Below are 72,089 nucleotides of genomic sequence, written 5' to 3'. Positions count from 1 at the left end.
AGTTGAACCGCTTTGAGTTCAGCAAGTTGACTGGATCCACCCTCTCCTTCAGTGGCCTCTGCTACCCGTCGCGTGGGGCTCCATACGGCTGCTTTCCACCTCCGATTCATCCCCACAATGCGACAGGAACCGTCGGTGAATAGAGCATAGCGTGTTTCCTCTGCTGGCAGCTGGTTATATGGTGGAGCTTCTTCAGCCCGTGTCACTGGTTCTTGTTCCTCATCTGTGACACCAAAACTTTCACCTTCAGGCCAATTTGTAATTACTTCCAAAATCCCAGGGCGATTCAGTTTTCCAATCCGGGTGCGCTGTGTAATGAGGGCAATCCACTTGCTCCATGTAGCACTGGTGGCATGGTGGGTTGAGGGAACCTTTCCTCTGAACATCCACCCCAGCACTGGTAGTCGGGGTGCCAGAAGGAGTTGTCCTTCTGTGCCAACCACCTCTGAGGCTGCTTGGACCCCTTCGTAGGCAGCCAAGATCTCCTTCTCTGTTGGGGTGTAGTTAGCTTCAGACCCTCTGTAGCTCCGACTCCAAAATCCTAATGGTCGGCCTCGAGTCTCACCAGGCACCTTCTGCCACAGGCTCCAGGACAGACCATGGTTCCCGGCTGCAGAGTAGAGCACGTTCTTCACATCTGGTCCCGTCCTGACTGGGCCAAGGGCTACTGCATGAGCAATTTCCTGCTTTATCTGGGCAAAAGCTTGTTGCTGCTCAGGGCCCCAATGGAAATCGTTCTTCTTGCGGGTGACCAGGTAAAGAGGGCTCACGATCTGACTGTACTCAGGAATGTGCATCCTCCAAAAACCTATGGCGCCTAAGAAAGCTTGTGTCTCCTTCTTGTTGGTTGGTGGGGACATAGCTGTGATTTTGTTGATGACATCAGTAGGAATCTGACGCCGTCCATCTTGCCACTTCACTCCCAGGAACTGGATCTCTCGAGCAGGTCCCTTAACTTTACTCTTCTTGATGGCGAAGCCGGCTTCCAGGAGGATTTGGATGATTCTCTCTCCTTTCTTGAACACTTCTGCTGCTGTGTTCCCCCACACAATGATATCATCAATATATTGTAAATGTTCTGGAGCCTCACCTTTTCCTAGTGTAGTCTGGATCAGTCCATGGCAGATAGTAGGACTGTGCTTCCACCCCTGGGGCAGTCGATTCCAGGTGTACTGCACTCCCCTCCATGTGAAAGCGAACTGAGGCCTGCACTCTGCTGCCAGAGGAATGGAGAAAAATGCATTGGCGATATCGATAGTGGCGTACCACTTTGCTGCCTTGGACTCCAGCTCGTACTGCAGTTCCAGCATGTCCGGCACGGCAGCGCTCAGTGGTGGAGTCACCTCATTCAATGCACGATAGTCTACGGTCAGTCTCCATTCTCCTTCCGATTTACGTACAGGCCAGATGGGGCTGTTGAAGGGTGAGTGGGTTTTGCTGACCACCCCTTGGCTCTCCAGCTCACGGATCATTTTATGGATGGGAACCACAGCATCTCGAGTTGTTCTGTATTGTCGGCGATGCACTATGGAAGTGGCAATTGGTACCTTTTGCTCTTCTCCTTTCAGAAGTCCTACAGTACTTGGATTCTCAGACAGTCCAGACAAGGTGTTCAATTGCTGGATGCCCTCTGTCACCACAGCTGCTATCCCAAATGCCCACCTGAATCCTTTTGGATCTTTAAAATACCCCCTTCGGAGGTAATCTATGCCCAAAATGCATGGGGCCTCTGGGCCAGTCACAATAGGATGTTTTTTCCATTCATGTCCAGTCAAGCTCACATCAGCTTCCACCAAGGTAAAGTCCTGTGATCCACCTGTCACACCAGCAATAGAAACAGATTCTGCCCCCACATATCTTGATGGGACTAATGTGCATTGGGCACCAGTATCAACCAAAGCTTTATACTTTTGTGGTTCCGATGTGCCAGGCCAACGAATCCACACAGTCCAGAAGACACGATTTTCCCTCGCCTCTCCCTGGCTAGAGGCAGGGCCCCTCTAAGCCTGTTTATCCTTCTTTCCTTGGGCATATGTCTTAGAGGTTCCTTCAAGGGGATCAGATATATCATCATCATCATACTTGGCAGCTTGGCTACGGGCAACTGGAGCTGCTCTCCTTTTGGTGGAACTTCCTCTTTGGGTCTTGCCTTCCTTCAATTCACGCACCCGTTGTGCCAGAGCAGCAGTAGATTTTCCATCCCATCTCCTCATGTTTTCTCCGCAATCACGTAGGAAGAACCACAGCTCAGCTCGTGGGATGTACCTCCTCTCCCCATCAGGGGAACGTCTGCGTTGGATACCAGGGCCTCTAATTTGTACTGCTGAGATTTGGAGAAGGTCCTCTTTAATCTCCTCCCTGAGTCTTTTATGATTCTCCTCTATCTTGTCTTCTAATTTCTGCAGACGTGTTTCCACAGCTGCAATTCTGGCATGTGTTGGGCCATGCACAGCATCTGCATATGCTCGGAGCTTCTTTGCCATATCAAGCACGGTCTCATCCCTCTCGTCCCGCTTCATTATTGCTAAAGCAGAAGCATATTCATGGGGCCCAAGTCGTACAAGTTTTCGCCACATCACAGATGTACATGGTACCAAGTCCGGATTCCTAGTTGTTATGTCATCTGAGAAGATAATCTCTGCCACTGCCATTTCTCTCAGGCGTTGGATCCCTTGTTCTATCGTCTTCCAGTGGGTCTGCTGCATATAAAGATCATCTGCACACAGGTATCTTTGTGCTACACTGTCCAGGACCCGTGCCCAGAGGCTGTGAGGGTTAGGCCCTCTCATCATTCCTTGGTCGATGACAGGATCATGTGACAGGGATCCCAAATGCCTGGCTTCAGTGCCATCCAGAATTGTAGCCTCACCTGCAGCATCCCAAAGACGGACCAACCAACTAATTATAGACTCATCAGGTCGTCGGGTGTAATCCTTTCTTAGGCCACGGAGGTCCTTTAGGGAAAAAGACTCAATATTGGCCTCTGATCTTTTACCAGTTGCTTTGACTCCTGGTTTTATGTCAGGAGGCGTCGAGGGTCCTTCTCCTGCATCATCATCATCATCATCCACTGGTCGATCAGTCTTGTCTGTGCACTTTCCACTTCTCGTGCTGGTAGCAACAGCCATTGGTTGAGGCTTACTGACAGGTTTAGCTGCTGGCTTAGGCTCACTGTCTGGTGTAGTTGTTGGCCTCGAGCCTGGGGTGTTGGCTGCAGCCTGAGTGACTGGGATAGTGGCTGATTTATCTGCCTGTCCCCCTTCCTCTGTCTGCTGCCCTACAGTATCTAGCAGGGTACGGTAAGCATATGCCAGGGCCCAGCTCACTGCAATGATCTTCTTCTCCTTAGAATTACCATGGCACTTCTCTTTCAGGTACTTTGCTACCTCAGCTGGGTTCTGAATTTGTTCACATGGAAAATCCCAGGATGTAGGGTCAGAAAATTCCTTTAAGATTTGGCCCATATCCTCCCATTTCCCACACCATTCAGGATTCCTCACGCCTGGCTCTACTCTGGGGTCAGGGGTCTCAGCCCCTCTAGAAATCTCAGCTCTCATTCTAGAGAAACTGCAGACTGTATAGAGAAAGCTTACTATATTAAACACCAGAAAGATGGTCTCTTTAACACTCAGGGGGAACTGAACATTCTCTAATAAGGATGTAACAAATTCAGAGGAGAAGAAGGAGAACAAAGGCTGAAAAGCCTCATCCCCTGCTTCTCCTCTAACAAACTGAGTGCACAACCACAACCAAGAACCATACATTCCTGGAACAGATTCCAGCACCTTTATAAATCTCCTGCAGGCCATTAAAACCAAGCCCAGCCCGATGGATATTTTGGTCAATGCCCCTCTGCTACAGAAACTACGCATTAGGGACAATACCGGAGCTATTTCTGGATAAGCAAATAAACCCAGGGACCACAAAGGTATTAGGACTTCAAAAAACCCTAGGGACCAGAATCCCATGCAGGCCTCCACCCCAAAAGACATGAATTCCAACAACATAGCCAATAACTGCTCTATATCAACACAAAAGAATTTGAACCAAATTATTATTATTAGAACAGGGTTTTTTCCCACTTTCTCGAGCCCCACGTTGGGCGCCAATTTATCTGTCCTGGTTTTGGGCAAATTTGGGGGAAAACCTCCAGAAGGAGCCCCCAGACAGCAAACCCCACGACTCCTCCCCCCCCACCCCACCGGGTTCGGGAAGAATTTCCTCGGAGAAGAGTGGGAGAAAAAAACCTGTTTATTTAACAAGCAAGACACTCCCCAGCACAGGGAAAAAAGACAACACCAGCTGACAAAAAAAACTCTTTCACCGTTCTGAAGGGATGACAAACTCAGTCTCTCTGGCGAGTGGTCGCTCAGTTATCAGTCTCTGGCGCTGGGGATGACTGCTGCAGGTGACAAAGTGTAGCCTCCCGGTGTTTCTTGGGGTTCCCAGGTCCCCGTCCGTTCAGATGGTATCCAGGAGAGGGAGGGGACGGGGTGGAAGAGAAAACAGTCCAGGGAAAAAGTTGGACTGCCTAGCTGAACTAACTAATAAGCAAAAGCAAGGGCAAAGCGAAGGAAAGAAAAAGGCAGAAGCGAGCAAGCAGGCAAGCAAGCAAGCAAGCAAGCAAGCAAGCAAGCAAGCAAGCAAGCAAGCAAGCCGAGCTAAAACCTCTCCTAAACATAGACCATGGGGGAGGTGAGCCGGCTGATAATAAGACAAAACAAAGCTTCACTCTCAGACTCAGTCCTGGAAGCACAGGACATAATACCAAACATAATCAGGACACACGATTGGAGATAGAAACACCATAACATCACCCTAGGACACTGGTTTATACTGGTGCCTTCCCAGTCCACACTTGGGAACACTGGTAGGCACCTGTGGCCGGGCAGGACCTCAAGACCGAGCTGGCCTTCACCAGGGCCTTGCTGAGCCACAGCCTCTCCAACTTCTCAGCCTGGCAACACTGCCTGGGGCTGCTGATGCCCACCAGGAACTACGGCAAGGGCACTGCCCCCTGGAAGGCTGAAGGAAGGTGAGGGATTCCCCAAAAAATCTCCCCCCAGTTTTGCGGGATCCCCAAAATTTTCCAGCTCCTCCCTCACCTAAAGTGGGAGCTGGTGGGTTCTGTTGGGTTGAATGGGTAGACCTGGTGTTCCTAAATCCCCTTTGACTTTATTGGGTAGACCCGAATTCCTGTATACCTGGTTGTCCTCACTGAGATATTGGGGTTTTCCCCACTGCCCCACTGAGATTTTGGGGTGCCTCCTTTGCCCACCCCAGAGCTGGAGCTGCTGCAGAATACCATCTTCACCAACCCCATGCACCAAAGCACCTGTCTGTACCTGCCCTGCATCCTCTCCTGAGGTAACTCAGGGCTCCCTCCCACCCCTGATGTCCTCACCTGGAGTTTTGGGGTACCCCTGAATGTTGGGGTGTCCCCCGACAGCCCCACAGCTGTAAAGGGTCAACTATGTCCACATCGACTGGGAGGACAGTGGCCATCATCTTCTCCTGGCCAGTCAAGGTGAGTCAGGGCACTTGGGTGCCTCAAAAATCAGCTGGGTACCCCCCGAAATCACCAGGATACACCTGGGTACCCCTTGCACACCTGGATCACCAAAAACCCCTGGGCCCTCCAAAAACTAGTGTCTCAAACATCTTCATTGCTTTGACTGGGTAGACCTGGTGCCCCTAAACTTTATTACCTTCAAAAAGTAGACCTGCTGTCCCTAAATTCAATGGGTTAGCCCTAGAGTCCTGTTTATCTCCATTTATCTCTATAAATTCCTCCCAGTTGTCCCACTTTTTTCAGTGGTCTTAGTAACCCCAGTGTCCCCCCTTAGCCCTTCCCAGTGCTCCCAGTTTAATCAGTAACTCTTCCCAAACAAGCCCTATCAATGGGTAGACCTGGTGTCCCTAAATCCCTATTGACTTCACAAGGGTAGACCTGGTGTCCTTCAATCCCCTTTGACTTCACTGGGCAGAGTTCATGTCCCAAAACTTTTGGCACTAATAATCCCAATTTTGGGCTTGGAATTCCCAGCTTTCAGGCTGAAAATGGACATTTTTGGGCTTACCTGGGGGCACAGCTCATGCATGAACAGCAGGTGAAGGATCAGGGATTTGGGCTTGGCCTCCAGGAATTCATCCAGGACATCCAGAGCATTGGAACTGTGATCCTGGAGTGGAAATTCCCAGAATTCAGCCCAAGATTTCCTCCAAATTTACTCAAATTTCCCTATATTAGGGCCAAATTTCCTCAAATTCCCATTGATTTTAATGGATAGATCAGGTATCCCTAAATCCATATTGACTTTAATGGGATAGACCTGGTGTCCATAAGGCCCTATTGATTTCATTAGTCATGTCTGATGTCAAAAAAAATGTGTATTGGGAGATTGATATTGCAAGAGATGAGGCAACTGAGAGACGTTGTAAAAGATGGTTTATGGCCTCATGGTGTCAGTCTCATAGAAGGGTGAGACATTAAAGGTGTTACATCCAACACCATAATATCAGAAGTCACCTCATTCTTAGTTTCAATACTTTATGTTCGTTTTTTATCCAATCAAATATTTCTGTGAAGTTTGCCAGCATCCTTTTACACCAATCATTAATTGCTTTCCTTCTCATGGCTTTGCCACAATGCTTCATTTTTCAACCAATCCTAGAACACTTCACCAACCTACATTGATATATCTTAAACTTCTAACTTTATAACAAGTTCTATTGCTAATTATTACAATCTTTTACTATCTTACTTAACATACTGCTTTGCTTACATAATACGTATTTATGTTTGCTTAAAACATATTTCTACTTAAACTAAAACCTTATATTCCTGTTTTAGATCTATTTTACTTTTAATGCTCTGATTGTCCAAGATTTCTCCAAGGTCTTAGGTCAAACCTTGTTTCCATCTCAATCTCTGAGCCTGTATGCACAAGGCCCTGAGAGCTCTCTGTGCCTGCATTTCCCACACCACCTGTCATCTCTGCCTCCAATTTCCTGCTCACACTGGAACCTGGGGACACTTTCTCAGTCGTGTCCCTCAGTGAGACCCATGAGCAGTATCAGACACTTTGGAGTTCGATCCTCACTGAGGTCTTGAGAGATTTCCTAGCAAACCACAGTTCTGCCTTGATTTCCCTCTGGTCTGGTCCAGTTCATTTGGAAGTTTTTCAACTCCAGTTATGGAGAAATATGACAAAGACCTTCTTAGAAATATCCATTCCCATTTGCAAGGCTTTATTTTATTACTGTTCTCTTTAGAGCAGAGGTGATTGCAGCATTCTGTGATTGATATTTGTGAGAAATGGAGTTGTAAAGGTTTCTCAAAGCCTGACTGAAAGCTCACACAGTCTTGTACATCTGTATGCAAACTCTGAGATAAGGTGTGCTGACTCAGAATGGCCCTGGAAAAGAGAAGACATTGTTGAGAGAGAGATTGAACTAGAAACAAATTTCAAATGATGGCCTTGCTAAAAGATCAGACATTTTTGAGAATTAGAACTGTGAAAGATGCATTGTGGCAAGACTACGTGGAGCAAAATACAAGGTGATTGGTGTTAGAAGTATAAGCACCATTGTGTGGCAAAAAGCTAATAGGCTGAAATATATTTATAAAGTATAGTAACCAGGAAACAAGTTGGCTTCAGATAGAATGGCATTGAGATTTATATCTTTTATATTTCACCCTTCAAGGAGTCTGATAATGGATTAAATCTTTTTAAAATCCCTCTCAGTTGACCCATCTCTGTAGAACTGGGATTTTCAAACAGTGCTGAGTCCCTGGACATCAGTCCCTGAGAAGGAGCTGAAGGAAAACTTCTCACAACTCAAAATTAAATTGAAACTCCAGAGTTTATAGAAGTTGTAATGGGTCCCACTGAGGGATAGGATTGAGAAAGTGTCCCCAGGTTCCAGTAAAAGGAAAACACTGGTGGCAGTGATGACAGGTGAGGACAAACAAGGGAAAGGTGTCTCTGATGCTGAGCACACCTGGATGTGTTTCAGGAATGCAAAGGGCCAAGGGCTGAGCCCCAGCCCCTGGCAAGGCAGATCCTGTCCCTCCCTCATTGCTCAGGGCTCTTCCCGGGCCACTGGGCTCTGGCCATGTGCAATGCCAAGGGCAGCACCATGGGGCGGCCCCTGCCAGGCTGCTGAGCAGGGACAAGGAGGCAATGAGGCCCCAGCACAGCAAGGCTCACTTGTCCCCTGCTGGCCTCAGGCCCAGGGCCAGCCTGCATGGCCCAAGTGCTGCAGGAGTTGGCTGTGTCAGGGCCTTTCAGCTGCTGCCCATCCCTGTGGCCTCTGCAGCCCAGGCTGTCCTACGGTGTCCATGCCCTGCGCCTCTGTCCCTGCAGGCTGTCGTCATCCCCCGGCTGCCCCACCTCGCTGGCCCCTTCCTTTGCTGACAGCTCTGCCTCCTGCCTGCCTCTGCCTGCACACACAAAGCCTTGGCCTTGATGTCAAAAGTTTAGGTCAATTTCTACTGTTCCTGTGAACTTTTAGCACATGAGCAAGACATTCAAGTGCTGGTTTCCCAGTTGTGATAGTTGGCAGCATGAAGGAGACATCTGGCTCTAGGTTGTAGTGATACAAAAAAAAGACGACTGAATCTGGGAAATTGGGGTTGGTGTTACAGTCATGGGTAAATTGTAATATGCATTTAGTGCCTGTATATAAGCAACATGCTGTAAATTTATATATAGAATTACATGTCCACATATGGTTAGCAGTTATCCCTCACTAAACCTCAGGCCTGAATAAATGATACCCTCTAAAATAGCAAATTAGTTTTAAGGAGTCTTATCCTGATATTTCGGAGATTTGGTGATAGTGAGGTCTCATAGAACCAAGGACTCACCTGTGACACTGTGCAAACTCATGGAACAAAGGGGCCACTGTGACACAACAGAACTCCATGGAACCAAAATCCATTTTGGCACATTGGGGCCACATGGAACCAATGGTCCATTGTGATACTGCAGATCCAAGAAGATCATTGTGACACTGAAAACCTCTAGGAACCAAGGGGCCATTCTGACACAGCCTGGCCTCGTGGAGCCATGGGCCCATTGTGACACTGCAGAACCTCACAGAACCAAGGTGACCATGTTATACTACAGAACCTCATGGAACAAAGGGTCCATGGTTGCACTGTAGAACCAGGGAGAATGTTGTTGGCCATATGAAAGGTCATGGCACCAGAAATCCATTGTGACAAAGCAAGGCCTCATTGAACCAAGGGTCCATGGCTAATCTGTGTGGCCTCATGGAGCCATGAGCCATTGTGACACAGCGTGGCCACATGGAGGCGAGGGTCCATTGTGACACTGTGGATCCAAGGAGACCATTGTGACTGACGAACCTCATGGAACCACGAGTCCATTGTTACACTGTGGGGCCCTATGGAACCAAGGGGACCACAGTGACATTGTGGGGCCTCATGGAACAATGGAGACCATTCTGACACTTTGGAACCCACTGGAACCAAGGGGCCATTAGAGCATGGCAGGGCCTCATGGAATCAAGGGCACTACAGTGAACAGTGTGGGTCTGCATGGGATGAAGGGTCCATTCTGACAGCGTGGAACCAAGGAGACCATTTTGACACTATGGGGCACCATGGAACCAAAGGTGCATTGTGACACAGCAGGGCCTCATGAAATCATGGAAGCCATTTTTACACTTTGAGGCCTTGTGAAACCAAAGGGCCATTGTGGCACTTCAGAGCCTTGTGGAGCCAAGGGAGCCATAGTGACACTTTGGGGCTCAGTGAAACCAGTGGTCTGTTGTGACACTGTGGGGTCTCATGGAATCAATGGTCTATGGTGAAACTGCAAGGTTTCATGGAATCAATGATTTATTTTGACACTGCAGGGCCTTATGGAATCATGGAGACTATTGTGACACTACAGGTGATGCCTTAGAGTGGCTACCTAGAACAGAGGCTAGCCAAGGTTAAGAGTATAAAGTGGGTATTTATTAAAGGCCTTCAATAGATTGACCTTGGGCAGGCAAAAGCCTCCCAGGGGCTACACTCAAGATGGATTGTGATGATGAGTTTTTCAGACAGATTTAAGTTTGGTCCATTTGCATATCAGGGATTAATCCTGCAATTACAGCTTCAGGTAATGAAGCCATATTCCTTCAGTTTTCTCACCCCTGAAATCACTTTTGTTTATACTTTTCAGACCCTGAGACTGTAGGGTGTCCTTGAGTTTCAGGCCTAGAGGAATTGTTTTGTCTGACCAAACTGTGAATACAGTTAACTAACATTTTATATGGAGTTTAGAGTTATGCACTATTGAGTATAGGATTTGAAAAATATATAGGCTAAAATCTTAAAGGCATCACAGGCCTCACTGAATCAAGGGGCCACTGTGACACTTTGTAGCCTCATGGAACCAAGGAGTCCATTGTGACACTGCAAGGCCTCATGGAAGCAAGGAACCATTGTGACACTGGGGGGTGTTGTCAGGCCAAGGGGTGATTGTGTCACTGTGTGGCACCATTGAACCAAGGAGTCCATTGTGACACTACAGGGCCCCATGGAACTGAGGATTCATGGAACAGTGCTGGACCCCATGGAACAAAAGGCCCATTGTGACTCTGTGGGGCCTCATGAAATCCTGGAGACCATGATGACACTTTGAGGCCGCGTTGAATCAAGGGGCTCTGCAGGACCTTGTGGAACCAAGGAGACCCTTCTGCCATTGTGAGTCCCCATGGAACCAAGGGTCCATTGGGATACTGCAGTGTGGGAAATGAAGGCACGGAGAGCTCTCAGGGCCTTGGGCATACAGGCTCAGAGACAGAGATGGATACAGGGTTTGAGCTAAGACCTTGGAGAAGGCTTAGAGAATTAGAGCATTAAAGTGAAACAGACAAAACAAGAATATAAGTTTGTAGTTTAAGTAAAAATATGCTTCAAGAAAACAGAAATATGTATTATGTAAGCAAAGCAGTATGTTAAATAAGTAAAAGACTTTAAAGTTTAGCAAAAATAACTTGTTATAAAGTTAATTAGATGTTAAGATGTATCAATGTAGGTTTCTGCAGTGTTATATGATATACTGAAAAATGATGCATTGCACTGAAGTCATGGGAAGCAAAGCAATTAATGATTGGTATAAAAAGACACCAGCAAAGTTCATAGAAACTTTTGATTGCCTAAAAAACTAACATAAGGCATTTCTAACTAAGAATGAGGAAGCTTCTGATATTATGGCACTGGATGTAACACCTTTAATGTCTCACCCTTCTATGAGACTGATGAAATAAAGCAATAAACCATCTTTGACAATGTCTCTCAGTTGTTCCATCTCTTGTAATATTAATCTCCCAATAGAGATCTTATGGACATCAGGTCTACCCTTTGAAATCTATGGCAATGTAGGAATAGCAAGTCGACCTATTTTAAAAAATCAAAGGGGATTTAGGAACATCAGGTCTACCTTTTGAAATCAATAGGGATTTAGGGAAACCGGGATTACCCACCAGTCAATGGGGATTTTGCAGAAATTTGGTGCTAAAATGGGGAAATTTGGGGGAAATACTGGGCTGAATTCTGGGAATTTCCATTTGAGGATCATGGTGCAGACACTCTGGAAGTCCTGGCATAATTCCTGGGAGCTAATCACAAATTCTTGATCCCACACCTTCAGCCTGTTCTGGAGCTGTGCCTCCACTTAAACCCAAAATCTTCATTTTTAGCCCCAAATCTGGGAATTCCGAGCCCGAAGTTGGGATTTTTGGCACCAAAAATTTTCAGACATTGGGTTTACCCATTGAAGTCAAAGGGGATTGAGGGATACCAGGACTACCCATTAATAGGGCTTGATTCGGAAGAGTTAGTGGTTCAACTGGGAGCACTGGGAAGGGCTAAGGGGGGACACTGGGGTTACTGGGAGCACTGGGACATAAGTGGGACCACTGGGAGAGATTTATAGAGATAAATGGGTATAAACGGGACTCAACATGTACCCTTTAAAGTCAATGGGGATTCAGGGACACCAGGTCCACCCAGTCAAAGCAATGAGGATTTTTGGGACACCAGTTTTGGGGGCCCTCAGTGGTTTTGGTGATTTAGGTGTTCCAGAGGTACCCAAGGTGTATCCACGTGATTATTGGGGTAATCCAGGTGATTTTCAGGGGTACTGATGTGCACTGAGGTGATTTTTAGGGATGCCCAGGTGTCCCCAGGTGATTTTTGGGGAGATCCAGGTGATTTGAGCAAGTACACAGGTGTACACAGAAAATTTTGGGGGATCTCCAGGTTATTTTTGGAGCACCCAAGTGTTCTGACTCACCTGGATGGGCCAGGAGAAGATGATGACCACTGTCCTCCCAGTCGACGTGGACACAGATGACCCTTGGCAGCCGAGGGGCTGTTGGGGGGCACCTCAACATTCAGGGGGTACCCCAAAACTCCAGGTGAGGGCCTCAAGGGTGGGAGGGAGCCCTGAGTTACCTCAGGAGAGGATGCAGTGCAGGTACACCCAGGTGCTTTGGTCCATGGGGTTGCTGAAGACAGTGTTCTGCACCAGCTCTAGCTCTGGGAGGGGGCAAAGGGGGCACCCCAAAATCTCTACAGGAAAGTGGTGGACACCCCAATATCTGAATACTCAAGTGTACCAGAGTTCACGTGAACCCATTAAAGTCAAAGGGGATTTAGAGACACCAGTTCTACTCATTCAACCCAACAGAACGCATCACCTCCCACTTTAGGTGAGGGAAGGGCTGCAAAATTTTGGGCATCCCGTGAAATTGTGGGAAGTTTACTGGGGAATTGCTGACATTTCTTCAGCCTTTCATTGGGCAGTGCTCCAGCCTCTCCCTTTCCAGAGTCCCTGGCAGCTGCAGACAGTGGTGCCAGGCTGAGAAGTTGGAGAAGTCACAGCTCAGCAGTGCCCCAGCAAAGGATAGCTTGGCCTCAAGGTCCTGCCTGCCTGCCAGCACCCACTGGTGTTCCTAGGCATAGACTGAGAGGGCACCAGTATAAAACAGTAAGCACTGGGAGCCACCCCCGAGCTTCTGAGGCCCGTGCTGGCAGCTCCCACTCGAAACCAGTAAGGCCTCATGTATCCAAATCCATCCTCAATGTAGTCTAAGGGCTCCCAGGTTTGTAGTGGAAGGGCACCAGTATAAGCCAGTAAGCACTGGGAGCCACTCCTGAGCCCCTGAGGCCTGTGGCAGCAGCTCCCAGTAGAAACCAGTAAGGGTTGATGCACCCAAACCTGCTCCCAGTGTGGTCTAGAGGCTCCCAGGGTGATCTAGTGAGATGGGGAACATAAATGGTTTTGAAAATTCAGAACCTTAGAAGTCTATGATATGCTTAAGCAGGTAGAGGGGAAATTGTGCTCATAGCAGAAACGGTATGCAACAAACCATATAGGAACTTATTTGCCAGGAAAAAGCTTTAAGATAACATATATTGCAAAAACTCAGGAAAGCAAGACCTGGCTATTGTACAAACCCAACAAAACAGAAACCTGTGGCTCCAGAAACCAGCCAGGACCAGACAGGTGGTTTTGAGTGGGACAAACTGACCTGAGGGAGAGCCAAACCTCCACTGTGCCTGCCCAAAAGTAGAGCTCAAACAGCGATTACTGAGGAAGACACACAGCCTTCATCCCAAAAACCACCAAACACAACCACCAGGAGGGGTGGCAGCTAATTATAATACAAAGGGAGAGAAGGTGGAGATGGGTGGGCAGGGAGGTGTGGGCTTGTGGGATCAATGTGTATTTATACCTGGAACCTGTCTTGACCAGGCACACGTGGTTTGGAGGAAATATCCCCCCATGTGTCCCCCATGTGCTGCCAATGAAACACTCTCTACAATTGCAGTGTCAAGTGCTGATTCTCGAAATCAGTTGTTGAGCCAGCCAGAAGGTCTTCGTCTGTCTGCTGGAGCACAGGGGACATCGACATCCCAGTGCACCCCGGACTTTTTCCAGAGCTGACCTCTGCTCCCCGGTCACTCTCTGCGGGGACGAGCAATCAACCTCCTATATGGCCTAGAGGAACGTTTGACCAAAATGTTTTGGGGGAGGCCCAAGGTAAGGTGAGCCTGTAAGACACTAGGGATGCCTGCACATGGCTAACAGTGTGTCAGAGACATCCGACACACAGAGCTGACAGGTTTGGGGAAGGTATTTGGAAGCTGGCAAAGGGGTTTCTGTTGACCACTTAGGGTGGCCACGAGCAAGTTTGGGGGTAATTTGAAAAGGACCTACAGTGTTATCAATATTATTAACAGCATAAATCACTGCCATAACCCTAACTGCCATAAATTGTGCTTGTTGTTTGTTGTAGGGTGGTGGAAGGAAGTATTTTATATGGTGGTTGGTGTTTTGTGTTTGCATCACTCTCATTTTGGTGGTGGAGATTTTGGATTTTGGGGAATGTCTTCTCTGTTTTCTGTAGTGGACCTGTGCAATGTCTGGTGTAACACTGCCCTCTTGTGTTATTAACTGTCATTGCAACAAGTTGAGATTTCTGTTCTTTTCTGAGGCGTGAGATTCTATTGTTTCTGATGTGATGCTGCCCTCTTGTGTCTGTAACTGTCAATGACAGGTCAGTGATTTTTTTTTTGAAACTGTCAGAGTTAAAGAGGTGGTGGAAGCTGGGAGTGAGTGCAGAAGGCTCAACCAAGCAAGGAGGAAGCCCTTTCTAGGTGGATCCAGATTGAGCCCCCGGATTTCTTGAGGGATCAAGGGAAACTTGTACGGTTGGTACGGGAGGACAGGGGAGTAGAGCAGGTACACTTGGGAGGAATATTCTCTGATTCCATAGATAGTTATCTGGGGTTTTGATTGGGAGCAACCTCTAATCGAAAGGGAACCTAGAAGGGTTAGACCAATTCCTTGCTTTGCGTGTGGACCAGCAATTTGGACACCAAGGTGGCATCCAGCCTGGGACCTCCTACAGTGTCATTGGTGCAAAAGGAAGTGGCACTGCAGATCTAGGAGGTGGACGCCTACATGCCCCAGGTGTACCCCGGACCCATGGCATCATATTCAGGAATTAATACAGGTTGAGTGTGAGATTGTGAATTTGATCTGTGCAAAGAGTCTTTCAGTTCCCAAGGATTGTCACGTTTTCGATGACCACTGGGAGGAAGTGAAAGAATATTGCCAGCAGAGGTTTGGGAGAGGAGATAAGAGAAATAAGGAGAGAAATCATGGGGACCCAGCAAAATAAAGAGGTGCCTAGGAGGAGCCCTTTAGGATGTATACTGACCCACTGGAAGGAAGTTGTGGAGACAAGAGAAACCGAGAGCAAAAGGGTTTTCATCAAATACTCGAATCAATGGTGGCCTCTCTAGAAATTAGAAGATGGGGTAAAGTGGCCATTAAATGGAGCATGGGACTGTAACACCATGTTAAAGTGAATGTTGTTTTTAAGGTGGGAAGGAAAATGGGATGAGGCACCATATGCAGATGTTTTTCATCTTACAGAACCACCCAGAATGGCGAAGGCATTGTGGTATTAACCCTCCACAAGACCCACTGATCCTTGCAATGGAAAGAGAAAACAGAAGGGTCTCACATATATTAAAATGATGCTGCTCAGCCTGTAGTCTTGGTCAGAAGTGCACTAAAAATGACAAGGTATATAAGGAAGAAGACTCTGATCTGGATGATCTCCCCTCCTCCATCACTAGAGTTGGGTGGGAGCCCAGGAAGGGCACCAGATCAAACTCCAACACCCCTGGGAAGTCCAGCATCCTCCCATACAAGGGCAAAGCTAGGGAACAACCAGCACCTTTGCAGGCACCACTTAGAGAAGAAGTGGGACCAGATGGAACAATGATGCTACTAAAGGTTCCCTTCAGCACCAATGATTTGGAAATCTGGAAAAGGAATGTAAAGGATTACAGAAAGGACTCTCTAAGTAGAGCTGAACACTTTTGGTTAATAGTGAAATCACATAACCCGGTTTGGAATGCTATACAGTTACTGTTCCATGCAATGACAGAACCAGAGAAACAGCTGATCCCAAAGGTACCCTGGGATTTGGCCCAGGAGCACCGTAAGACATGGGAGGGGATGTAAAGGAATTCTTTCCCCCCCAGGATTCAAAGTGGGATGTGAATAGAATGGCAGGAAGACAGAAGGTACAAGAATATCAGGAGTGGATTGCTGTCCTAGGGTGATGTTATGGTGTTTGTATCTCCCATTGTGTGTTCTGATTATGTTTGGTATTATGTCCTGAGCTTTCAGGACTGACTCTGAAAGTGAAGCTTTGTTTTGTCTTGTTATCAGCCGGCTCACCTCCCCCATGGTCTATGTTTAGGAGAGGTTTTAGCTCTGTTTGCTTGCTTGCCTGCTTGCTCGCTTCTGCCTCTTTTTCTTTCCTTCGCTTTGCCTTTGCTTTTTGCTTATTAGTTAGTTGAGCTAGGCAGTCCAACTTTTTCCCTGGACTGTTTTCTTTTCCACCCCGTCCCCTCCCTCTCCTGGATACCATCTGAACCTGTTCTGGACGGGGACCTGGGAAACCCCAAAAAACACGGGGAGTCTGCATTCTGTCACCTGCAGCAGTCATTCCCCAGGGCCAGAGACTGAGAACTGGGCGACCACTGGCCAAAGAGACTGAGTTTGTCATCCCTTCAGAACGGTGAGTTATTTTGTCAGCTGGTGTTGTTTTTTTCCTGTGCTGGGGAGTGTTTTTCTTGTTAAATAAACAGATTTTTTTTCTTACTCGTCTCTGAGGAAATTCTTCTCGAACCCGGTGGGGGGGACGGGGGAGGAGTTGTGGGCTTTGCTATCTGGGGGCTCCTTATGGAGGTTTTCCCCCAAATTTGCCCTAAACCAGGACAACATCCCTACTCAACATAAGGAACTCAAACTACTGGCCTATCCATAAGACTACACAAAAAGAAGGCAATAAATATGTTTTGCTTTCCACTTCAGACAAATCTCGGATTTTTGATTTTTCATTCTATTTGAAGATTTTTCATTCTATTGGAAGTTTGAAGAAACTTGTAGGTTTTTTGTTATCTCTAGGCTCTGAACTGGGAGTTGTCATTGTTGTGAAAGCAAGATTAATCAGGATTAATACAGAAATAGATGTTCTAATCTATCCTTACACTTCTGTGGCAGAAGCTGCTGGTCCCTAGGAAGGCTGCCTGGTGATTTCTGTCTGTGTTCAAATATTTAAAGCAACAACATTTAGTCCCACACTTTATATTTCAGAAAAACAATTTAATGGCATCTTAACATTGCTTTCATATCTTATAACATGCATATTTTACTCTTTATGAAGATGAAATATCTTTTAATGCAAGTAACTCTATTGAAACTTCCATTGTAGAAATTCCAAAACCGTTTTAACATAGTGAAAACAAAACAGTCTAAAAAGACAGGTCTACCAGCCAGTGAAATGGGAAAAACCAGAAGACTTCAGGCAAAAGTGCATACATTTAACACCTACATTTCTTTCACTGTGTTATCTATTCAGAAAAACAGTAAATTTAAAAGAACAGAAGTTCTTTAAAACCAGAATTTCTAATGACAGAAGCAGCTTTGAAACAACTTTCTATGCAGTTATATTTTTTTCAAAATTTTAAATTGGCTGATTTGTGTCCCAACATTTTGAAGCACAAGGGAGGAAAGGTGGAAAATGCTCTGCAGGAGGATGCAGTTATAGATCTATGAAGTTTATATGTGTAAAGGAAATGAAAATAATATTAAACACACTGAGCACGACAGAAAAATGCAACAAAGTGCTAACTCAGAATAACAACGCTGTGGAGGGACCGGGAAGCAATTCCAGGGCACTGGGCATTTCTGCATTTTAAGCAAAGAGCTTTACAGCTTCTTGAATTTTTCTTTTCCTGTCCATTTTGGAAACCGCCGCCCACCCCGCCTGGCGCATTCTCCTCATGGTTTGGAGTTTCAGTGCAGAGCCTGGAGATTTCCCATGGCATGGAGCTGGTGTCTAGGAAGGGAAATAAAGCCATCCATCAGTTTCTGTAAACAATCTCATTAACTGTTTGGTTTAATCTTATGAAAGGATAACATACCTTTTTTGGTGCTGTGGAATGTAATTGTGAAGCTTGTGGATAATCTTTGTACAATTTTTTAAACATTTCTTCTTCAGAAACTATGCTCTAATAAATTAAAAAGTTATTTAGTCACAATATATTAAAAAATACTTTTTCTTTCCCTCTCAGGATATTAAACTATAAAAAAAAAAAAAGATGTTGTTATGAGCCATAACAGTTGAATACAAAGAATGCAAATTATGTACATATAACCACAATTCCAGAAAGAGCCAATTAAGTAAAAATATACACATAAATACTGGCTTGAATGTAGAAGCCCAAACCCTTTATCTTCACTCTCAGACACAGCAGTGAGCACAAAGAACTGTTCAGCACAGGATTTGTTCCCTGGCCCTTACCAGGAGGTCAGTGTGCTCAGAGCTGTCTGACTGAGAATCCAGCTGGACAAGCACTTTTTGCTTTTTCCTTGTGCTCTGCTCCGAGGGCAGGTTTGTGCTTCTTCCACTTTGCAGTTTATCTGTTGGAGGAGTCTTTATAATATATGTCTGGGAAGGAAAATGTTTGTAGTTTTAAATTCTATTTTATGGGGTAAATATAGAGTCTAAACCCAATCTCATGACCCACTTTACAGTCTGAGTGTCCAAGAAGACACCTGAGAGACGTGGTGGAATTATTTTCTTTCCATCCAAACACGAAGCAAAGACCCAAACAAAGTGGGGTGGGGTAGAAATATCCTTTTTTTGGTTGCCAAACTAGGAGAATGAACAGGAAGATGTGGAAGAGTTGAGTTTCATGGCACATTGTTCTCTACGTTTATCTGCAGAAATTCTGGTTATTCTCAATTGCAGCCACTACACGTGGACTGTATCAAACATCTCAGAAAATGGAAACTAACAAAACTGCAGGAAGAGGCTTTCAGAGAAAGATTGACAGCAATATCAAGATTGGTGTTACTTGAAACAGCCCTTTCACTAGAAGTTAAACTGAGAAACATTGCAATAGTCCAGTGCAGTCCTTTTTTAGAAAGGTAACACCAAAACGATGGTGGATTCTGTTGTTCCAAGATGAAAACCACAAGCAAACTCCTGACAGGGAAGAAGGGCAAGTTCTGCAGTATTCAGTATTCAGGAATACTTTGATACTTCAATAATTTTTACAGCTATATAAACTTTTTTCCCTTCCATAGAGAAAAAAGTGCTTTTATAAATGGACAGTTTTGAAGACTAAGTAAAACAATTCTAGAGATATAAAGCAACAACTGAGAAACAAAAATGACACACTGGGAGCCCTTCCATAAACTGCTGTCTAATGTCTCCATGGAATGGGATCACCATTTAAAATCCCTGCTTATCTCAGGAAAAAAAAATTAAGCAACTACAGAGAAGTAAGAAATACAGAGAATTAAGAACACAAAATGTGTTTTGCTGAACACAAATAATTCATCATGGCACTTCAATTGATTCTACACATATAAATACTTCCAAACTCTAAAACCAATTAAAAAGTTAAAGTTACCTTGTGTTTCTTTTCACTTTCAGGAATCATATTTCCAGAGTGCTCTTTTACAAGATTCTCCTAAAACAGAGTTATGTGATAGGAAGGAAATATTTATTGGAATTCAGTTGTTAAGAATCTTCTTGGTGTAATTACAGAACACAGTTTATAATCACAGACTGTTACAAACTTCACACAAATATATGACCAGACACTGTTTTTCTATTCAATTTCATTCCTTACACAACTTCTAGAGCACAAGCCCAGGCCACACCTCACCCACACTGCTCAGTTAGTGAAAAACTCCACCTTTTCTTCAATTTCTGCTTTCAGCTGCTCCTTAAGGGATGACAGTTCACGTTTCAAACATGACAGCTCATTTTCCTAAAAACAATTAAATAAAGGCTAGGGTTAACTATGCCCAATCCAGAAAAAAGAAAACAGTCCAAAATACTTAATAGGGATATTCATTAGATACAAAAGATAATTCTATTTGTTTTTCAACCCTATACATGAAGCTTTGCTTTACCTTGTTTAAAATTAAAGACTGAAGTACTATAGGAAACAGGTAGTTGATCATAAGTGTTCAAGGTAAGACCTTAAAACACTTGGGAGAATGGGGTGAGAGGGCAGAATTGAACTATTTAAAACAAAAATTTCCTATTCAAACTGTGAAGTCAGAACATGACACACTGGCTGGAAGAGTAGACACAAACACACTGCTACTCCCATTTAGTTTTAGAAGCATTTGGAGTTTTTAGTGCCCAGAATAAGATCTGTAAGACAATAAAAGGAAATAAATTAGTGGTCTGATTTTTACTGTTCAGTCCCACTAAAGCAGATAGTTAACCCCTCCCCAAATATTCAATAGGAAGAAGTAAAACATGACATTTATAATTCTATTACACTCAAGGTGTGTGGGTTTAACACAGCTTGGCTCTCAGTGGGGGTGGAGTGTTATAAGAACATATTCTATTATTGGCTTTTCACAAATATTAAAATGAATGCTGTATGTATAATGTTGGAAAACTCTGCTGTATGAATACAGTTTCTTTTAGTTCTGCTATTAACAGAACTTAGAAATAGTAGTGTGATAAATACATATATTTTTCTTGGAGTATAAAATGATGATGTAAAAAGGTTTTGTTCATGTATGAGAACGATAAAAATGAGAGAATGGTAAAAAAAAGATAATCAGGAAATTGTTCACATTCTTGGATTATTGGACACTAGAACCCCAGGGAAGAAAAAAAATTTGATTTACAGGTTGGGGGGGGGGATGATTTTGAATAATGCTTGAAGATCTATGAATATACAACATGTTGATGCATTTAAAGAAGTGTTGTCTGAGTTAGTGGGTGGTCTTGGCTGAATGTCAAGCACCAAGCCTTTATAACCTTTTGCTTTATTTTTTGTCTCATTTTTTTTTCTTCAACCTTTTAAATTTTACCAGGAAAGGGAACCTCGTTTTTCACAGAAGGAAGCCACAGAAGTGGCTTCTGAGAGAGAAAGCTTCTTCTGTGTCCAGCAGAGCCAATTTCTGAAGGTGGTGATGATGGACACATTGCTGGTCTGATTTTAAAAGTTGGTAATGCTTCTGTGATGACAGATTTAAGGAAGAAAAAAACTGTGTGCACTTCTTCTTCTTCTTCTGAGGGGTGGAAATGTGCGGCAGTAACGGCGTTGCAGTGTGTTCTCATCCCTCATGGTTTGAGGGAGATGTTGCAGTGTGTTCTCATCCCTCATGGTTTCAGGGAGATGTTGTGGTGTGTTCTCTTCTCAATAATTTGTTCCATTCCCCCCTGCATTGTTAAACTGTACCTTCCCACCTAGTTGTCCATCTTGCCCTAAACCTGCCCCTTGATCCAGAATGTTCCCTGTTCCTCCCACCATTAAGTTGTCAATCCCACTTTTTACCTACCCTTTAGTTTGGAAACTTCCCTGTCAATTCCCTGTTCTTTGAAGCCCCATTGATCTGTTTCAATTGTTCCCTCCCCGTGTTTCCTTGGGTTATGTATTGTAAACCTCACCTTGTGCTCCTCCCCAGCCTTCCCCTATTGGTAAAGAATTTGTGCCCTCCCCGAGAACCTCCCCTGTATAAATGTCCCTGCACACCCAGTTTCTTGGTCTGTCATCCCTGGAAAACTGAGATCAGCCTTTCAGAGCTGCAAAACCCTGTAAGAACTTTACAATTGACAGAACTTGAGTAAAAATGAACCTGCAGACAACAATTTTCTCCTGAATCAGAGAAGGGGAAAAAGTGAAGATACGTGAAAAGAACGTGGTGACACTAAAGTCAGTGAGGGGAAGGAAGGAAAAGAAGTGCTCCAAACATCAGAGCTGAGATTCTTCTGCAAGCCATAGTGAGGACTATAACACACAAACTGTGTCCCTGGAATTCACAAAGCACATGGGGGAATGCACAGATCCACTCACAGCCCATGAGAAAAGGTGCCCATGCTGGAGTGAGTGGATGTTAAAAAGCTGTCATCTAATGGGAAATTCAAACAAAGAGAGAAGATAAAGAGGCCCCTTGTTTCCAAACTAGAACAGCTCATCCTCAAAAGACTTCACCCCATGAACTAATGGCCCATGCACAACAGCTGTGGGAATTCTGTTTGCCTGTGGGAGGGACTCATGTTGCAGCAGGTCAGGCAGGACTGCTACTGCTAAAAAATAAAACCACACTGGAAAAGTTCAGAGAGAACTGTCTCCATTGGGAAAGACCCCACAGCACAGCAAGAAACTCTCTAAGCAAACTGAAAAAAGATTTTTACAAGTGACAAACTGACTAGAGATCACGTTTTGTCTCCCTGTGCTGTTGGTGGGCAGCAGGGAGGGACTGGGATAAAAGGTGTTCTAAAGGTTCATTTTAATTCTCATTACCCACTTTTAAATCTATTTCTAATACATTTTCTTGATACTGTTTAAGTTTGAACTTGTTTTACCCCTAAAGTGTTTTTCTCCTAATCCTTATCCCAATTCATGAACCCTTCAATTTTTCCTTCCCCTCCTCGACTCAACTACAGAAGAGAAAAATGAGTGAATGTTTTTTTTGTGCGTGCCTGAAGCTTAGCCAGTATCAAACCACTACACAAGAACATCAGCCCCTCCACTGAATTATTTAACATTGGAAAGTACTCCTTACCAGTGCTCTTGCTGATGATAACTGCTTTTGCTGTTTAATTTTATATACTCTTAATTCTGCATCTTTTTCTTCAACCATTTTATCATATTCGTTCTGTGTTAAAAAAACCAAACCAACAACAAACTCAAAACATGTGATTTGTAACATGGAAATGTTACAATTATAGATCTATCCAGTCTTAAAACATCATTTTTTCAAACCAGGCTCCTCAGAAGATTCAGAAAGCACCATGAACAAACACTGATGCTTCTGCAGAAACTGCAGAAATCAAATGCTCAATGCAGTATTATTTTGTGGACTGGCAGAGAGTGCTTTATTTCTATGCAATATGTGTTCAGCACCTAAGAGCCAGCCATGCTATTTTTATTAATGGGATCTGCTAAAGATACTGCAAAAGAGAGTAATAGAAAGGTAAACTAAAATGTGTCAAGATAAACTGCTGACAGGCACTAAGTAATTTCCCCAGAGAAGGAGGCCAAACTGATACTGAAAAATACTGCATTCAGAGGGTATTAAAGGAAGCCTAACTTTAAAATAAAAAATTAAATCCTAGAAGTTTAGAGAAATGGAATTTATCTGCCCATAGGCATATTTCCAAAATCTTCAAATGAATTTGATTTTAGGTGATGAAAAGTCAAGCATGTGTTCAGCTTCCTTTTCCCAGACTCAGGCCTCTTTGTGGGTTTGAAGGGTTATTAACACATTACAAATGCCAGCAATCAGTAAAATCTCTTACCTTGTGCTTTTCCATAAGTGCCACCATTTCAGTTATCTTGTGCTGACAGTGGATATCAGTTTCTCTCTGTATCACTGCTGCTTCCTCATAAAGCAACCTCAGCTTTTCTACCTGGGAGCAGTAAATTGCATTTCATTCACAAACATAACAATATATATTTTAAAAATATTACTTTAATTTTTTCTTCCCCCTGTGGGTGCAGTGTAGTCCCACTTGGACTTCATTTGCTTTTGAGATCCTTTTCAAATCTGACATCTTTTATGCAGATTGTTAAAATGGGCAAGATTAAAGGTACAAGTTCACTTTGAACCCAAAGGCCATTTCAAGCACTCTGCCCTAACATTTCTTAGCATTACCATCAAAAAATGTGTGGGCAAAAAAATACTAATATGGGAGAAGTTATAATCTCATTTAGCTATGCTGACTTTATACCAAGGGTAGAATTTCTTTGAACTATATCTTGAAAGAAAGAATTTTTAACTGGGTTCTTATTTTCAAAGATATATTCAAATATTTCAACTTAAGCACCTGATGTACTAAAGCTTTGCTCACAGGCATACACAACAACCATTTCTGTTAATAAGACTGAAATGTAAGAGCAAGGGCTCTGGGCTTTGGCCAATAAAGCTTCATAAAAACATTTTAAATAAAAAAAAAATTAATTGCAGTAAAAATTAACACCTCTCACCTGTTCATTAAGTTTCTTTTCATTCACTTTTCTTGTTTCTATCTCTTTTTGATAGATGTCAACTGCTTCCTTATGTTGCTTGTTCATATTTTCCATTTCTAACTGCAATTTATTCACCTTTTGGGAATGCAGAATTGCTGCTGTTATTTGTTTAGGAATTAATATGTTAATTTTTTTTTTTTACCTCTTATTTTTGAGCAGAAACACACTGTTACTTCTCAGGCATATGATTAAAGTGTTTCCTATTTAAAAGTTCAGCTTTTTTTTTATGAAGAACTGAACTTTGTCCTGAAGTGAGTTAGAAAATACTCAAAGAAACAATGGCAACAGCACAATGGGAAAGACTACCCTAAATGCTGTGAATTCCTTGGAAAAAAACAAATAGAGATGGAGATTTTATTCTCTCTCTTGTAATTCTATGTAAGATTTTCACAGGTTTTATGGGACATTTTCCTCCCAGCTGTGCATTTGGATTACAGTTTTTCCTTTCAAGTTTCTCATATGAATATCCTCCCAAAAGTCCACTTCTTTCCCTAAGTGCAGTACCCAAAGCTGGACACAATATTCTCATCAGAGGGATTTACAGTGCAGAACACATTTAAAGAACAGCCTGAAGTGAGTAATGTATGTAAGTCTTTTAAATGCTTTTCTGTCACAATGGGGTTACTGTTCAGTCCACTGTCAATATAAGGAAAAAAAAGAAAGGGACTGATTGGAAACATAATTAATTGTGATGTGAAGTCCATCTAATTTAAATGTTCAATAGTCAGTGCCCAATGATTAAAAATGGAAGCATCTTCTAAAAACTATGAGCTCATTCCTGCAAAATCTGTATCCCAGATCCATAAACCAGCTCACAATGTATTTAACAAGTACTGTCATTAGTTACACTGGGACTTAAAAACATTCACTTCATCTTCTATGTGATGTTATTTAAACCTACCTTCCCTTCATGAATACTGGTTTTCTTGCTTTCTGCAGTAATTTTCTTTTTCAGCACCTGATTCTGTTGAAATAAAACAAAACAAGCACTGCACTTTAATAAGTTAACAGAGTTATGTAATGGTTTAACTGTGTCGAGAATGTCAGAATCTTCAAAATTCCAGCTTTCATCAAGTTCCTGTTATTGAATGGAGTTCATTCCATAACTCCCTCTTGTGCAGTTCAGGTTCCAGAACAATTCTCCAAACAAAAGAATGCTCAGATAATTACTGTGAAAATCCTGTTTCTTCATGACCTTAAGAAAGGCTCCCCCTGAGCAACAACAGGGAATAACAAATGAGGGGCAGAATGGGAATTAAAACTAAGATGCTGCTGACAGAAGGTGTGAAGATGTCATGACCAAAAATACAAGTTATATATATTTTACAGTGAAGTTTCTACAATTTGTGCTAGTGCAGAATTCTTTTCTACAAGTGGTAACTGTGATGGGTCCTTATTAAAAGTACATAAATAATACTATATAGTAAATGAAAAAAGTATAAGTTTGTTAAAGATATTATTTTTGTAATTGCTTTTTTCAAATTAAGGCTAATTTAACAGATCAAGTGATTCCAAAGACGACTCCTTAATTTGATCAGTTAGGATAAGAAAGGAACATTTTTAAATTACATAGGTGTATCTAAAGGTATCACAGCAGATGAAAAATGCTGAAAAGTCACCCCAAAATACCATGTGTTGATGTATTTGTGACTTTCAAAATCTCTACACACCTCCTGCTGCAACTCTTCAAAGCATTTGGCTTTATTTTCCATCTGTTTCTTTAAATTATTAACCTGGAAGAGATATTTCAAACATTAATTAGTTAAGTCCTAACCATTATTCCCTGTGTTAGCAATTGCTGTCAACATTCTCAAACATGCACTTGCAGCAGTCTGGTTTATTCTGATGGGACTGAAACACAAGCTGGTATCTTAGAATGACTGGAGTTTGAGCCATAAAGTATTACAAGATGTTAATTAATTTAATTAATAGCAGTGAACCAGTTCCTTAGTGGTTATAGAGTTAAGAAAGAAGAAGGAAAAAACCTCCAGTATCTTCACAATTTCAAAAATACTTTGTATGAAGTTCCCTAAAATCTATTGAAAAACGAATTTTCCCAATTATTTTCTAGACTCTTCAACTGCTTTTCCTTTCTTGAAATTTCATTTTCAATACTCTTAATCTGAAATTAGAATTGTAAACCCTTGACTTTTACAATGAAATTATGAAATCTGTTTTAATGCTAAAAACCCCAGGTTGTTTTGAAACTACAGAAAGTAAAAATATTTGAATCTATTTAAGCTAGAACTCACACTACATATAAAAACTAATCTAGAGCCCATCCATCACCCAGTGGATATATGAAAAAAAAAAAAAAAAAGAAAAACAGGTTCCCTGTTTGCCTGAAATCAAACAAATCTTTCATATTCAATTTCCCAGCAAGGAATAAACATCCCTGTGACTGTGCTTGTCTTTCAAAATACCAGGGCTCAGCATGTGGACACACAATGTCACAGCTGGCAGCAGCTGTGACAGGAGAAAGCCCCTGGCAGAGACCACATCCCCAGGCAGAGCTTTGCAGAAAAAATCCCAACAAACATTTTACATTTCAATTCTGTCCTGCAGGTTATGTAACATATTTCCATACGTACGTTTTCTTCCTTTTCATCCAGTTTACTTTGAATCTCTTCACCTGTCTTTGCCATTTTCTCCTTCAGAGACTCCAGTTCATTTCTAAGGGCCAAATTATCAAGCATTAGTAAATATTTACTTCTTACCTTCAACTTCCTTTCAGTACTAATAAACTCCTGTTTTATTTTCTACAAAGAGCTGCTGATGTTGATGGGAATTTCATAAGCTGCTCAATGAAAATGTTCTTAAAATGAAGCAACATGCCTAGTAAGTCAAGATGTGAACTGTCCATACTTTTTATTTTAAGTAGGAGAAGATGTTCCAGCTAACCTAAGGAAAAGACATCCTAACCTGGACTATTGTAATGCAGCTCTGAAACATGGGAGGCTGCCTGTCTATTGAACTGATGGTACAGAGATTTCTGCAGAGTAACACTCAGCCAGTTTTGCCTTGTCACATTTCATCCATAACCTTGAACTTCCATTTTCATTTCCTTCACACCTAACATGTCTAATGCACAACAGGACAGCTCTTTCTATGTAAAACAAAATGATGGCAAACATTGTTCCTGTAGCAACAGGTATTTCTAATCTGATAAAATTTGTACTTGCCAACAGCAGAACTGAACAGTTTCTGTTTAGCTGTATTATCTAGAAAAATATTAATCAAAAAAATCCCAGAAAGCAACATAGGAACACAACTAACTATCTGAATCTACTTCCTTAAACAATATCAGATATTAATATTTGTTTTTACTTGCCTTAGCTGGCCATTTGCCTCTTCTAGGTTTACAACTAACTGCTTTGTATTTTCTTCCTTTTTCTCACTATCCTAAATAAAGACCAATGTCAGCAAAGAAATAAAATTCAAAGCGACTTCTTAAAAATTCAAAGACATCCAAAGCACACTGACCTGCTTTATTCACAAGTGTAAATACACTTCTTTCCCAATTCAAGCACAAAAAACTGTTTAGGTACTCTACAGAACCATGTCATGTTGCAGTTTATCATCTGATTTGTAAAACTGAGCACTGTCTTTTAAAAAAATCTGGAATTTTACAACTTGCCTCTTGTTTTTCTTGCAGTTTCTTGAGTTCTGCAGCCACATCATTTCTCTCCTGTGCTATTTGTTCTTTCTCTAGTGAAAGCTTATTGAGACACACTGTTAGTTGTTCATTCTTTAACCTAATTTAAAACAAATGGCCAAGAGGAATAAGAACATGCATTTTGAAATCTCCTTTGAAGTTAAATATACCCATTATCAAGTGTTACTCCATGCTGAAAAAAGTCCAGGCCTTTATCTACAAATACAGGATTTGCAGCAGTCACAGTGATATAAAAAGGAGATAGAAGAAGTAAAGAAAACCAGAGTCAACTTTTATATAAATATAATGGTCCGTGAAGATGATGTAGTTCAAAGCAGGATTAACAATGAATTCAGAAACTTTCTCTTCTTGTTAACAAAGTCAGAGATATGGAAGAACTACATATTCCATAGAATAATACAAATAGAGAAAATGTAACTTACAACTGTAAGTATATAATTTATGTTATATTGTGTGATTCAAAACTTCCATTAGAAAACAATCACAGCTCATTTCACTGTGGATTAAAGTAACTTCTATATAACACCAAAAAAAATTAAATACTGTGTTTTCAAAATGGTCATACTTCTCTTGTTGAAGATCTGTTTTCAGAGCCAAAAGCTGGTTTAAATGATCTTGCTCCTTTTCAGCTGTACTAGTCAGCTGTGCTTTCAAACCATGCATTTCTTTCTGCAGAAGGAAAAAGGAGTTTTGAGCACACGTGTGTAAACTACAACTCATGGTGGTTGTCAGACACGAGCTAACAGCACAAGGCTTTCAGAAGAACCAAACAACATCCACACCATGGGTTATCCAGACTGTACCTTTACATATCTCTGCTGGGATATGAAGTGGTGTGAGATGAGAGCTCTGACACCAGTGCTGTACCTGGCCCCTGCTGTGAGTTTCATTACCCAGTCTGCAAAACTATTAAATTAGAGTCCTTGGACATCATTTTAAATAAAGATATTTGCTTCAGACTTTACAAGCTTTTGCATTCATCTAAGTAAAAAAAAAAAGACTAAAGAAACATCAGAGAATTCCAGTTCTATAGGAGAGAGCAGAAAGGCAATCAACAGGGCTGTGCCTCCATCCTCAGTACAGGCACTGTAGGAGTGCAAGGGGCAGCAGCCAGGCCCCTGTGCACAGGAGGACAGAGATCTCCTGCTGTCACTGCTGTGAGCAGAGCAGCTCAGGGTGGGACACTGCTCTGTGTGCTACTTCCATGTACTTGTGTTCAAGTTAGGATGTGTAACTTGACTATTTATAAAAACATGTTATTTTTGCCCTATTTCACACCTCTCTGATGTCTCTCTCCAAATTTTTCTCTCTCTGCAATTTTTTTACAGTACCCTCAAGATCCTTCTTCAGCAAGAATCCTCCAATTTGCCCATTTTAGAAAATTAGTGAAACTCAGTTCAGAACACTCAATGCACAGATTGTAACAACAAGCAGAGGTAGTAAAATGCACACCTGATTTCACACTACCTTAACTTTAGTTGATATGGTTTCTTGTTAGACTTGTAAATATAAAATCATCGTGAAAAAAAACCTCTGTTAATAGTGTAATTCATATAGCTTAGACTCCTGTGACAGAAAATGGGCCTGTGCCACAGTACAGCAGGGTGCACAGAGGCCAGAGCTAATTACCTTCCTGTAAGTAAGAAAAAAATGGGAAAACTTTCTATCCAGAGGGATATAAAGGCATTTGAATGGGCATGAATGAAGAAGGAAATAACCAAAAACCTGACAAGGAAAACCAAAACACGGGAGACAAGAAAAACCAAAAACATAGGAGACAAGAAAAACAGTGGTAATAAACAAGATCTTCAAAGAAAACACTGAAATTGTGGATGAGAAAGTTTAGTAGAAATGTTAAGGTAGACTAGACTGTATTTATTTATGGCATTTAAGGCACTTACAAAGCAAGAGGAATTTCATATGAAAAGCAAATGCCATGAGATTAATAAAATGAACATTTACCAGAGTTTCTGACAGCTCTTCAAGTTGCACTTCTTTGTCACATTTTAACTTAGTCATCTCTTCTACAGCACATGTAATGCAAAATTAATGGAACAGAAATAATTTTTCATACTTAGCAGGCAGTATAACACACTTACCCTTTTGCAATAGCCAGTTCTCAAAACTTACTGGATTAAGTTCAGAAACTGTAAAGCTCATTTATGACTCAATCTAAATGTAGACTTTGAAAAATGATTAAGAAAGACATGAGCAAATCTATATCTGAACAGAAACTAATTATTTATCTTAAATAAAATTCAGAGCCTATTATGTTTTCCACAATTATGGCTTCAAATAAACCATGAACTGTAAGACCAGAGTATTCTCCAAGTATTCATGCATTTGCATTGTTCCAGAAAAAAAAAAAATCTGAACTGCTGAAAGTTCAGATCACATGGATATGCTGAAAAAGTAAACCAGTTATTACTAACTTCCACATGTTTTCTATGTGCATATTCACAATACTGGTATTTTTTGCACGTACTCCACACCAAGGTCGTGTTTGGTGTGGAATTCTCACAGGTCTCATCCTGCCTTGCTCTAGACAAGCATTAGCAGTTCACTTTGGAACATTTCTCTTTAGATGCCCTCAATGTATACAGGGACATCCAATTCTATTTCTCACCTGTCAGATGAGATCCAGCCCCATGTGCTGCACAGCAGGAAACAGTGCTGAAGGCAGAACTCTTACTCTGGGGGCTGAGGAGCACATCCCCAGAAACCACACGATATCAAAGCAGGATTTAAAGATAAGCCCTGCCACATCCAGCATGGGGAGGGTCTGCAGAAACCTTAATGGGAGAGTTTTATCTCTGCTACAAGCTACAGAAATCCTGTCTGCTACTCCTGGCACCTGCAGTGCTACTGGTCTTAGCTGGAAACCAAAACTGCTTCCATGAGAATTCATGCATGGATGGCCTTGCCATTGGAGCTCTGCACAGCACTGCCCTTTGGCTGTGCAAGGACCAATGACCACCAAAGAAAGGGGAGTCAGGTGAGTCCAAATAAATGCAGGCATTCCTGACAGGTACAGGTAACATCATTCCTCCAAGTACTACAGACAGTCCATTTCCAGAAAGCAGCAGAAAACATTTTTCTTACTGCCTAGCTCATTTTCTGCCTTTCTACAAGCCTTACCCAGTTCAGCAGACTTCTTTTGGAGCTCCAAGGTAACCAGCTTTGATTCGTCTTCGTATTTCTTTGATCTAAGAAAATGATAATTTAAAACCTCCAAATGTACAGTACAAAGCACTGCATTTGAAACTTGAAGGACAACAGGACAGTGTCTTACCACAAGCACTTGAAGAACATTTACCTTTCAACAGGCAGACAATATATCAGCTGCAACACCTACCAAATTTCACTTTTACAACTTCAGAACAGCAGACATTCAAGTCAACAAATATATACTTACAGAAATTTGTATTTCTTGAAGACAGAATTATGGAAGTTGGAGGGGGAAAAATTTTACTTTTTATAGACCAGTATCAACCAGCACAAATATAAAAATATTACATTAAATTCCCTGCATTTAGACCACTGTATCAAAAAACCTCCAAATTTCAACTTCATTTCCAGTTGTTCTTGATTTTGTCATAGACTGCAACCTGTAAGATGACTCTGAATGGAAACTCTTTAATTTACCTATTTTGCTCCTTTTGCAGCAAGCTTTTCAAATTGGCAGTAGAAATCTCAAACTCCTCTGTCACAGCTGCAAGCAAAGCCTTCACTTTTTTACATTCTTCCTCCTGTGCTTCCTTTTCTCTGGTGACCTCAATTAATGTTTTCACTGTAGTTTGCAATTCAGCTTCTAAGTTCTTCTGAGTAGCCTTCAAAACATGATCTAATTTCTAACCATGTTTTGCAACAAACAGCTACAGTTGTTTCATATCTAAAGTATCCATAATTATTTATGCAAATACTCATCTAGTTTATTTAAACTGAAAAACTGTAAGCAAGGTGTACCTCTGCCTTTTGCAATGAAATGTCAGCCTCTCCCAGCTTTGCCCTCAAATGTTCTTGACTGACCCGGGATTCCTTTAACATTTCTTCTCCATGTACTAAGCAAAAAAGATGTATGTTTATATTTTTAAAAATAGGATATTTACTAAAAAATGCTGCTAGAAATTCGAAAATACATACATTTATAGAATTTAACAAAGGCCAATGGTACTGACATCATATACTATAAAACCTTTGAATATAGATGGCTTAAAAATATTGAAAATCAAGGTCTGAAAAGTAAATGTCCTCAGTGGCACCTGCCTGACTGTAAATTTGCAAAACTGAAGCAATGTGTTTTCCCCTTGCAATTTTCAAAACTTCTCACTGCTTGACTCACCCTAAAAATTACCCTGCCAGTTCTCATCCCACATAAGCAGCTTCTGTTTCAAAGATAAGCCCCAAACTTCTGCTGCCAACCAGCAACAGAACAACTATCACAGCCCTGTTTCCTATGCTTCTAAAAACAATTACATTTAAACACAGCACACAGAACTCTTACATTTTGCTTCTAGCAAGTCAGCAATCTTATTTTGTGATATCTGAAGCTGAGCCTGGATGTCTTTTATTACACCATCTTTTTCATCTCTCTGTATGGCAAGAGCTGAAATCTAGCAAAATTAAAGAAATATCATGATGAAGTGTGGAAAAGGGACAGAGACTCATTTCCATTTGTACCCCAGGTATGATAAGCTGCTGTCATTCAAGTTACATAAGGTTGTTGATCTTAGCCAAATATTGATCAAGTCACATTACTCCAAATGAAAAAGTCCTCCAGTTCAAAATCAAACTGTGAATTCCACTAGACTAAAGGTCTGAAACATCACTAAACTTAGCAGAATCTGACTTAAATGCAGCTTCAGCTGTTATTTTGTCTTTTCTACTAATACCCAGAAAGACTTCTTGGCTCTTGCATTGCCCTTTTAGTCACAAATAAAGCTGTTACCACATATTAAATGGTAAAACTGAGCAAACCTGCTTCTCCTTTGGACTCACTTGCAGTTTGCATTCTTTTTCAAACTTGTCCACTTTTTCTGCTTCTTCTTTCACTTTTGAGATACAGTAATATCCACAGTTAATATTCTAGCTGAAATATACTCCAATTTCAATACAACTTCCAGTTTAACATTGCTTGCAATTGTACAGCTGTACATTTTGTTTCCCAAGAGTAACTGCTGAGGCAATATTTGATTTTATAATCAAAATATCTTTTTTTGCCAGCTTTCCACAGAATTAGTCCATTACTCCATGTTTGTTATAAGAAACTAACAGAAAAGAGCATGTGAAAATGAAACAGGAACACAAACAGGAACACAGCAGCCTGTACATATAGAGAGAGCATTTACCTGAAGTTTGTGTAGCTATACACTAGTGCCATTACCATTTAAGTAAACCAACTACAGGAAATAAATATTAATCTCTAGGCTGTACTTCACACACAAAACTTGAACTTTGAGTGACTATTTGAAAAATAAAGTTCCAAATTTGGCCCAGAGGAACAACAGCAGAAGGGGCCAGGCAGTGAATACAGGCAGCAGGAATAAAAGAGGGTCCCAGGGTCTCAGTGTGACCTGCTCACCATTCACATCTGTCTGCCCTGACACTGCACATTTTTTATGTGTAATAAATGCTATGAAATACAAAATTGTTGAGCCAGCAGCATGAACACAATAAACAGAATTCTCACGTTTGAAACTCATTTCCAATCTGTCCTGCTCTGCTTGCACACGAAGCTCTTCAAATGCCACTGTCATTCTCTAAAAACAAAATTTCATATTTGAAGCTCAATATTGGAAACCCTGGAAGTTCCCAAGGGGCTGCTGCCAACCCCAACCATTCTGAGAAATCACCAGGTAAGTGAAACAGAGTCCAAAAAGAAGACAGAAGTTCTGGCAGTCACCCAGCACTAAGCACATATCACACCCATCACATGGATCCATATCCCACATATCACACCCATCCCATGGATCCACATCCCACATATCACACACATCACATGGATCCACATCCCACATATCACACCCATCACATGGATCTACATCCCACATATCACACATCACATGGATCTACATCCCACATATCACACCCATCACATGGATCCACATCCCACATATCACACATCCCATGGATCTACATCCCACATATCACACCCATCCCATGGATCTACATCCCACATATCACACCCATCACATGGATCTACATCCCACATATCACACCCATCACATGGATCTACATCCCACATGCTGCTGCACTTTCTCCATTGAATGTGCTTTATGTAATACAAAAAATAATTCTTGAAGAGGGACTGAAAACCTGACTTCCTGCATCACACATGACATGATATGGACACAGAAAGTATCCCAACATAAACATGTAATCAGCTCAGCATGTCCACACTCACATTCCTTTTAGCCAGCTTATGTCACTTACTTCCATGTTGCCATGAAGCTCCTCATACAATTGTCTTGTTTCTTCTCTTTCCTGTTCATCTATCAAAGCAAGAATTTTTTAAATTTTTTCTTTTGAAATTTTTTCTTTTGAAAAAGAATGCCAACTGTCCAAGTCATTTTCCTTAATCAGCATAATGAATTTAAAAAGGAATTATCAGCTCATTTCTTATTAAATGAGGAATTATGAAATACAGTGCCAAAAGCCATACAATCTAGGGAAAATGTGTATTTCATTGAAAGATGAAGCAAGCTCAGCTTTTAAATTTCCTTCCCAATATATATTTTTGACAAGTGTAATTCTGGATCAATTTATGTAACCATATTAATTCTTATAGTATTAATGTTGAATAATCATGTATCAAAACTGCAATGCAGAGTTTAGCACTGAATTTCTTCCTATCAGCAGATACCTATGACCACAGAACTGTCATTATAAAATTACAACAACACTCCATGTCCATATTTTCCTTCTTTCCTTTTACTCTTTTAATTGATACTATTTTTCCCTATGAAAACAATTATAGAAAAGAATAGTAAGAAACAGAGCTATCAAAAAAGAACAGTACATCTATACACAAGTGTTTCTAGAATTAAGGCTAAAAAGAAATAGACACTTCTTAAATATCCAGGATCAAATTAGTAAAATTTTAATGATTAACAATTAACAATTCTACATTGCATATAAAGCAGAATTACCAATCAAGAACATGTTTCAAAGACCTCAAGAATTTAAACTTTATTAAGTTATCCAACTGTCTTGACTTGTTGAGTTACACAAGAAGAATTCTAGTTACTCATTATACCTTCGGGTTAAGATCTTTTTTCCCCACTAATGTGTAACTGCTGCAAACAGGAAATGCCAGCTCTGGAAATTTCTTAAAGTGTGCTGGGAATTTAAAGTAGATTCCACTGCCTCAAAACAGGCATGAAGTGCCACTTCATATCTCTCAGTATCTCCACAGTCCCTGGATGGGACTGAAAACCCTCAGAGGGCTGAGCAGACTCGAGGGGAGCTGCACTGCTCTGCAGTGGCTGTCACTGCTCAGCAGGGTCTGGCACTGCCTCAAACCTGGCTCAGTGTTCAGGCACCCAAACAGCTCCCAGGCCTGGAAACTTTCAGCAAACGATTTGACTGGCTCCAAAAATCCTCTGGATTTAGCATCACAAACCTGATGTGTGTTAGACCTGTGGCTTCACTCCTAGTTTTGTGAGCCACTTAAATTTCACTCCTCATTTTAAGAGTCACATCCAGCCAATCTCAGCTGGAGAACACATCTGGAACAGCATGAGAACTTTTCTGTGAATTTAGAGCAAGCTAGAAGTACTCTCATACATCTCATTTACTCTCATAAATCCAAAATAAAAAAGTATTTACATTTGCTGGTCTTTTCTGTGAAGAGAGTGCAGGTTTCCTTGAACAGAGTACACAGATACATCGAAGCAGTGGCTCTAAAGGAGGGAAAAATACCATTTTTTCATAGGAGTGCACAGTATTTTATACTAAGTATAAATATATATATATATATTTAATGGACAAATTTTATACCAAGTACCTAAGGAGTAACAATGTAAATGACCTTCACAATTTAACTGCTATATGAAACTGCCCATACGAAAACTGATTATTTTCACCACAAAAACATCTATTTGGTTACATTACTCACTCTTTCTGGAGATCTTCTTTTTCCCATATTTCATCTTCCAGTTTCAAATGGAGTTTATCATTTTTTAACTAATTTCATAGGGAATAAATGCAAAAAGACACTGTTATTGAAAAATACATTAGAAATACACTTGGACTTCTCAAATCCCACATGAAAATGTAATTTTGGGTATCAGCAGACAGAAGTCTATTTAACTGGTATTGCATGCTGAGTCATCTTTTGCATGAAAGGCAGAATAATTAATGAGCAATGACTTACCAGCAACTGAGACACTTACAGGTAAATTCTTCATGCACACACTCATACAGGACACGTGCACACACCTGCTCAAAACAATCATTTGCTCAAGGCACAAACCAAACTGCAACATTCTTTAATATTTAATTGGATCAATAATATTGTCATACTAAATCAGGAAGCACTTAACTTCATCTATTCAATGTATATTGTACAATACTGGCCTGCAGTTCTTGAATGGTTTTATTCTGTGCTTCAATAATCTCTCTACTTTCTTGGAGTTTTCTTTCTTTCTGGTTTAGTTCTGATTCCATAGTCAGCTTCCACTGCTTGATCTTCTCAGCCTCATTGTAGAGTTTTGAGAACAAGTCATTCCTTGTTTCTGTATTCTATTAAAACAGGTTCCACAATTTAATCTCAAATACTATCTAATTAATACTGTTGTAGATAACATATTTTATCTCTTAGAAACATCACAAGAGTAATATTTTTCCACAGATGGTGATATAAACTTATATATGATCAGGAAGCAAAGTTTAAATCTTTGTGCATCCACTATGTAGGTATCAAAAGGCATTACAGACCACACAGGAGACACAAATACAACGAAAATCTTTAAATCTTACTCTAATTAAAACTCACAGATTTCACAGGCACTTCAAATAAAGAAAAAACAACAACAACAACAACCAACATTGCAATCACCCTAATTGTTAAGGATTTGTCTCCAGGCATGTTCACTAAATCACAAATATCTCCTCTAAGTGATTCAGCTTTAAGCAGGAGACAGAAAACACGATTCCCTTTTGACTTCTTCCTTCAGCCCTGAAATATCTACCGAATAATGCTTTAAGCACTGTTTGGGAACAAATTTCAAAGATCCCAAGAAATTAGATATGCAGAGTTGATACTTAGCTGACCTCTTCATCTACTTCAGAGCAAAACTTGACTTGCTGTGAAATTATATCTGAAACATGAAGAGATTTTGATCAATGTATTTCTAAAAAATACTAACAGTGAAACTGTATTTAACAGTGTTATCAGATGTGAAACTCTAAGACTACTCAAAAAAAATTAGAACTCGACAATATAAAAAAATTTAAAGAATGTGCATGGCCAATATTTTAGTCTTACCTGAATCAGTGATTTTGCCAGGGTTGGACACATCGAATGGCAATTTAAAATCATCGTCCAAGCATTTGTTAAAACCCTGCACAAATTTAAAAATTACTTCATTGTGGGTAGATTTGTAAAAAAGGATTATAAAATCCTGAAAAAAAACCCAAAAATCCTAGAGATGATGTGAAAATAGAATTTTTCATTAATAAATAAGCTGCCTACAATTTCAAAGCCCAAGGTTTTGGTGAAGGCTTTGGAACTTGCTTGCTTCTTATTTCACAGTGGTTTATCAAACTTTTCAGTTTTCTTTATTATTATTTTTGACTGTGGCCAAAGGGGAAGCTTTCAATGCAGGGAACTCAGCAGCTCCTGCCTGTCTGTGCACTGGTGCATGGTAAAGGACTCAAGAAGCCAAATTTTTTTTTCAAGTCCAGTACCTGATATTTCTTTTTTGCTTTACTTCCAAGGGCAGTTCTAAACCATATCTGATTATGTTTCAGCATGAAAATACCCTTTTACAAGGTTTTTAAGTCATAGAAGTTCATCCTGTAAACAGCATAACTCATCAGCTGTCAGAATATCCTGTTTGAATCCCAACATATTTCATAAGGAGCTTCAACATGAAAAAATAACTCGTTGAATTCCCATAACTCAGAGTGGGGACGGAACATTTTCACTGCACACCTGATCTGGTGAGAGCAAAACATCAACGGCAGTGGGAGCATCTGAGGGGGTCACTGCTCGCTCTGGGTGCTGAATGAGCCACCCCAAACACGGATTTATCATCACTGAGCTACAGCTACAACACACAGCACAGGCTGACAAGACGAGTCCCTTCAGCTGTGTTATAAGTACATATTACATTATTGGCTTTTTGCAAACATTAAAATGAATGCTGCATGTATGATGTTGGAAAATGTTGCTGTATGAATATAGTTTCTTTTAGTTCTGCTATTAACAAGACTTAAAAATAGCAGTGTGATATATATTTTTTTAGACTATAACATGGTAATGTAAAAAGCTTTTGTTCATGCAATTAAATCAGAGAATTGTAAAAAGATAATCAGGAAATTCTTCACACTCTTGGATTATCCTGTCTGGATGAAGACAGGGGTGATGAACACCAGAATTCCAGGGAAGGAATTTACTGATCTCCGTTATCAGGGAGTGCGCTGACAAGGAGGAGCCACAAGAAAAAAAAATAAAAAAGGTAAAAAAATGTTGATTTACAGGTTGGGGGGGGGGGGTGATTTTGAAGAATGCATGAGAGGTCTATAAATATGCAACAGGCTGATGCATTTAAGGAAGTGTTTTCTGAGTTAGTGTGTGCTCTTGGCGGAATGCCAAGCACCCGGCTGTTGTAACCTTTTGCTTTATTGTCTCTTACAGTCTTTTACTGAACTTTTTCAAATCTACCAGGAAGCTGAACCTCGTTTTTCACTTTTTTGACAGAAAATAACAGCAGAAGTCTTTGAAATTCCAACCGAAGATGTTCCCCCGGCACCAGTCTAGGCATGTGTCCCTGCGGTTTCCCCTCGCCCCCTCCTCAGCCTCCAGAGCAGCACAGCCTTAGTGGGGGGCTGCTCTCAGCGGCCCCGCGGCCGAGCGCTCACCTGGGATCTGCCCACAGACCACTGCCCAGCGCTCAGGCGGGGCGGAACGAACAATTTAAACCGCTTTTCCTTCTCCACGGCGCCGCTGGAAGGGCGGCCGGGCGCCATCGCCGGCAGCTCTCGGCCAAGGGCGGGAAGCGGCGGCGGCCCCTCAGCGCCGGGCGGGGGGCGCCGCCTAGCGGAGCTGCTGTGGCGCAGGCGCTGTGCGGCGGGAGCTGCGCCCGCCTCAGGCCCGGCCCGGCCCGGCCGGGGGGAGCGGCGGCCCCGGGGGGCGATGGCGGCGGATCCGGGGGGCGATGGTGGCGGTCGCGGGGCGATGGCGGCGGCCCCGGGGCTTCCTCGTCGTCCGTGGCCACCGAAGAGGTCTCGGGGCTGCCCGAGGGTCCCGGCGGGTTGGGGACGTCGCCGTGGTCGCCGGCCAAGGGGGCACAGAGGGACCTTGGCAGTCGATGGGAAAGCGGGAGAGGTCTGAGGGGAAAGGGAGTCTGTAGCTGTGGAAAGGGGTTTTAACCCTTTAAGTGCGGCGGAAATAAGATGCACAGCTACATGGTCATTGTTATTAATGGTTTTCTATTTTTCCAATTTATCAAACAACAAAGATTAAATGTAACAACAAATTTTTAATAGTAACAATTATAAATGAATACAATCAAAAGTATTAAAGATTATTACAAAAATTATTGAAATTGAATACAATCCAAGTAAAGTATTAAAGTTGTATAATTTGGGATAGATAAAATTTGAGAGTAAGTGTTTTAGTATAATTGAGGTTCATATAAAGCATAAGCAAAACCGACCGGGGGTACGGGGAGGGGCCTGCCCTTCCTCTCGTACCAAAGCATTTGGGCTAACAGTCCTACTTTCATACTGTAGGCTACAGAAGTTTCTAGAAAGCTCCTCCTAGTTTCTGTTCCTAAAAACTACGTAACTATACTGCACGGCACATGCTCTACTAATGGGTTAGGGGGTCTCTCATCCTTTTGAGGGTCTTATTTCTGGTGAAGGCTCATCATCTTCATCAGTGACCGAGGTGTGACCTGCAGGTAGCGCAGGCGCCCTGTGTGACTGAGCAGATGTTTTCCATAACATGACTCTAATTAAGTCCCATGCTTGGAATCATCCCATTTTTGCCCATTTCAAGGTTGAAGCTCTATTTCTAGATGCTGCTTATCAGACCTACGTCCTTCTACTATTCTTATTTGACTTTCTTCCAACCTTCTTCTTCAACTCCCAACATCTGGAAGATGTCCTTTGCCCTGTCTCACCCATCTCCCCCCCTTTCACTCGGTAACAATTGTCTTCTATTGATCTAAATACAATTTTGCTAATATAGTTACAATTTAATTAGCACGAATCACATTTATCACAACACGAATCTTTTATCAATTGTCACACCATCGATGCCCGTTACAGCCATTTCTGGGAATTCATCTCCTGCCATCCCCCACGAGCTCACAGCACCTCATAACACAGTTCCGTGCCTAAAACTCCTGCCGTGCCCCGCGCCCCGGCTCTCTGCGGAGCGGGCGGCCAATCGCCAATTGCCGGCTCCTGCAGCCGCTGTCAGGGCCGTGTCTCCTGCAGCCGCTGTCGCTGCACCTGCAGGGCCGCGTCCGGCTCTGCTGGGCTCCCCAGCACGGCCCGCAAGGACAGGGACGCGCTGGAGCAGGTGCCCAGGAGGGACAGCGAGATGCTGCGAGGGCTGGAGCAGCTCTCCTGCAAGGAAAGCCTGAGACAGCTGGGCTTCTCCAGCCTGGAAAAGAGACTGAGGCTTAGGCTTAGGCTTTACTGAACTGTGGCCTTCCAGTACCTGACGGCAACCTACAAGAAAGCCGGACAAGGTTTTTTGTACAAGGGCAGGCAGAGACAGCAAAAGGGAGAATGGATCCAAACTGAAAGAGAGAGAGTAGGTTTAGAACAGAAATTCAGAAAAAAAAACCACTTTCCTGGAGCACGTTGCCCAGAGAATCTGTGGATGCCCCATCCCTGACAGTGTACGAGGCCAGGCTGGATGGAGCTCCAGACAAGCCGGTCTAGAGCAAGGGGTCCCCAGCCACAGCAGGGGGTTGCAGCGATGTGATCTTTCAGGTCCCTTCCCAGCCAAACCATGCCATGACTCCATGAGTCTGGGATACCTCCCCTCCTCATCCTCTGGCAGCAAAAGAAACCTGGGACCAAGTTCCACATTGCAGAAAATGTCTTTTGGCAGCCTGCAACTATCTCAACAGAGAATGAAGACAGATGACAATACTGACAAGATTTCTCTTTTCTACTTGAAATTTAAATGCTCTTCTCCTGTTCACACTGGCAAAACTGTCAGAAGAGGCAATTCTTCTCCACGAAAAGCTTCATCTAACCCAAAGAAGAAAGCCACAAGCCAGCAATCTTCTTTATGCCTACATTTCTTTATTTGGTTATTTCTCTAATACGAGTTAGCTTCGTTTTTTATTTCTTTGTTTGTTTCTTTCGTTCCGCGGGGCGCGCGGCCGCTCCTCCGTTGGGCTCGCGGAGGAAGAACGGCCGCGCGCTCCGGCGGCTCCGCAGCAGCGGCAGCAGCAGCAGCAGCAGCGCTTCTCTCGATCGGTTTTCCGCTCGAATTCCGACTCGCTCTCCGTCCCCCTCTTCCTTTCACACTCCCTCTACTCCCGTTCCGTCCGTGTTCTGCCTCTCCCAGCCCGGCTCATGCCGCGCTGCGCAAGGCGCCTTTTGAAGAGCCTCTGCAGGAGCTCCTCACTCTGCTGGTGGTGGTGCTGGAGCATCATCGCCTTTTGGCTCCGCCTGCCGCGGGCCCTGGCCCGGCCCCGGCCCAGAACGAGGCCCCTCCCGCGGTTCCGCCCGGAGCCGCCCCGCAGCCGCCCGGCTCCCGCCCCGTCGCCGGCAGCTTCCCCGGTGCGAGCCCCGCCGCCCGTCAGCTCGGCCGCCGGCCCCGAGGCGCCGGAGCCCGGGGCGGCTGGGCAAGCAGCAGCGCCTGGGGCGAGTGGGTGCCCCGGGCAGAATGCCGAGAGCGCGGTGCCGTCCGCACGGGCGGAGAAGCCTCCCCTGGAGCAGCTCTACCGGGAGGGCCCGCTGCTGGGGAGGGGCGGCTGCGGCAGCGTTTACGCCGGGACCCGGCTCGCCGACGGCGCCCCGGTAAGAGACGGGGCCGGCTCGGAGCGGGGAGGGGGGGACCGGCGGGCGGCGAGCTCAGCCCGCCGCTTGTCTTGGCTTGCAGGTGGCCATCAAGCGAGTGGGCCGGGATCGCATCTGGGAGTGGGCGCGGCTGGTGAGTGAGCGGGGCCAGCGGGAGCAGCCGGCGGGGCGTGCCGGGCGGGGCTGAGGCCAGGCCCGGCAGGGTGGGAGCCGGGACGCTGCGAGGGGAGCGAGCGTGGAGTGAGCGGGGGCCGCGCAGCGTCCCGGGCCGGGCAATGTGAGCTGCGGTGGCGCCGGGCAGGGGGTGCCGAAGGCGCGGCGCAGCATCGGCCCCGCTGACGGCATCGCGGTCGCCCCGCAGCACAAGGGCGCCCTGGTGCCACTGGAGCTGGTGCTGCTGTGGATGGTGTCGTGCCCTGGCTTCCGCGGCGTCGTGCGGCTCCTGGACTGGTTTGAGCTGCCCGACGGCTTCGCGCTGGTCATGGAGCGTCCGGAGCGCTGTCGGGACCTGTGGCACTTGCTGGACGCGGGGGGGTTCCTGCCAGAGCCCGTGGCGCGGGGGCTGTTCCGCCAGGTGCTGCAGGCCGTGCGGCACTGCACCAGCCGCGGCGTCCTGCACCGCGACATCAAGGCCGAGAACATCCTCGTTGACCTGGCCACGGGCGAGGCGAAGCTCATTGACTTTGGCTGCGGAACCTTCCTCCAGGACACGTTCTACACCCACATGGCAGGTGAGCCCAAAGCCAGGGCCCAGCTGGGCAGCGGAGGTTCTCACCTTTGCTGGCACAGGGGAAGACGGAGGGAGGGAGGGGGAATCTTTCTTCAGCCGGCTGCAGCCAAGTTGTTTTTTGGCGGGGGCAGGGGCTGGCTGTGTTTGAGCTGGCTGGGAGGGAGGGAGCAGCATCGGCCTGATGATCTGTGCCCGTGTCCCATAGGAACGCCGCAGTACAACCCGCCAGAGTGGATCCTCTTCGGCTGCTACCATGGCCAGCCAGCCACCATCTGGTCCCTGGGCATCCTGCTCTATGATCTGGTGTGCGGGCACCTTCCTTTCAAAACCCCTGAGGACATCATCCGGGGCCAGTTCTTCTTGCCACCCCGGGTGTCTCAAGGTGGGGATATGTTTTCAAGGCACGGGAGCAAGAATGGGCTTGGGAGATGGCAGCTGGCACATAAGCGTCCTGCTCTTGCAGCTAGGGAGGAGGTTGATCTCCTGGGCTTAGCTGGAGGAGGTGGCATGTGTGCTGCTCTGCTCCAAAAGGGAGGATGGATGGGAAGCTTTGGGTGCAGCCCCGAGCACTCCTAGTGTGGGGTGGGCACTGTGGAATCTGGTAGAGCCTGGACAGGAGGTGACCAGGGGTTTTTGGTTTCTCTCTGCAGAGTGCCAGCACCTGATCAGGTGGTGTTTATCCATGGACCCTGCAGACAGGCCATGCCTAGACGATCTTTTTGAGCATTCCTGGCTGCAGAACCCCCAGCTGGCCCAGGAGACAGCAGAGATCCATCCCTCTGCACAGTAGGATCCAGGAGCCCAGCAAGTTCCAGCTGCTCGTGTCTCATGGCGCTCAAAGCAAACCCCAGAGCGTTTCCCTGTGGCCGTGGCACGGAGCAGAGAGCGCGGCCGAGGAGACGCTTCCGTGGGTCCCCGGCGAGTTGTGGAGGGAGCGGCTCAGGGCTCCCCGTCCTATTGGAGAAGTGGTGGCACAGTGCAGTGAAGTTGCCACAGACTGGACAAGGGGAATCATCCCCCTGCAGCTCAATGGCATCGTGATGTCCCCGCAAGCCGAGGCACACCTGGCGTGTTCTTCTGGAGCACGACGCGGAGCCGGAGAACACCATCCTCGAGCTGGCCGCTGGCGGGGCAAAGCCCACGGGCTTTGGTTGTGGCCCCTTCCTGGAGGACAGGACAGGCTCTGTGCCCCGACGAAATCAAGATGAGTCCCCAGCCGGTGCAGGGGCGGGGGGATGCTCGTGCTCCCAGGCATGCCAGGGCTCGGCCTGGCCACGTGCCGGAGGTTCCCCGCTCGGCGGCAATGGGGAATATTCATCTTTGCGCCGCCCGCCCAGCTGCTTTTTGGCAGGACAGGGGACGGATGTTGTGCAAGGGGAGCCGGCTCCTGGCCTTGCCGACAGCTTCTGCCAGCCAGCCTGGTGTGGACTGGGGTGGGGGCAGCCTGCCTGACAAAAGCATCCATCCATGAGGATGGGGGACAGCAGAGGGGGGTGGGTTCCAAAGCCATGCCCCAGCTGGTCTGCTTTTCAGGCCCTTGAGGAAGGGGTGGGCTTACAGGCAGGAAAGGTGGGGTTTTTCCCCACCTGGGGAGAGGTTTAATTCTTGCATGGAGTGGTCAGACCCTCCCCAAGCCCCTCAAACATTGATAACCTTTGGTGGTTTTTCTTCTTTCTATGTCTCATTTTGAATTGACTTTCATGCAATTGTTCTTTGTTTTTTCCAGGAAGATTGCACCTTGTGCCCAGACCGGGTGGGGAAGCGCCGGCACTGGACGCACTCCACGGAGGTGCCGGCGCTACCCGGGGCAGCCACGGTGTGCAGGGACATCCCCTTCAAGAAGGACGAGGACCTTGCGTGGGATCAGCTCCTCTCCTGGCAGCAGCTCTGCAGAGGTGGGTACCCAGCTCCACAGCACAGGTGGCACAGGGGCAGATGGGAGTGGGCACACGAGAATCTCGCTCTTGCAGCTGCTGAGGAGGTTGCTGTGCCGTGCTTAAGCAGAAGAGGTGGAGCGTGGCCTGCCCTGCTGCTCTCCTCTAAAAATGAGAGAATGGGTTGGGAGGTTTGGGCTCTGGGCACAGCCAGCAGCCTGGCCCACGCACAGGCCCTGGTGGGACAGGGGGGACAGGAGCCTTCTGTGACTGACTGTGGCTTTCTGGCTTCTCTCCCCAGGCTCCCAGCACCTCATGCCATGGAAACGGCACCACTGGGCCTGCCCATCTGGGAGGGCTGCAGGGCGGCAGGTGCTCATTTGCTGCCAAAAATAAATCTTTTTCTTGTTATTGCCATCATCGTAATCAGAGCTTTTCTTTCATCCTTTTCTAAGTTTTGGTCTCCCTTCTTCCACCCAAATCTTTTTCTGTCCTTCCTCAGCCACGTGGTGGCATTTGGGATGGGGTGTTAAGCAACCTGAAAAATTCAACAGCAGCTCCTGTTGCCAACTGCAGCAGCCCCTTCAAGAACCCTGAGCTTCCAGCAAGGTCTGAGTGTGCCTTGCAAAAGGGAGTGGTTTGCAGGGCTGGAGCTGTCACCCCTCGGCAAAAGCTGGGAGGAAATCACAAGTGGCAAAATGCCATTTTGGCTCCAACACTGCCCAAATTCTTCATCCTTCCCCCTTCCATGCAATTGATCAAAGTACCCAGGAAAAACAGCTCAGTGTCCTCCAAGAGCCCATTTTGTCATCGAAGTTGACAAGTTCAATGCTGGTCATATGCCTTTTTCTGGGCACCAGATGTTACCCCTCCATCACCATGCAGGCATCCTGCCTTGCTCCTGCTCCCAGAAACAGCAGCCCCACCCCTCCCTATGGCCTGGTGCCCTGCCCTCTTTGCCAGCCCTCCCCACACCCTCTCACTGTTCCCTGAACTGCCCAGGAAGGAAAAGCCACTTGGCATGGCAGACTGTGTGGCCTGCCTGAGGATTCCAAAGCCACACGAATTTCACAAATAACTCCTGCGATTAGCACATGCAGGTCACATCCTCACTTGAGGATATCCTGCTCTCCGTTCACTCCCCTGGTCTCCACCGACAAGAAGAAGGCTTGTGCTGGAAGAAAACTGTTTATTTTTTTAAATAGAACTTGTTTTTCAAACCGCTGGGTGTTCATTCTTTTTTGGCAAAGATACAGTATTATCTGAACAATCTCTGCATATATATAAAATATATGTGTGTGCATATATTTATAAACTTAAACAATTCTGCAACCTTGTGTCATTTACAGCAGCCCTTCCAGCTTCCTAACAGAGAAGAAAACTCCAACAAAGGGTAAAAATGCAGCCCCTCTCAACCAGAGGAACTGAACCACATCCATCTGTGGCTGGAGAGCATCCCACCAGCTCCAGCTGGGAGGCTTGAACTTGAGTGTAAATGCATCTTCTTAGAGCATTTCTAGACACTGGCCATTGCTAGACAGGGCTGTGCTGGGACACATGCCACCCTCCCCTGTGCCCATCCCTTGGGGAGGGCACACCAAGCACAAGGAGCAGCCCTTGAACAGGTGGCAAGTGGTCCTCACTCTGCAGGTGGGCTGTGACTTTCTAACTCAAATACCTACAGGCAGAACTGGAGAACAAGGGAAAAAGGCAAGGAGATGCCTTTCTGAGAGAGGTGGCCACAGTAACACAGACCAGCTGCCCAGAGCATGTTCCTGCATATTCAAGAGTCACTGAGCAAGAAACCTCTCAGAGGAAATGTTTTGTTCCATCTGAGAGCTCCTCCCTGCCTTCCAGGAAAAACGTGAACACAAACTGGTCGAGACAAAGTAGAGGCAGAGGTCCAAGGTGGCAGGCTGGGTGACAGAATACAGCTATTGTAGCTACCACTGGACATCATTATCATTAAAGTAAGAATCACAATCTGAATCATTATCAATCATAAAGTTGTCTTCATCAAGGTCATCATCATAGTCTTCCTGCCACTGTGGATCACACTCCTCATCTTCAGCCTCCTTGCCACCTTCATCTGTGTTGGGGCAGTCACACAGGATGTTAAGGTTTTGCCTGTTGAGAAGGAGAGCACAAGAGCAGAGCCTCTGCTGTGAGCACCAGCCACCACCCAGCCCCACAACACCCCACTGTCATGGTCTCAGAATCTCCATCCAAAGAAACTCAAGAGAGTCCAGGGAGAGCAACTTCCATAACTGAGTCTGCCAGTGTTGGAGCTTTCTGGATCAGAGCTGCATACAAGCAGAGGTTTTGCTGCTTTCCCTACACCACTATGTCACTTCAAGTGCTACCTCAAGCCACAAAACAGGATGCAAATAATCCGTGTCTGTCATTCACTCTTTTGTATGTCAGTGAGCACAGGAGAAAACTCTGTTCACCTGCTTTTTGTCTGCACTCACTCACCTTGCCCTGTTACCCCACTAAGAAAACTCACCCTGTACATGCAAGGGCTGAAGCAGGCACATTTGGGAGTTTCAGCTTTCTGTGAACAGCATCTCCTCAAGTCTGGAGCCCAACATGGAAATCCTGGAAGCAGGAAAGAAGAGCCAAAAGAGGCAGAGAAACAAGATGTAATTTGGGGTGCAAACTCCTACCCTGCACACACACTATCCTGACTCTATCCCCCCAGCTGATCAAGTCCTTTAGTTTGCCCACAATCAAATCAGACCAGAGCAAGACAAGCCACGAGCAGCCACGTGGCCTTCACCTGTGTGGAGTGCCAGAGAATTGCCAAGAGAGGCTCCTTGATCTGCTGCACCAACTCCAAACCCACGTGGAAGTGCTCTGCTTTCAGGAGCTGAAGAGAGGTGCCTGAGTCCTGGTACTGCAGCAGGCTTTCCTCTGCAATTCCAGGCCAACAAAGTCCTGCTGCATCTACACTCTTGAGCAGAGACCAAGTCCTTCTTGGCCCTGACTGTGAAGCCAGCCATAGCTGCTTAGATCTCCTGTGCACATGCATCCCTCTTTCAGAACACAACGTGTTGCTCTCCACTCGCTGAATCGTTAAAAAAAACCGGTATAATCATGGACAAAGACCCTCTAACTAATTAAAGTTACAAAGTGGTGTGTTTATTCACCAGAGGGCAGCATGGGAGTCACCACCAAAAAGCATGACCACCCCGAACAAGGTTCTTTGCCATCTATTTATTCCCCAAGATCTTACATACAATACATCTGCATAACCCCAGCACCTCCCATCCCCACCCCATATTAAAATGAGCCCATCAGTCCTTCACACGTGTGCAGTTCTTCTCTTGAATTGGGTCGGTGGTCTCGAAGGATGAAGTCAGGAGAATCTTCATCAGGTCTCAGTGACCCTCTGGCACAATCCAAGGCCCTGTGCTTTATGATTAACGGTTTACTTATTTTACATTTTTCTCTAGGCAGGTTCATAGTAGCAGATAATTATACCAATTTAGCTCTTACCTAAGCATCTAGTAATTATTAACCTACCATTTTTCTACCTAGCTTACATCTTGGTCATGGAAACTACTTCTACCTTTAGTAAAAATCTTAACTCTTTGAAACCATGATTCATTCCCCACTCCCTCTTCAAAGTTAGTAAATTCTTTTACTAATATGGAGATTCTTTATCATCTAGCAAAGCTGGGCAGCAGGGATCTCTCAAAACCGTACCATATGCTCTTGATATTGAAGTTAAAGCTGCTATTTGCTTCAGCATTCTGCAATTCCAAACAAATATTATAACAGACAGAATTAGACTTATGCCAACCAGAATAAGCAGTACAACAATCGGATCACCCAAAGTATTGAGCAAACCGGTTGCCGTTGGTGACCACCCAAAAAGCTCATCCCACCAATGATGGGATGGGCCTTCTTCTAACCTTTTAAATACTCTCCCTATAGTCTCTGTGTCATGATGTATTGTGATTAAAGTCCTTTTTCCTTCATCTCTAATTTCTCTGAGAATTTCTTTTAATTCATTGTGTTTCAATAATTGTGCAACCAAAGTCAAATTCATCCCTATAGGCGCAGGTGATATTTCTTGGACAGTAGTCAAGTTTGCCTTTATGTGTTGGTGTGATATGACAGGTGCCTGATAGAAAAAGTCACATCCTTCAATTTTGACAAAGTTACAAATGCACAAGTTATATTGAGTTTCATTCACAGTAATCCCATCCACTATTATAGTGGGGCACGCTGTCCTAAGACAGACACAACCTTGTCCTGTGTACACAAGCAAAGTTGTTTGATTAATGGGATGCATTTCAAAGTGACAAATGCTTTGTTCTGTGTCCAGACAAGTATCTCTATCATCACCTATATTGCCTTCACATATAAACCCTAATTGTTCCCTTACCGAGCAGGGTTCTAAGTTAATGGTTTGCCATTTTCCTTCAGCTTTCTGTGCCCACATTCTGTGCTAGAAGGATATAGTATGGTCCCCTCATGATTTAACCCTAAAGCAACAATTGGATGTATCAAGCTCACTGATGCATCATATATAGTTAAAACAAAAGCTGTAACCATCCTTGTCATGGGATCACACATAAAATTAACTAGTGCCCACCAGGATTGGAGCTCCTTCTCTAGATCCGAGGCATTATCCCAAACGACTTTACGAATTTCAGCAGGGAATATGCCTTCTCCTCCATCCCGAATGACTGAGGCTGCTACTGATTGCATCCATAACTGTGCCTGTGTACATCCAAGTGCCAAAGAAATATTTTCACTAGCGTCACCCAAGGTATTAATTATTAATTGATGTTTCCATTCTTCTATATTTTCCCAATCTGGTAATATTTTAGACAATTTCCACTGGCTGGTACCTAATGCTAATAAGGAAGATTGTAGAGATTGCTGCAATTTTACCATATCACCACCTATTACTGCCAATTTGTTCATTAATACTTCCAAATCCATGGTATTCAGTATTCCCAGTCCTGTCCCTAACAACCCAGTTAAGTCTCTCGTCTGTCTGGATGTATAAGGGACATGCTTCTGCAGCCAGGTGATCCAATCCATAAAAGAGGTCCTTAAAAATGGAGCACACTAGGGGCGATTATCAGAAGCATTTATTTGCGTTGCCATCTCTACCCGTTTTAGCGACCACTTTGGTTTAACTATCAATTTTTGAATTCCTGTCTTCTTAACAGCATATGGCCCAACCTTGGTAATTATGGGAGTTATGGATTCTAGAATGGTTTGTTTAACCCACTGTGGTTCTTTTTTTTTTTTTTTTTTTTTTGGGGTGTTGCTAGTCGAGGTGATTGGGTTGTCTTAGCCTCATCTTTTCGGGGAGCAGTACAAACTTGAGTTATATTAAAGTCAATTTTAAAATTCTTAGTTGCACAACCCTCTATTTTGAGCCTAAACTCAGGACAGTCAGTTAAGCACTTGTCACAGCATTCAGAACTCATTCGAATGAGTTTCATGGGTTCTTGATAAGTTTCATGGAATCCATCCTGGACAAACGCATATTCACATCCCCAAACATTCCTTCCTTCCCACACAGTTGCATTTGTAACTTTTAACATCTGAACCAGAGACTTATGGAGTCAAAATCATAAGCTTTCCCTTTACACTTATATATGCCAGTTACATTATAATGCACTGGTGCTGCATTAGCTGTAGCTGAAATGATGATCACAAATGCTACCACTCTCCAGGCTATGCCTAATTGATTATCCATTGCAACTACAAGCCTTTCTATTTTTGGAGAATTGCTCTACTATATTTATCATTTCGCCCGCTCTTATTTATTTTTTTCCCCGAGAGAGTTTTAACTTCAGTTTGTTGTCACCCAGTATAGCTTTCCAGAGTTCCTCAGGAGCTTTCTTCACTCGGGAATGATGGATCCAGGCGTTTTGCTCCTTGATCTTGATTGCAGTGGAGGTGGTAAGGAGTACTTGGAACGGTCCCTCCCACTGAGGTTCCAAAGTCTTTTCTGCAAAAGACTTAACATATACATAATCCCCAGGCTGTACATCGTGTACTGGTCCATCTAATTCTCTGCTTCGAGCCCCAGCCACATGTTTCTCAGTTTCTCTAAGTTGTTTGTTTAGGGCCATCATATATCTGTGTAGGGTCTCCTCTCCTACTTGAGTGGGTGTTATCCCCTCCTGAATTCCATATGGCCTTCCATATAGTATTTCAAAGGGGCTTAGTTTTTCTTTTATTCTTGGCTTAGTCCGGATTCGTAATAATGCTAATGGAAGAGCTTGAGGCCAAGGTAACTTTGCTTCTTGTCCCAATCTTATAATTTGCTGCTTAATCAGATGATTCATTTTCTCCACTTGGCCACTCGACTGGGGATGATATGGAGTATGAAGTTCCCAGTCTCTGCCTGAATGGTGGCTAATTTGTTGCACAATTTTTGAAATAAAATGTGGTCCCCTATCTGAAGACATTGTGGCTGGGACTCCAAAGTGTGGTATTATTTCTTGTAACAATGCTTTAGTTACCTCCTGTGCTTTAGCAATTCTGGTAGGGAAAGTTTCTGGCCACTCTGAAAAGGTATCTGTTAGTACCAATAGGTATGGGTATCCCCCTCTCCTGGGTAGTTCTGAAAAATCAATTTGCCACTGCTGCCCAGGCCCATAGCCTTTTCCAATTTGCCCAAGCTTTGGTTTAGGAATATTTTTGGGATTAGTTTGGAGGCAAAGGCTACATTGACGAGTCACCTGAATTACTGCACCTTGCAAGTTTCTGGCGATGATTCGATCTTTCAAATAATTGTATAGAGCATCAATTCCCCAATGTGTTTTCTCATGCTCCTTTTTCACTAATATCCATAACATGTAAGAGGGGATCACAAGCCTACCTTTTCCTCTATCTGTAATAGCCCATCCCTCCTGGTTATAACTCCCATTTTCTTCCCTAATGAGCTTTTTATCTCTTTTATTGTATCTTGGCTTACCTTCCGTAGAGATTTGTCCATTTGGGATCAAAGCTGCCTCAATTGTTTTAATAATTACCTCACCTTTGGCTGCTTCTTTTGCCTTTCTGTCCGCCAGCTCATTTCCTTCTTCCAATTCAGAGCTCACTTTTTGGTGTGCCTTGATGTGCATAATATCTACTTTTTTTGGTAGCTGGACTGCATCTAATAGTTTTAGTACTTCTTGTGCATGTTTAATATTTTTCCCTTGTGAGTTCAGCAGTCCTCTTTCTTTCCAAATAGCTCCGTGTGCATGAACCACTCCAAATGCATACCTTGAGTCTGTATAAATGTTGATTTCTTTTCCTTTCGCCAGCTCTAGGGCCCGGGTTAAGGCAATTATTTCAGCCTTTTGTGCAGAGGTGTTTGTTGGCAATGGTCCAGACTCTGTTACCTCCCTGTTTGTGGTAACTGCATACCCAGCGTGTCTTTTTCCACTGATGATGGAGCTGCTCCCATCACTGAACCAGGTCTCAGCATCCTTGAGAGGGGTATCCTTCAGATCTGGGCGACTGGAGTAGGTGGCTTCAGTGATCTCCAGGCAGTCATGGATCACTGCCTCTCCCATACTCCTGCTGAGGAAAGAAGCTGGATTGACAGTGTTAGTTACCACAATTTCAACATCATCTTGCTCTACTAGTATAGCCTGGTACTTCAGGAACCTCTGTGGGGAAAGCCAATGCCCCCCTTTTGCCTCCAGGACTGCAGACACTGTGTGGGATACTAGCACAGTTATCTTCTGGCCTAGGGTGAATTTGTGTGCCTCTTGGATGTTCAGTGCTATTGCTGCAACAGCTCTGAGGCACCCTGGTCACCCCTTGGCTGCCGTGTCCAGCTGTTTGGAGAGGTAGGAGACTGCCCTCCTGTACGGGCCCAGGTCCTGTGCTGGTATTCCCAGAGCAATCCCCTGCTTTTCGTGAGAAAACAGGAAGAATGGTTTACTCACATCTGGAAGTCCCAGGGCTGGAGCTGACATGAGAGCCTTTTTAGTTGGTCAAAGGCTCATGTTGCTTCTTTCCTCCATTGGAGATCTCTGTTTCCCTCCGTACCCAAGGCATATAGGGGTTTGACTAACAGCCCATAATTGTAAATCCACAGTCTGCACCACCCTGTCATGCCCAAGAAGGTTCTCAGTTCTTTCACTGTTTGGGGGTTTGGGGTCTGGCATATTGTTTCCTTGCCATCTTGTCCCAAGGTTCTTTGTCCAGCACTAATCTCACAGCCCAAATAGACAAGTGTTCATCTCACCATCTGGGCTTTCTTCTGGGATACTCGATACCCCTGTAGACCCAAGAAATTTAGGAGGCTTACTGTCCACTCCATACATGCTTCTTGAGTCTTAGTAGCTATCAGGAGGTCATCCACATACTGTAACAGCTGTCCTTCTCCTGATGGAGCTTCCCAGGATTCTAGATCTTTTACCAGCTGTTCTCCAAATATGGTAGGGGAGTTCTTGAACCCCTGGGGTAGTACACACCATGTGAGCTGAGTTTTACGTCCAGTTTTGGGATTTTCCCATTCAAATGCAAAAATTTTCTGGCTGGTTTCATGGAGAGGAAGGCAAAAGAAAGCATCCTTCAAATCTAAAACAGTAAACCAGGTTAGTTCAGATGTTAAATGAGTTAACAAAGTGTAGGGATTGGCAACCACTGGATATAAATCTTCAGTTATCTTATTAACAGCTCTTAAATCTTGTACTAACCTGTATGATCCATTGGGCTTTTTTATGGGCAAAATAGGAGTATTAAAATCAGATTGACATTCTTTTAATAGTCCTATTTGCAAAAAGTTCTTAATTACTGGACTAGTTTCTTCTCTATTTTCCTTCTTTGAGGGATATTGTCTAATTTTAACTGGTTGTTTTCCTTCTTTAAGCCGGATTTGTACTGGTAGAGCATTCTTTGCTCTCCCTGGTATATTGGAGGCCCACATCCCAGGGAACACCTGAGCCATTATTTTCTTAATAATTTCTTCTTTGTTTTCAGCTTCAATATCTTTCGTTATTAGCATTAACCTTAGCAGTTCCACATATTGCTGATCTTTTACCTCCAAAATAATTTCCCCACTTTTGAATATTACTTTTGCTTCTAATAGTTCCAATAGATCCCTACCCAAAAGTGCTAATGGAGCATTGGGCATATATAAAAATCTATGAATTCCCCATTGTTTCCCAAGTTTATATTTCAAGGGTCTACAAAAATAAGCCCTCTCAGATTGGCCAGTTGCCCCCTTTACCATGACATAATCATCTGTTATTGATATCAAAGCTTTATTTAACACCGAATATGTTGCCCCTGTGTCTATTAAAAACTTTATTTCTTGTTCTTTGTTCCCTAGGTTCATTATAACCAGAGGGTCTCCTAGGGTAAGACTCTCCGGTCTGTCTCAGTCTTCTTTGACATAAGTCACCATCGCCTCCCCTCTTCGATCTCCTTTTCTTTGATTATCACCTTTTCTTTGTTCCGGGCACTGGCTTTTCCAGTGTCCAGTTTTCCTACAGTATGCACATTGATCTTTCCCTAACCGGGGTAGTTCTTGCCTTGGTAGCCCTTGTCTATATTTTTCTCTTTCTTCCTCACGTTGTTGCTAATTGTTTCATTCCTTCCTTATATCCTTCTTCCCAATTACTAAAAACTCTCCATGCCTCTTCTAGCAAAGTCTCTAAATCCCGTGCTGTTGGACCCCGTATTTTCTGAAGTTTGTATCTGATGTCCCCTGTAGATTGTCCCAGAAATAAACCCACTACCTACTGTATTCTTTCCTCAGACTCAGGATGTAAAGTTGTATAGCCACGCATTGCATCTCGTAAATGTTCCAAAAATTCAGAAGGCGTTTCAGAGGGACCTTGTTTAATTGTATACAGGGCAGACCAGTTTATTGTTCTAGGAATTCCTCTTTCCAACCCCTTTACTATAAAATCTTGATAATCCTCTAATTTTCCCATATCATCATCATCATTAGGATCCCATTGTGGGTCCTGAAGAGGAAAAATCACTAGTTCTACATTGTGTTATTTTGCAAGCATCTTCTGCTAAGCTTCCAGCTACCTTCAAAACTAATTGTTTCTCTGTTTCTGTTAAGGCATCTAGCAGCAGCTGGAGACTTGACCAGTCAGGTCGACGCTGTTTAACCATAAATTTTGAACTCCTTGCAACACTTATCGGATCACTCAGATAATGCTTAGCAAGCTTTTCCCAGGCCTCTAAATCTATTGTAGAAAAAGGAATTTTAACTAGCATTGTTTTCCCTTCAGGACTCACTGCCTCTCTCAAAGGTGCTTGTACAATTTCTTTGACTTGTTTCCGATTTCGGGATGCTATTAGACGCTTTGGAGAGGGCTTTTCCTCCTCACTGTCACTGCTAAGCAGTGGGAGAGATTTAGGAGTAAGTGGAGTAGTCGGAGTAGGGGATAGGATAGAAGATGAAGCTGAACTGGAAATAGAAATTGGAGTTGATTCAGCTGAGGTTCAAACTGAAGCTGGAGTTGAAATAGAGATTGCTTTGGTTAAAACTGGAACTGGGGTTGTGATAGCTGGACTTACTGGGGTGGGGGATGGGTGTCACGATCCACTATTAATGCAGAGCGGGGGTCGTGATGGTTCTTTTGATCTCAGAGGTGCAAACAGGCAAAATGCAGGGGACAAAATCAGTTTATTCAACAACAGCAATGCATTTTCATTAAATGCCAACAACTCAGTTGTGATAGAGGGTAGAGATATAGGAAACGAAGTATAGAGAGAGAGAAAGAAAAAGAAAGGGATGGGAAAATAGCTACCAACAGATGAGACAGACGTCCTCATGGGTCAGCCGACAGATGAGTCTTCAACGGTGGGGAGATCTCAGGGGTCTTCTCCAGAGGGTCGCTCTTTTATAGTCCTTCTCCAAAGCGAGTGGCCTCTGGCCAAGAGGTGGGAAGATTTATGGACCATTGTGTGGTGCTGCAGGAGACAGGTACAGTCAAGCAGTCCTCAGTTGGTACAACACAACCTCTGGTTGGTGCCATGACAGCACAGTCCAGTGAACACAATACACCAGCACACAGTCACGAGCATCCACCTTGGCCAGGCCAGGAAACCATTGTTCAGAGTCAGCCTGGGTGGGGGTCCTCGAGGTCTCCTTGCAATGGTCGGGAGGCAAAAAACAAGGGGAACTTCGGACCAACCCTTACAGGTGGTCTCAGCCTCTTTATTCAGTAGAGGATTTTTGAGGGCCTTCCCAACCCAAACTATACTGTGACTCTAGAAGATGTGTGGATGTTTTTTTTAACTTGATAACATTAATACAAATTATAATTATCATCATAACTTTATGTTTATTATAATTATTTACTACTACTTCTACTATTTGATACTACATCTATTACTTCTTCTTCCTCCTCCTCCTCTTCCTCTTCTCTTTCTTCTTCTTCCCATTCCTCCTCTTTTTCTTCTTCTTCTTTCTATACTTATAATGATTATTACATTTACTGCTACCTCTATTTCTTCTTCAACTTAGTATTTTTATTATTCTTCTTCCTATTATAATTCTGACTATAACTATTTCTTCTCATGGCTTCTTCTACTTGTTCTCCTATTTCTACATCTATTTCTTATTCTTATATTCTTATAGTCTTGTTCTTACTCTTATAGTATTATTCCTTTTGGGGTTTTTTTCCTTATTCTTAATTCCTATTATTTTTCCTATTCTTATTCTAATTCTTATTATTATTCCTTTTCTTTCTGTTTCTTTTTTCAATTTTTGCTCCTTTTCCAGCCCTCCTGCTGGGGCAGTGGAGCCAGGCAGGGGCAGGGGCAGAGTCTGCACAGCGCCCGCAGTGCCCGCCGCAGCCGGGATCGATGGTTATTGATGGGTGCAGGCGCTTCCACACGGGCAGGGCAGGCACAGCACGGGCCTGGAGAGCTCGGCTCAGGTGGGCCCGGCTCAACCCAGGCCTGGCGAGGGGCAGCCAAGGGGAACCCGCCTGCTGACAGACCTGCCCATCTGCACTCTCTCTCTGCCCGCTCTTCACACAGCTCGAGGACGCTCACTCCATCCCCCTCATCCTCTTCTGGTGGGGAGAGCTCCTGCCCAATGCACGCTTCCTCATGGCACTCTTGATGGTACATGCTGGTTTCTGCTGGGGACAGCTCCTGCTCAGTGCAGGCTTCCCCTTGGGATCCCTCATGGCAGCTGTTGCTGAGATTGCTGCATGGTTGCAGGCCTGAGCCGTCGCCTGTCCCCAGCCCCTGCCCGCTGAGGGCCTGGTCTTCCAGCCTGCTGGGCATGGGGCTGGCTGCTTTGGAGTTGGGCTTCCCCCTTTCCTCCTCCATGTGCAGTGCAGAACGTCTGGCACACAGAGATCCCGGGAGCTGCTTCCTCCTGAGCCAGTGGCACTCCTGGCACTGGGCAGCGCAGGGCCCTGTGTCCCGTATATACCCCTGCAGGGCGGGGCTGTGCCATGTCACCAGGACAACAGAATGTCCCTCATCACCCAGGAACCCGATAGAACGGCCCTGTGTCACAAAGGGCCAAGCCCAGCAGCCCTTCAGCAGCCCAAGCCCCTGGAAGTGGCATGGAGCAGCAGCCAGACTGGAGGGCTTCTAGCCCCTTGTTCTGATCCACTGATTCCAATGATCAGAAATGGCTCTGCCTCAATTAGGCTGCAAATGAGACCATGTGCCAAAGTCAATAGGATGGGTTTTACTGAAGAGGAAATGAGAGACAGAGAGAATGACAAAGAGAGAAAAATAGAAATGCAATAGAGGTAGGAGGAGAGAAAGAGAGTGACAGAGATAGATTAAGTAGAAAACCTCACCACTCTGTGGATCCCAGTGGCTTCCTGTGGATGCTCTACATCTCCATTTCCTTCGTGTGCAGGGTTCCCCACAAACATGGAGTTCAGGGGGTCCATACACACTTGGGGCAGGTGGGAAGGCCCAGGTTCCTCCCCTGGCAGGGACAAGTCTGACACAGGCTCTGGCAGCAGCCTCTGGCTCTGCTGCATCCCTTTGCATCAGGAGCAGTGCTCTGCTGCAAGGCCTCAGCAGTGAGTCTGGGCAGCGCTTTGGGGCTCTTGGATGGATTCTGGCACCTCCTCAGCTGCCCCTCACGGCAATGTGCCGTGGATGTGGCCTTCCCGGGGTGGGGATTTTCCAGCGGAGCCAGTTTGTGTGAGGGAGGATGGGTGTTGAGTGCCTGTGAGCAGAGATTCCCCCACAGCCCCAGAACTCTCCTCCTCCCTGGCTGGCTGTGGGCAGTGTGTGCAAACGTGGCCTCAGCAGATGAGCCTGTGGGCTACGGCCTCCCCCAGCCCCAGCCTGGCCCAAGCTGATTTTCAGGACAGCTGCTGGCTTTGGCTTTCTTTGGATACATTCTCCTGCCTCACTCTTGTGTCCTTGTCCCTAGACCAGAGGCAATTGATCAATGGTGTCACTTTTATGGTACCTCAGGTGCTGTTAGGCCGCTCAAGTCCCAGGCCAAAGCTGCAGTCAGGTGAAGGAGGGGTGGGCTGGGGTGGTCTCAGCCTCTTTATTCAGTTTCGCCATAATGTGCAAATCTCCTTCCTGGCAGCGTTTAAGCCATTCCCCATAACATTTCAGTGTGTGACACCGCTGCTGTGCCCAGAGCCCTGTGAGGCCCAGTGGCCCAGGACAGACCCCCCCGAGCCCCCTGGCTTTGCAGGCTGGGCTGTGCGGGCCCAGAGGAATTGGCCGGATGGACGCAGGCAGGGAGTTGTGGTCAGCGGCTCCATGGGCGGCTGCAGGCCGGGGATGAGGGGTGTCCCTCAGGGAGGGCTCTGCCTCAGCCCCGGGGGGGCCCAATGCGAGGGCGAGGGGCTGGGGGGGCCATGGGGGCGTTCGATCAATGGGGAGGGTCCGGGGAGTGCTGAGAAGGGGGTGGTGAGTGGAGGGGAGGGAGGGGTCCCATGGATTTGGGGGGAGTTTTGATGAGTGTGGGGGGAGTCCCATGGATTTTGGGGTCCTGGTGACGGGAGGGGCGCGGTGAGTGGGGGGGGTCCCATGGATGGGGGAGGGGCGGTGAGTGTGGGGAGGGTCCTGGCGCGCTGGGGGGGTCCCAAGTATCCGGGGGAGTCCCAGCGCTTTGGGGGGATCGGTGAACGGGGGGGCAGTGAATAGGGGGAGTCCCGGTAAATTAGGGGGGTCCCTGGTGACAACCGGAGGAGGAAGTGGGGGGAAAGGAGCGAGCCCCAAGGGACTCCCCCCGGTGCTGGGGACACCCCGGTGCCCCCCCAGCTCACGGCCCCCCCCCCCCCCCCCCATTCCCGCTCCTGTTCCCGGGGAAAGTCAAAGGGGAGGGGCGGAATCCCCGGGATGGGCAGGGGGGGCACAAAGGGGGGTCCGGGCCCTGTGCACCGGAGGGTGGTCGGTACACGAGGCGGGGGTCCAGTCCCGGTGCCCGAGGGGGCGTCCCGGTGCCCGGTGATTCGTGAGGGGGTGTCCGGTGATTCCTGGGGAGGTCTCCGGTGGTCCTGGTGCATGACGGGGGGGTCCCGGTGACTCATGGAGGGGTCTCCGGTGATCTCGGTGCCCGAGGCTGGCGATGTTTGAGGGGGGGTCCGGCGGTCCTGGTGCACGATGAGGGGGTGTCACTGCTCGATGGGGGGGGTTTGTCCCAGTGCACGGTGACGGTGCTGATTGATGGGGGAGGTCCTCTGGTGGTCCCGGTGCCCGGTGATTGATGGAGGGGGTCTCCGGCGATTCCTCGGGAAAGGGGGGGCGGTCCGGTGATGCCGGTGCACGAGGAGGGGAGAGAGGAAACTCGAGGGTCCTGAGGGGGTCCCGGTGCACGAGGACGGTTAAATTCGGGGGTCCTGGTGCTCGGAGGGGGGGTCGGTTCCTGGTGTGTGACACAGAGAGAGACCCCGGTGACACTGGGGATCCTGGCACGGGGCTGGTGACACTCAGGGGCTCCTGCTGGCACAGAGACTCTCCCCAAATTCTCTTGCACGAGGTCCTGGTGGCACGAGGGGCTCTTGGTGACACGAGGAGCTGGTGGCACTCCAGGGGCTCCTGATGGCACAAGGAACTGGGGGCACTTGAGGGGCTCTTGATGACACAGGGCTCTCAGTGTCACTCGCAGGGCTCTCGGTGATACGAGGAGTCCCCCTGTTCCTCCTGGTGGCACTCGAGGAGCTCTTGGTGACATTCGCAGGGCTCTTAATGACACGAGGGGCCCCCAAATTCCTCTCGATGACACGAGGATCCCCCAAATTCCTCTGGGTGACATAAAGAGCTCGCCAAACTGGTCTGGGTGACACGAGGAGACGGTGGCAGGAGAGGAGCCCTTTGCACGAGGATCCGTCGCACGAGAACCCCAAAATTCCTTGAGCGAACCCCCCCGAAATCCTCGCGCGGGAACCGCCCCCCTCAGCGCGAGCCCAACCCCACCCCTTGCTCCTCACCCCGGGGGTCTCCGGGTGATCCCGCCCCAGGTCCTCCCCTTTCCCCCTTTTCTCCCAGGACTTGGAAGGTCATAGGGACTGAAGGGGGGGTGCAGGTGCGGGGGTTTTTTTTCGGAGGGGTCCCGGCGGCCCCCGGGGCGGGGTCAGTGCTCAGCAGCGGGGCCGCGCCGCTCGCACCCGTTGGCCGAGATCGGGGGGGGGCGGGGGCGGCCCGCGGAGCCCCTGGGCCCCCAAATCACACCCGGGTCTGCTGCTTTAGTCCTGTGCTCCCAGCGCTAATTTTTCTCTTTATTCAGTCTTTTGGTGTATTTTTTTTGCTAAGATTTAATAAACCTTTAAAATTTTACAAAGTGAGCGTCGTTTCTCCAACCCTGCGCTGCCGGGGTAGGAGTTTCAGCTGGAAGGAGGGAGGCGTGTGGAAAGCTGGTTTGAAGGGTCTTCATTTACTTCTCATTATCCTGCTCTGAGTTTTTGGAGTTTTCTGCCAGAAATCTCTCCCCTCTTCCACTCATCCACAGGGGATGTGGAGCAGTTTTCCCTGTTTGGGGGAAATTAAAGCCAAGCACAGACGATCCGAATTAGGGGTAGCAGAAGTGAGGCTCCAGGGGTTCCCTCTGAGCCGGAGCCAGCGAACACGCGGGGCTGGGAAAGGCGTGCCGGGAGCTGCGGAGAACTTTGTGTTTCCAGGCCAATGGCGGCTCGGGCCCGGGCCCGTTCCAGGGCTGTTCCTCATCTCCGCCTTTGCCCTCCCACAGCCCGGGGGGCCCTGAGAGCGCGGGCCGAGGCTGGGCCGTGTGCAGAGCCCGGCCCTCGCTGCCATTGGCTGATTGTGCCAATGTCACTCCTGGTTGTTGCGCGCTGATTGGGCAGAGCAGCAAAGGCGCCATTGTGGCAGCGTCTGTGCGGGCCCGGCAGCGGCGGCAGCGGCCGGAGCCCGGGGAGGCAGCGGCGGAGCTCGGAGGCGGCCCCAGCGCAGGTGGGAGCCGCGCTCGGTTGTGCGGGGGCTCGGGGCTCGCTGCGGGCCGAGGGGGCGGCAGGGGGCTCTGGCGGGTTGGTTGTGCCGGTGCCGGCCCGTGTTGGCGCTGGGCTGAGGGCGCTGCGGGAGCGGCTGCCCGCGGTCTCCTTCCCGCTGGGGCCTCGGCAGGAGCCGGTGCCGGAGCAGCGCTGGCTCGTCCCGGTTGCTGTGGGTGGCACAGAGGTGTCTGCCCTGTGCCCGGGGCTGTGCGGGAAAATTCCCGTGGCCAGAGGTTTGTGTGCCCAGAGGAGACAGAGGAGTCTTGTAAAAGTGACTTTATTGATGAACAAAGAGAGAGGCCATGCGGCATTTGCCATGCGGTCTCTAAAACGCAGCCTCCTTTTTATCCTCATTTTCCCGTCTGCATCTCCCTCTCTCTTTCCCCACTGGCTGAGATACTTGGAAGGTTCAGACTTCGTGATCCGCCTACTGCATGTCCTCGTTAATATGCACTCTACTACGATATTAATCTTACTGCCTTCAATCCCTCCTTTTCTCGTTTTCTCAAGAATTGCCTTTACAAACTTTTAATTTCCGTTGACTCAATCTCTTTTCCTGCATCCTCTTTGACGCAAGGTGTCTTGCATGGTAAAAAGATGAGAGTTGCTGCAGCAGGTCAGAGGAGGAGCAGCATTCGTTTAAGCCATGGTCTGCCAGGGAACCATGAAAACGTGTCCCATTCCCATCCTTTCCCTCTTTGGACTGGTACATGAGCTAATTTCTTATTTCCTTTGTTATCTGTTTCACCACTTTCCGGTTATCATCTGCTTGCAAACAGCAATTTCAATAGTTTAATTTTCCACAAACTCCACCTTTTTCTGTTAATAGATAATCTGATCCCATCCCATGGTGAAATGTCTCATTCCTCATTTCAGTGGATTGGTCGTCAGGAAGTTCAGGAGCTGGGGCTGTCTGGTTGGTTATTATTTCAAGGACACTTTTTAACCTAATTATGCCACTCAAATTACGGATGGATTTTCTGTCTTCTGATATGAATTCGTTAGGGATCCCAGGGGTTGGTCCATGGTGTTGTAGGATTTGTTCTAGTGGCCGTTCATCTTTTTCCCAATTTTGGGTGCTCCTTCCAGCCAGGGCTGCATCAATTGACCACTTTTATCTTATTAAATCATCAAATGTTTGGATTCCCAAGTGATTTCTCTGGACTAGCAAAAACACCTCAGTGCTCTGGGGAGAGGGATGATTCCCCCCCCACACTTTTTTTTCATGAAGTTTTCCCAACATTCTCCATTTGCTGTTTCCCTTTGCAGCTTAACCAATTTCTGTTGCAGTCAGATATCCTCACTGTGGACTCTGCCTTTATCTGTGCAAATTCCATCTGTGCAAGCAGGCAGAGCTTGGGGTGAGGGGCAGAGAGAATCAGCCAAATTCCTCCCCCAGGCAGGAAGATCCTGGGGCATTGTCCACACTTTGCTTCAGGTAATTTGCATTTCTAAAGCTCCCCTCCTGGCTGCCTGGAACCGATGCTTTTCTTCCAGAGCTGCCATTAGGTGATTCACATGTGCACCCCCACAACCTGCTTGTTTTGTTTTGTTTTGTTTTCTAAACGATTTTGTATTAACTGGTTATGCATTAAAGTCTCACCATTAATACTCTTCTAGTTTTGCCAAATGCAACCTAAAGATGCGCATCCAAAAATCCATTCCGACATTCTGCCGTCATTAAGAGCCTCCTGCAAATATGTAGAAAAATATTCCAATGCAATCAAGTTTTTTCTGCTTTTCCTGGGAGTAAAAATTGTCACAACCCTGGCCCAATCCTAACTGATAATATAAAAGTAGGATTATTATGAAATTTTTTTCTAATGGTGTAATCTTGTCAGTTAAACTGCAGGAAAAACAAAACTCTCCAATATTACCTTTGGTGTTGGAGAGTCAAGGTTTTACTTGATTCTGGTCGGGGTGTGCAACAGAAATAATTTCATCCACACATAGCCCGGATGTGCAAAGAAAATAATTTCGTGACACGTGAGTTTTACTAGATTTTCATAAAGTTTTTACAGCCTGAACCCATAGAAATCCACTCGTCTGTTCCTCACTGCTTCAAAGTTGTGTGGTTCTTAGTATTTTGTTTCGTAGCAGACCCGGATTTCTCCTCTTGTGATGTTAATGAGGTCCGAACTCCTGGATTTCCTTCTCAGCCTTTTCCAGACCAGGTGTCTCCATCTATGCTCTATGCCGGGGGCAGTCTGGGGTGGGTGTTCTTTGATATTTGCTGATGTTTCGTTGAGGTTTTGTTGATGGCCATTCTCTCTGTGGGTATCTTTTGGGCTCTTCCCAGTCTGTTGACATATTAAACTCATCCCTATTGACTGGTGTAACACCCATTAAAAAGTTCTTTAAAATTTCTTTCCCCAGTGCAAAGGCAAAACAAGCCTGAGTTGAGAAATAACTTTTAAAAATTTAAACTAGGTATATTTTCCAACACTGGAATCCCGGGCAGGCCAGTGTGTGAGTGTAACTGAGAGGCAGAGTGGAATTCTGCCATTGTCTTCCCCAGCAGCTGTGGCAGTGCAGGCACTCTTTTGGTTATCAAAGCTTTAATTTGATCCAAGACTTGACCAACAGGAGATCCTCCTTCCAGCAGTTTTTGGGCCTCAGGTCCCATTAAAGCTGTGGCTGCACAATTCTGCAGACAATGAGGCCACTCTGGCCACTGGGTTAAATATTTTAGCATGAGAATTCCTTTGGCATGGCCCTGTTTAGCATTCTCATACAATTCAAATTCTTTTTCCCTTTGTAGTAGGGCCAGGGCAGGAGGCTCAGTTAATCTGCTTTTTAACACTTGAAAATTCTGCTTTCCTCCTGGTGTCCATCCCTCCAGTTTCTTGACTGGCAAGATAGGAATGTCTTAGGAAGAAATCCCTGGCTCCAAAAGCCCTGCCTTTAGCAGGGACTCAATAAGAGGCTGTAAGCCCTTCCTTCCCTCCCTTGGAATAGGGTATTGCTTTCAGATGCCACTTGTCCTGGTTGCTTCAAAGTACTTTGGAGAGGCTCCATATCTAATTTCCCTATTTTCCTGGAGCTGCCCACACTTCTGGGCTCACTTCAGCATAGGCCTTGCCAGACATTTGACACAAAGGCACAACAGAATTAGCCTCTGTATCACCTTTTCCAATATTAATTTGCATTCCAAATTTAGACATCAAAAACCTTCCCAGTAAATTACAATCACAATTAGGAACACATAGGAATTCCTGCATTTCAAACCCAGTCCCCTGGGTGCTGGGGCCCCCTTGGGCCCAGGGGTTCATCCCTCAGGGGCTGTAGAAACTCTGCCATGGCCTTTGCCTTCCCCTTGGCCTTTTCCTCATCCCTTCTTGCATTCCCCTGCTGTGCCTTTGTGACCAACTGCTCCAGGGGCTTCTTCTGCCCCTCCTGCAGCCCCCTCAGTGCCTGGGGGTGCTCATCCTCTGACAGCTGCTGAGCTTTCTGCTAAATCATTCCTTTCTGCAGGGACCCAAACAAAATGCTTAAAAGCTGATCTCGATCCTTGCACGTCCAATGCCCATTTCCAGGCTGTTCCTTCCTGCTGCTCCTTGTGCTGTGGCTGCCGTGGCCAGCCCGTATCCCAGAGCCGGTGCCTGTCCTGCCGCAGTGTCCAAACGCGGCCCCCCCGGCGGGCAGGGCCGGCAGCTCCACGGGGCCGGGCAGCGGCCGGGGCGTCCCGCAGCCTCCTGGGGGCCGGGGGCCACTGCCGGGCCTGCAATTGCTGGCGGCTGCTGGGCTCAGGCAGCGCCCGGCGCTGAGCCCCGGCTGCCCCACAGCCCCGGCCCGGCCCCGCAGCTCCCCACAGGCCCCCAGCCCGTGCTCCCGGTGCCGCCCCTCTGCGCCCGCTCCTGCCGCTGCCCAGCACAGAGAAACCCCCTGGAATCCTGACCTCCTTGTGTGCCTGTCCTGGCAACCGGGGATACAAAGGATCTGCATCAGCTGGCAACTTCTGAGGATAAGAGGCTGCTGAAAAACATCCCCATCCTCAGTATTTTTCTCTTCCTTCTCTTTGTCATCATCCATTTTCTTCTCACATAGATTCCTCCTGCTGCTTCTTGCCTGAGCCATATTCCTGCACACTCCCCTTCACCCAATTCCTTCCCAGCACAGCAACAGCATCCATCTCCTGTTGTCTAAATCCCTTCTGGACTTCCCTTAATGCCCCTGTGGGTGTCCATGTCCTTGATTACCTCTGGGAGAATGTGCAAACTCCCTCAACATGCTCCCAAGGGACCCTTCAGAGATATTTTTGGGATCATCATCCCTTTTGCTGGGATCCCTTCCCGGCTTTCCCTTTCTACCCTCCATGGGTGCCCTGCCATGTTTAGTCCCCGAAGATCCCACTGTAGTCACTGCTGAGATTTTCAGTGCTCTCTGGCTGCCGACTCTTCCCAGCCCTCCCTGATCTGTCACTCGTCTGTCTCCTGGTCACTCTCGGGTACCCAATCCATGCCCGGTGCCGCCGCCACCCAAGGGAGCCGATCACCCAAACTGGGTGAGGCACCTTCAGCTCCACTCACTGCCCCCACCCCAAACGGGGGAAGGAATTCTGGCTGAGCCCCAAGGTGTGTGGAAAAATTCACATCACCACAGGATTCTGTGCACAAAGAAGACAGAGGAGTTCTGTAAAAGTAATTTCATTCATAAAGAAAGGGAGAGGCCGTGGGCCATTTCCCATGGGGTCTCTGCAATTGTTAGTAGACACAGCCTCCTTTTCCTCCTAATTTTTCCAGCTACATCTCCCTCTCCCTTTTCCCATTGGCCAAAGTACTTGAGAGGTACAGACTTCCCAATGCACCTACTGAATTCCTCCCCGTTAATATGCACCCCACTTTTGAATAGCTAACGATATTCATGGCTCTGTTAAGTCTTTGTTCTTCTTCTGGGAATTCATGAATTGACCAGGACCTCGGCTGAACAGCAGTCTGTGGGCAATGAATAACATTTTCTGAACCTGATGGCTTCTGCTGTCACTTCCTTATGTCCAGGTCCCTGGCCCTATGTCCAAGCGGATTCGCAGCATGTGTTTGTAAAGACACTTTGCTGTTGTTCCTTGCCTGGGGGTCCCCCGTTTTGGGGCCATCCCCCCTGGAGCAGGGTGTCCCGGCTTGGTGCAGCCCCGCCCCTCGGGCAGCGCTGAGCCAATGAGAGCGCGCGGCGGTGATGACGCAGCAGTGTCCAGGCAGAGCCGCAGCTCCCAGCGTTGCCCACCTGGAGCCACCTGCGCCCGGCCCGGGCCCCAGCGCCCCCCGGCAGGGGAATTTGGGGAGGTGGGAGGGGGGGAGCGCCAAGGCCGGGCCCCCTCGTGCTGTTGTGGCGGCAGCGGCTGCAGTGGGGAGCGAGTGCGGGCGGGAGCGGCCGAGAGCCCAGCGCTGCCCCAGCCCGAGCTGCCCCAGCTCCATCGCTGCCCCTGCGCTGGGATGCTGTGGGTTTGGGGGGAAGAGGGAGCCGGCAGTGGGTGCTGGGCCTGGGGGCAGCAGGAGAAGGGAAGGAGAAGCAGGGTTGAAGAACCAAATGGTCAAACGATGCCTGAGGGAGGAGAAGATGGGATTGTGCAGGAGGTCGAAGAAGAATAGGAGGGAGAGGAATGTGAGGAAGAGCAGGGACACAGGAGGAGAAGGAGAAGTTGAAACGGGAAGCAGCACAAGATTCCAAACCTCCCTGTATCTACAGCGTCCCTACAGTCCCAGGGCATTGCCCCCCACCCCACACACCCATTCAGCAGGTGACCGGAGTGGAGGATCCACGATTTTCAGAGGGGTGAACCTTGGTGTTTCTGAGCTTTTTTGGCCTAAAAGTTGATTCTTTGTTTTTTTTGCTGGGCCTGAATCCTTATATTTTGCAGGGAGTTTTGGCTGAGTCTTGATGTTTGGAGAGCTTTTGATCTTTGTCATGATGTTTGGAGGATTTTGTGCTGAATCTTGATGTTTTGTAGGTTCTTACAGACACAAGATGCACAGTGACTTTGTGATTTGCACTTTGGCAAGGAGGAACTCCCAGTCCTAGGAGCTGTCTTCTCTTGTTCTTTCCCCAAACCAGGATTTTTCATTCCCAAGGCATTGGCAGATGGAGGACGAGGAAAAGCCCCGGAGATCCCTCTCGAGGAGGGGCTGCAAACCCAGCCCTGGGAGCTGCAAGGAGCAAAGACCCTCCCTAAGCCGGGAAGGCGGCCGGAGATCCAGGCAGAGCTCAGAGCTGGTGGAGAAGCCTCCTGGAGTGGAGAAGCCCCACGAGTGCTCGGAATGTGGGAAGGGTTTCAGGTGGAGCTCCCACCTGATCCGGCACCAGAGGATCCACACTGGAGAACGGCCATATGAGTGTGGGCAATGCAGGAAGAGCTTCAGGAGTATTTCTCATCTGATGCAGCACCAGGTGATCCACACAGGGGAACGGCCCTACACCTGCTTGGAATGTGGGAAGAGCTTTGGATGGAGCTCTGGCCTGAGAAGACACCAGCGCGTCCACACTGGGGAGAGGCCCTACGAGTGTCCCAAGTGTGGGAAGAGGTTTCAAACCAGCTCCAATCTCCTCCTACATGAGCGGATTCACACAGAGGAGAGGCCCTTCCGCTGCCCCGACTGCGGGAAGGGCTTCAAGCACAACTCCGATCTCATCCTGCACCGGCGCATCCACACTGGGGAGAGGCCCCACGAGTGTCCTGAGTGTGGGAAGAGCTTCTCACACAGCTCTCACTTGTCCCGACACCAACGGAGTCACCACTAAGGGAAGCCCTGTGGGTGCCCCGAGTGTGGGAAGAGCTTCGTGCTCTGCTCCAGCTCCATCCCCCATGGGAGGATTGGTGTTGGATGGTCGAAAAAAACCACAAAAATGAAAACAACAAACAAAAAACCCCAAAAAACAAACAACACCCCCCCAAAACAAAACAAAATAAAACAAAACCAAAAACCCACCAAAATAATGATACACAGGAAAACAATATAAAAACACCAAAATAAAACAAAAAGAATTGTTGACGTCAAAATAAAGAATGGAGAAAATCATGAACTAAAATTTCTCTGTTTTTAAACTATGGAGAAAAAACTCTTGTTTCCTCTAAAACATGTAAAAATATTTTGAAGTGAATATGACTGTTCTAACTGTACATATAAAGAAAAGCATTAATATTAAACAAATATTAAAATTGCAGTAATCTTCTAGTTTTAAATAATAAGAAAACCCCTGCTGCCCACCCAAAAAAAAAAGGAAAAAACTGTATTCTCAAAAATAAAGTAAGCTTTTGTTCAAACCGTTATAATCCTTAAACTGTGCCTCAGCAGTTAGTATAGTCCTCAATAAAAGTTATTAGAAAAACTCGTAGTCTCTATAAAGGATTTTTAGGTAGTAATTAGATTTCCATTCTCCTGGGAAGCTAATCATTGTAACATCAAAAGAAGAAGAATCCGTTTTCTTGTGAAGAAATGTCCATAGACTGAAAAAAAGTCTCCTCTTTCAAGTAAATGAGTAAAAAACTATTTTAGAGATGGTAAACTATCTGAGTTGTTTTTGTAAGTTTTTAGTACTAAAAAAAAAAGTATGGAAGAAAAAGCAGTAGCCTAAAGTTTTCTTCTAAGGGTTTTTTTCCTATGGTTTCTAGTAATAAAATTTCTCTTTATAACTTTTAAAGTAAAACCTGTTTTTTCTCTACTTCTTAATCCTCTCTCACAACAAAAAAAAATCAAATTAATAAACCAAAACTACTAAATTTAACCGTAGTGATTCCAGGATTTTGATTTCCTATTACCCAAAGGTGTCTTCCACAGCCAAATGGTGATGAACTCAGGCAAAGACCAAGATTTTGGAGATAGTGGGGTGGAAACTCCTCCAAAAATGTTCTTCCCTCCCTCCCTCCCTCCCAAGCACGTGGATCTTCAGCTTGCACAGACAGAGAAATTCTTTTCTTTTGGCCTTGATTTGCTTTTCATTTCTCTTCATCCCTTTAAAACATCCAACACTGGGGTAAAAATAAAGACACTGAACTGAGACATGGGTCGGACACGGAGGGACAATGACATGGTGGGACACAGACCTGGAGAGTGACATGGGGACACATGGACATGGAGGGGGATGTGGCCATTCGTGGGGACATGGGGGGACACAGGCATGGATGGAGATGTGGGGGACAGTGATGGAAACATGGTGGGGACACAGCCATGGGTGAGGACATGGTGGGACATGGCCAGTGACATGTGGGGACACGGCCACGGCCGGTGCCATGGGGGGAACTTGCAGGGGCTGTGGGGGATGCTGGCTTGGAGGGAGTTGAGGGTTCCTGGCAGGGACTTGGGGCTGGCTGAGGCCTTTGGGGACCCCAGGCCGAGCGGCTCCGGCTGCGCTGGGAGACCCTGGCGGAGGTTCTGGGGCAGCTGCTCAAGGACCCCCTGCCCTGGAGTCCCAGCCGGGCACTGGGCTCCTGGAAGAGAATGAACGTCCTTGTCCCCAGCAGGACAGATTTCTTATTTCTTGCAGGTGCAAATGGTTCTCTTACCAGAATAGCTTGTTGTGTTAATTGTTTTCATGCTTAAGATTGTTTTCACATGGAAACAATCAAGTAACTTAGCTGCACATAGAAGAAGTGACAGGCTAGCTATTAATTTAGCAGAGAGCAAGACCTGATTTTATGAAGCCTTTCTTTTATAATTTGTCTACCTGACTGCAACATCTCACCCTTTTTCATTAATTCAAAGAAGGTTCATATGGTCTGATGATAAAATAGCTCTCTCTTGTGAGGGTGTTATCTCATTAAGGTTATTACTGGTTATCTGTTAGATATGGGATAAGATACATAAACGACAGATTACAATCAACAAAACTTAGCAAATTCTATCAGGTCATTGACACAGGGTTTCACAGCATGAGAAAACAAAAGAATAATGTCCAATGTCTCCTAGGCAAATGGGAATAAATGACCATTGTTTTAAAGTCCAAATAGTCAATTAGCTTGAAATGTTAATCTTTGACATCACTGAATGTGCTCTTGGATCCTGGAACAGGGAATTACTGAAGAAGGTTAGTAGGAACACTATACCATGATGATGACCTAAGGCTTTCCTTGGCAATTTGCCTGTAAATTTCCAGACACAGCTATGTCTTGGCAGCCCTACTTCTGATTTTGCTCTGGCCACGAAGGCTGCATGGTGATTAGGTTCTTTTTCTTCTCACTGGGCTTCATTTTCTTGGAGGCAATTGATATTTGGCTGAAAAAACAGGTGACTACTTTGAAGTTGTTGATGATAAAAACACATGCATACCTTCTCCTTAAGTTAATGAATTAATTAGTCTTTGTCATTGTACATTCAATTCAAGAGCCTTACATTCAAAATTTTACTTTTTTTGTATAAATATTGCAAAATTTTTTTTGTAACTATGTAAATATTTAGGACCTAACTCCCCCTTCTTTGTTTTAAAAACAGCATGCATGATTCTTGCCATGAAAGGAAGTTCAAAACAAAACAATACATGTAGTAAAACCAAAAACTTACAGTAACTGGGAATAATTCTGATATAACAATCCAAAACATTTCCGATGACAGATATAATTAAAAACACTTGTAAAATTAGATTATTACCAAACATTAAAACATTGTACCATCATCCCAGTGTCTGCAACAGCTGATAAACCTGAAATCAGTGAAGAACTGGATAAGCGTCTGTTGGGGGTTGGTTTTTCCTTTCCTCTCTGCCTGTGGAATTTTTTTCCCATTGACATGCTAAGAAGCACTGATGGTTAGGTCCTAGCACCAGGGAGAGGTTCCCTGGTTTTTTGGGAGTTTCTCTCGGAGGGTGGGGGGAGGGAAAGGGGGAACACGGTGAGATTGGAAGCAGGTAAAGGAGGGTGGGGGGCAGTTGCTGGCTCTCGCTCGCTTTTGGCTCTCGGAGCAGAAAGGTCATTGCTACCCCCCCCACCATCCCAACGCCGGGAGCTGCCTCTCTGTTTTGGACCCTGCACCCCTGCTTGGACGCCCTCCCGCTTCAGCTTGCTGTTTTCCCAGCATCCTGCCTCTCCTCCATCCCTTCCCATCTGGGACACAGCTGCCATCACCCCCAGCCCCTGCAGGTGCCGGGATCGTCACATCTGCCCCGTCCACCGGGAACCTGCCAGCGCTCACTGCCAGCGGTGACGGTGACTGCAGCACAGGGGAAAGTGCCTGAGGCCGAGAAGGACTGGAACTGGGTTCCTGTTCTGCTTCTTGTTAATTCCAGAGTTGTTGTTCTGTTTGCCTTCTTAGATATACTGGTAAAGAACTGTCATTCCTATCCCCATATCTTGGTCTGAGAGCCCCTTAATTTCAAAATTGTACTAATTCAGAGGGAGGGATTTGCTTTCTCCATTTCAAGGGAAGGCCCTGCTTTCCCTAGCACACACCTATATTTTATTCTAACCAGGAGTGATTTTGGCACCCGACGGTGGAACCTGTGGGCATTGAGTGGAAAGGCTGGAAAAGGAATAATAGTTCTTGTGTGACCTGATTTTGTGTTTTAGGTGGCACCATGGTGTCCAGCTTACCCTGGCTCGGGCTGCACGTGGTCACAGCTACATCTCTCCCACTTGCAGCCCCTTATCTCAACACGGGTGCTATCACTAAGGGTACTGAGACTATTATAGAATTCATTTTGTGGGTTGATAAGGTGAGGAATTCATGGATTTTTAACTCTCTCTGGAAGGTAAGTACATGGATTTAGAGCTATCACACTCTATCTGTGTGCTTTTGGGATTACTTCAATAATGGTACTTAATGTGAGGAAGTGAGAGCAGGGGAAATTTTCTCCCAACCCATCACCCAGTTGTTTAGGTCCACCCCACCAGTTTTCAAAGGCTTCAAATCCACTCTAAATGCTAATGATATCATACAGTGGCTGGTGTTGCTAATCTGCCTGTTCTGTTTAACATTCAGAGACAAGGGGACATTGACTTGGATAACAACCCCAGGAAATCTGGATGCTGCTGCAGAGACTGACCCTGTTCCAGAGACTAGGGGTGTTTCCACAGAGCCTAACCCTGCCCCAGAGCCTGACCTTGCCCCACAGCCCACTTCAGAAAGAAACCACCCAGAGTGGGTAGGGGTTACAGTGA

General features: G+C 45.7%; 2 long non-coding RNA genes across 2 annotated transcripts; both read right to left on the bottom strand.

Annotated features, from left to right (window-relative positions):
* Window positions 1–32,889: 32,889 nt before the first annotated feature.
* On the bottom strand, window positions 32,890–34,297 carry LOC148218856 (uncharacterized). The gene is made up of 2 exons (XR_015800063.1): window positions 34,239–34,297; window positions 32,890–33,565 (listed from the first exon to the last, which is right to left on the bottom strand). It is a non-coding gene; the product is annotated as an uncharacterized LOC148218856 (long non-coding RNA).
* Window positions 34,298–34,875: 578 nt separating this feature from the next.
* Window positions 34,876–36,548, bottom strand: LOC148218855 (uncharacterized). Its single transcript, XR_015800062.1, has 2 exons — window positions 35,923–36,548; window positions 34,876–35,707 (listed from the first exon to the last, which is right to left on the bottom strand). It is a non-coding gene; the product is annotated as an uncharacterized LOC148218855 (long non-coding RNA).
* Between the last annotated feature and the right edge of the window lie 35,541 nt (window positions 36,549–72,089).

This window comes from Sturnus vulgaris, unplaced genomic scaffold (genome assembly GCF_052056855.1).
Source record: "Sturnus vulgaris isolate bStuVul1 unplaced genomic scaffold, bStuVul1.hap1 Scaffold_157, whole genome shotgun sequence".
In the NCBI taxonomy this organism is placed as follows: domain Eukaryota; kingdom Metazoa; phylum Chordata; class Aves; order Passeriformes; family Sturnidae; genus Sturnus; species Sturnus vulgaris.
This window is presented reverse-complemented; position numbering and strand designations above follow the sequence as displayed.